General features: G+C 31.1%; 2 protein-coding genes across 2 annotated transcripts; one reads left to right on the top strand and one right to left on the bottom strand.

The window, feature by feature from the left end:
- Positions 1-31,277: 31,277 nt before the first annotated feature.
- On the bottom strand, positions 31,278-31,809 carry LOC124912640 (ethylene-responsive transcription factor ERF118-like). The gene has a single exon (XM_047453284.1). It carries the CDS (start codon positions 31,710-31,712, stop codon positions 31,278-31,280), a length of 435 nt encoding a protein of 144 aa, XP_047309240.1. The 5' UTR covers positions 31,713-31,809.
- Positions 31,810-44,412: 12,603 nt separating this feature from the next.
- On the top strand, positions 44,413-49,822 carry LOC124913085 (ubiquitin receptor RAD23c-like). Its single transcript, XM_047453705.1, has 12 exons — positions 44,413-44,611; positions 45,120-45,281; positions 45,575-45,628; positions 45,782-45,831; positions 46,232-46,294; positions 46,377-46,551; positions 46,960-47,109; positions 47,978-48,046; positions 48,153-48,200; positions 48,626-48,735; positions 48,817-48,895; positions 49,415-49,822. Exons 1-12 carry the CDS (start codon positions 44,546-44,548, stop codon positions 49,529-49,531), a joined length of 1,143 nt encoding a protein of 380 aa, XP_047309661.1. The 5' UTR covers positions 44,413-44,545; the 3' UTR covers positions 49,532-49,822.
- The last annotated feature ends 22,267 nt before the right edge of the window (positions 49,823-72,089 follow it).

The raw sequence follows: 72,089 nt of genomic DNA, 5'->3' as shown, positions 1-72,089 counted from the left end.
AAATTTTAATGAATTAAAAATAGGGACAATAATATGATGGTTGAAAAGTTGAGATAATTATGTTTGAATTTGGAAATTTTCTTTTCACAACCATTATTTGAGAAATCCTTGGGAACTGTTTATTTGTCAGGAGTTACTTTTTATATTAGAAATCATTTTAGATTAAATTATTTATAATATAAAAAAAATATTTGAATAGCTAAAAATTTAAGATATCAAATGTATTAAATTTATTTTCCAGCACAATGTTGGTTAATATATTTATTTCTAAAATAAATTTGAAAAAATATTTATGTTAATCACTAATACAATAAGATGTGGAGTATTTTTAAGTTTTAATTTACAAGTTTTTTTCTATGTTATTATTTTATGACTTTTTTCTCAAATTATAAAAACTCACATGTTTTCTTTAAATAGTTTCATAATTAATCATTCGATTAATTACTAATAATAATTATATATAACTAGTATGTATCTCATGCATTTGTACGAGTAAAAATATAAAAAACTGTGAAAAAAAATATTATAGTAAAAATACCTATAGCATTTTTAATTTTACTTTTAACCGTTTTCAATTTATGAGCGGGTCAAACCACAATCCGACCCAAATATCAATTTACTCTCACATATATATTCAAATTAACCACAGCTCTCGACCCGGCAATCCGGACACTTTAAAAATTAAACATCATTATAATTATATATATATATATTAGTTAGTTAAAAAGTTGAACTTATATTGTTAAAATGTCCCGTGTTCAATAAATTTGGTGTTGATTTTATAATATAAAGTGTTATTAGCCTAGTTGGTTAAAAGTTTGTACTTGTTTTGTTAGGTTGCAAGTTCGAACCATAACCACAGCTCTCGACCCGGTAATCCGGACACTTTAAAAATTAAGCATCATTATATATATATATATATATATATATATATATATATATATATATATATATATATATATATATATATATATATATATATATATTAGTTAGTTAGTTAAAAAGTTGAACTTATATTATTAAAATGTTCCGCGTTTATCAAATTTGGTGTTGAATTTATAATATAAAGTGTTATTAGCTTAATTGGTTAAAATGTTGTATTTGTTTTGTTAGGTTGCAAGTTCGAACCATACTTATATCATTTTTAACCGTTTTAAGTTTATGGGCGTATCAATCTACAATTCAACTCAAGTATTCATTTACTCTCACATATATATCCAAATTAACCACAGCTCTCGACCCGGCAATCCGGACACTTCAAAAATTAAGTATCATTATATATATATATATATATATATATATTAGTTAGTTAAAAAATTGAACTTATATTTTTAAAATGTCCCGCGTTCATCAAATTTGGTATTTATTTTATAATATAAAGTATTATTAGCCTAGTTGGTTAAAGTGTTATACTTGTTTTTGTTATGTTGCAAGTTCGAACCATACCTATAGCATTTTTAACCGTTTTAAGTTTATGGGAGGGTCAACCCACAATCCGACCCAACTATTAATTTACTCTCACATATATATCCAAATTAACCACATCTCTCGACCCGGCAATTCGGAAACTTTAAAAATTAAGCATCGTTATATATATAGATTTGAGTCAATAATGAGTTTAAAGAAAATAAATCAATAAATTTATATTTATTTAAGTTATTCTAAAAATCTTATATCATCTAAATTCATATCCTAATAAAATATTTAACAAATTTGATTTTTAAAAAAATTATAAAAAGGTAATTTCGTATCTAAACACATATTCAAACTCAAATAAAAAATTGTAGTGTTTGAAAATTGTGACATTTTCGCAACTATACCTTATTTGTAAGCGATTTCTACAGTTCAATTTAAGTTTGAACTAGGACGGAAAATGTCAAAATTTTCTTTTTGTGTTTTTGCTTGTATTTTTTTTTTTATTATTGGTTGTGTAACTTTCACAGCGATATGATACAATCTGAATTTCCTAGGCGTCTTAATTTTATTTTCATTTAAATCATTATTTTTTAAGTAACGTCTCACTTTGCTTATAAAATCAACATAATTTACTTCTTTTTTATGTTTTGAAATATTATTTTATTAATTCAAATCAAAATATTTTTTTAGTAAAAAATAATTTTTCTTGTATAAACTAATTTAATTCAATTTACAATAGTTTAAAATGGGCATATATGTGTATTAAAAAACTTTTAGAACGATTGTTATTAGATTGTATAAATTTAGTTATTTTTATCTAATGATATCTAATATGAGACTTGAATTATCACTTAAGTCATTTATAACTTTTTTCAAATAGAAAAAAAAAACATTAGTCTTCTCATTTAATAAAAAAATTGGTGACAACAATAGAATGATATTAGAGATGTTTTAACATAAATTTTTTTAAATTGAGCTTTTTTTAAGTTTAACCCGTTTTAAATTGTGAATACTATAGAAAGATTAGGAAAATTCGATAAAAGATAGATGTTGTATTTATTTTTAAAAAACTTCGGAATAACATAATTTTGTGTTTGGTTTATCATTTTGAACGTATTTATTTATTAAATTATGTATTTTTTTTAAAAAAAATTAAAACGTTTTAATATGTTGATTGCGTTTTGAATATTGTAACTCCCAAGAATTCCATTTCGTAGCTTAGCATGAGTCATTGACACACGGCAATACGAGAATCGCGGGACGGTTCGAGATTCGATGCGTTTCAATATTGGTTTACGTGTCAAACGTCTTTTTAAAAGAAAATATTATTTTAAAATAAATTAAAAATACCTGGGAGCTTTAGAAATTAATAATCTTGGGCTAAAAAATGATTTAACCAAAATCCGGTTTAAATTAATCAAACATAACTAATTTAAAAGATTATTTATTTGAAAACAGAATCGTCAAATGATTTTAGAAAAATCAGTAAAATATACGTGGATAAATATACTTTATACTAGAGTATCTATAAGGGTTTGGTTTTTAGTTACGCTCTGAAAAGGGATTTCGCTATATGTCATCCACGCCCGTCAAATGACGGTTTTATTTTTTTAAGCAAAAGTCTGGCTATTTCAAAATTTATTTATAACATTTATTTTTTTTAATTAGTAGTATGGGATCTTAAACAATGATATGTTTAGATTACGTAAATAATTGTATAAAATTATTTAAAAGGGCGTACTTACGATTGTGTTGATATAAAACTCAGTAAAAACACTGAAAAATATCAGAAAAGTGTTATAATTTAAAAATAAATTCCAAACTGGTCCTTAGCCAAAATATTTGTTTAGGAAATATCCTAAAAGAATTTAAATATCACTTTCTAACCTTTTGGGATTATTTGAAAATGTTTGGAGTTCCAAAATTACAAAAATAATTTTGAATTTTGAAAATTGGAACCAAACATGCCTTAAGACCGGAGTCCTAGGGTCTAGGTCTGGTTTTGTCGATCTGGGCTCGGACTAAACCGAGGTGGTCTATATTAGGGCTTGGGAGTGTGGTTCCGCTAATCTAGAAGGCTCGGTCTTGGGTTCGAGAGACTTGGTCTCAAAGTCGGAGTGCTCGATCCAGGGACTAAAGGGCTCGGTCCTAAGCTCAGGCAATTCGGTCCTAGGCCTCGGAGGCTTAGTCCCAAGTCTAGCTTTCTCGGTCGTGGACCTGGGAGGCTCAGTCCCAGGTCAGACCTCTCGATTCAAGGTTAGAAACCTCGATCGGATTCCTCGGTCCTTTCTCAAAAACACTAGTCTTAAATCTCGGTCCTAACTCAAGAATAATGGTCATAAGTCTCGGTTCCAACTCAAGAATATCAATCCTAACTCTTGGTCTGGATTTAAGAACATCGGTCATTGGTCTAGGTTCTTTCTCAGATTCTCGGTCCTCATCTAGGTCCCAAGAAGATCGAGTATTCTTGAATTGGGCAAGAGTTTTAGGTCTTGTATCTTTTGATATAGATCATGGAATCGTGATTAGTACGTTGCAATCAACCCATATGATTGTATGGATTAAAAGTCGTAACCCTAATCACGATCAATCGATTTCTACAAAGATCAATTTCTAAAAACACATTTTTATGTCAAAAATTAGGATCTTTTGGATTATGTCATCTTAAGGTCTAATTCTTGTTCCATTAGCTTTGAAATGATGAATATGGTCGAACACAACCAAAACAAAAATATCATTCAAACTCTGTAAAAACTTTTGAAAACGAAATTCAAATTTATTTTTTTCAAAGTTTCAATTTTATCAAACATAATTGGGATGTTGTTATAATGATTTAGAAATCATCCTTACATGTTTACAAACATGTTTAACAGCTATTTGAATCAAAAATTCAGGATTAAAGCTCAAGAACATGAATTTCAAAAAATTCAGATTTTCAATACAGTTTTTCGTTTTTTTATTTTAGATTGATTTGATCAAAACTATTTTAATAGAAAGTTCATATAACATCTAAGAAATGATTCTAAACAAAGAAATCATATAATTGAACCCTAGAGTATATCAAACCGATCAAACTTAGAAAAATCTAATTTTCAATCACATATCTAAATACAAAGCTTCTTGATGCTTACAAATAGTTGAAGAACACTCCAATGATGTGTTAGAAGCTTTCTAGAAGCCTAGATCAAAGCTTTTGATCGCCGGAGATGATTTTCACAAAAATCAGTTTGGCCAGAATCTTTTGATTCTTTGATATTGTCTATAATATGTGATAATTGTTTGATGGATTGGAAGAGAAAAACCTAGAGACTGTTTATATTAATCTAGGTCAGTCGAGGAGGATGAATTCAACTCCAATTTGATCACCGGAGTTTTTATCCCTAAATCGATCTTATCTTTGGTAGCCTAGTTCTAGGCTAAGGTGGAGATTCTAGGTATAGGGCTAATGATGGCGAGGATAAGGCGATCACATGGGAAAACATGGGAGGATAAGGATGGTTGAAGGATGAGCTTGAGCTTTTAGAAGGATCGTCGACGATCGATTGCGTTTCCGGCAATCCCCTATAACAGTATAGAAGAATGGTCAAAACGACGTCGTTTTGCTTAAAAACAAAATGCGTCGTTGGAGGTCCGTTGGAGATTCGACCGTGTTTGGGTGTTTCGGCTAATGGGCTTGACGTCCCGTTAGTTGCTTTTGTGTGGACCAGGTGCGCACGTGCCTCCACTACAGCGGGGTGCGCGGCGTCTTCCTAGGCATTGGATGATGCCCAGGCGCTCATCTAATAGCTTAGGATCCTACTACAATTTAATTTTTCATTTTCAACTACACCCGATTATCAATTTTATTTTAAATAAAAGGTTATTTGTAATCGAAATTTAACCCCTCTTTTATTTTTCTTCACCAAAAATTCTATAAAAATTATTTCTAGAAACATAATAAAAAATTATGTTCATTCTTTTTTTTTTTTTTTGGTATTTATTTATTATTTTAAATCATAAATTAAACATACTTTATGTTTAAATTATAATTAAATAATTTCAACCCTTTTGGGTTTAGTTTGAGTAAAATAAATATAATATTTTAATCTTAAATTATTTTAAATTTATTATTTATTTTTTCTAACTCAAGTTTAGTTATCACAATAATTAACTCTAATTTGATAATTAATCTCTTTATTATTTTAAATTTAAAATTTTAAAATATTATTTTAATATTATTATAAATAATATTATTATTTGTAAATTAGAGTTGGTCAAATAAATATATATATATATATATATATATATATATATATATAAATAAAGATTTTAGTAAATTAGAATAGAGAAAAAATTGTTTTATTTTTTACAAATATAATACATTTTTTTTAAAATTAAAAGTAAAAATGTACATTTAATCAGTTGGTATAAAGTATCGTTTTTTTCAAATTTTAATAATTCAAAATTTAAATTTTATTTAATAAAATATTTCTCAGGTCCATGTTTGGTTAGAATTTTTTTCAAGAATTCACCATAATTAAAATAATTTAATACACTATCTCAACAATTAATTAATTAATTAAAATAGGAAAATAATTTTTATTTTAAAAACAAAAAAAATATTTTATCATCAAATATTAATATTTTTTTCATAATTTTTATTTAAAAAATTCCACCTTTTCAAAATCAAACATTTTTTAATAAAAGAGATTTATTTAAATAAACCACTACCCAAACATTTTTGTAATAAAAGAGATTTATTTAAATAAACCACTACCCAACAAGCTCTAAAATAATAATTTCATCATTTGTTTGAAAATAAGTATTCATAAAAATTTAGAGAAATTTCCTTCCCCATTAATTAAATAAAATAATTATTTAAAAAAATAACTATTCGACTGTCAAGTCTGCTACATGTTCTCATCACGTGGGCCCACACATGCATGTCTCTCTCTATCTTTCTGTACCCTATCTTTCTCTCTCCTCCCCTTCTCTCTCATTTAAACCTATTCTAGCCGTCAACCTCTCATTTTAGCCTTCATTTCCATCCCTTTTAGAGAGAGAAAATCATTCATCAAAGAAAAAGAAAAACAGAGTCGTTTCGTTTTCATGCCAAAATATCCAGAAAGTGTTCAATCAAACACCAGATTTACATGTGGGTAGTGATCGTTCACTATAATCATGTGTTTTTTCCGGTGGAAAAAAATAAACTACTGTTGTCTTGTTCTTGTTCTGTCACTTCTGTTTACAATCTCTGTTCTACACATTTGGGCTGATGAATCCACTTTAGGAAGAAATCAGAAAACCAAACAAACCCTTACCCAAGAAGATCTTCTCAAAAAGTACTTTAATGGCGGATCAAGAAGATTAGGGCGTCATCATGGTCTCAATATTACTACTTCTAATGGAGGATTCAAGAACAGCAAAAGAAGAGTACCCAGTTGCCCAGATCCTCTTCATAATTGATCAGTAACTGTTCCTGTGGGCTGTGCCTATTCAATTTTTTTTTTTTTAATATCCATGTTTATCCTCTTCCCCGGAATACCCACATTTTTCTCATCAAATTTTTATAATCAGCTTGAGGATGTTACATGAGAAAAATGGTGGTATTCTGATTATATATATATATATATGAGACTATCTCTCTTTCTATCTCTCTAGATTCATGAGCTTATTGTTTAGTTTACAAAGATTTGTCTAATATTGGTCATTGATGCTTAATTTTGTCATATATTTGTATTTGGCATTGATAAAAAAATATATATATAATAATTTGTTGTATCTTTGTTTGTTGTTACAAATCTTTAATATGAGAGAAGAAGAATTGGCATTGGTTTGTTACATTTATTTCATACTTCAATATATTCAAACAGATAAAATAATTAATTCTCTTATTTTGAAATTTTAGCCTCTTAATTTACTTGTTATTTTTTAGCTTAGATTTGTCAATTATTTATATAAATTTTGTTTTAATATTCTTTTATATGTTACCTGAAGAGATACTTCAGGATATTAAGGGTTTACTACACCAGTCATCGATCTTTCAAATATCAGTTGGTCTTATGCAATGTAAACGAACCCGCAAATTTGATAACACACCATTATCTAGATTATTTTTTTCATTGTTATTTTACTTTGTTCTACCAGCACCTTTAAATCGGTTTTTTGTAATGATTTTTTACCTTCGTAATAATATTTTGAAATATTTTTATAAAAAAATAAAATTAAATAAATCTTTTGCAGATATTGAGTTTTCCTTGTCATGGGTTTACATATATAGTTAATTAACTTTATAATTTATCATTCATTAATTACTTATAAAATTTTAAACAAAGTGAAATCAGATCTAAAGAGAAACCTAAGAAAATATACAATCACATAAAGAAATGCTAATATGGCTCAACTTGTGACAAAATTTTGTTGTTGGGTTATTTGGGATTTTTATTGAGTTTTTTGAAAACCAAAATAATAATAATTAAATCAAATGAGCTCTTTATTCTGTTACCATATATATTGTAGATTGGAGTTTGTTCATTGTTATAACCTTTTTTTAGTAATGAATTTTGCTAACTTTTATATACACTCTACAGTCTCTACTTTGAAAACACCTTTGCAATTGTACCTCAAAACAGATTCCCTATTCAGAATCAATGTTTTTTTAGTGTACGAACAATAAATACCACATTTTCCAAGCCCTTTTCACTCTTTTCATTGTGCTAATTAAATTAATAACCCCACTTTTATTTCAAAAAAAAATGGTGATGGGTAGGCCAGGCACATTGATTAAATGAAGATTCATTTTGATTTGGCTTTTATTATTGACAATTAATTAGATAATATAGTAAAAAATAGTGGTAAGAAGTTTTGGATTGTTAGAATATTGAAAAGAAATATGGTTAATTGGGAATTTCCCTTGAGTGTAATGAAAAGGAGGGGAATGGGGACAAATGGATGGTATAGTTCAAATGGAGAGTAGGCCGACTCGTTGGTTTGCAATCGAAATATAGCCTAGAGACAAGTAACAAGTATATATTGTGTGAAAATGAGTGCTTTAGCGATGGACTCAGCCGATTTGTTTGTTAGTGAAGGATGATGGAAGATTTGATTGGGAAAACCTTAGCGGAGTAAATTATGTGACCAACAAATAAGGCGGAGTTAAAATTTGATAAAGGAAATAGAATTCAGATCCACGCCACACCGACTTTAGTTCTTTAAAGAATCTCGACCATTTGGATTAGCTTATCACATTTGACCTATCCGGACTTCTTAGATCCATTTACCTATATGATTGATGTTTTTTTCACTTCTTTGATTACTATTGTTCTTGACTCATTGATAGATTATGGGTCTAGAAAGTTCATTAAGAAGGTGGAAGGTGGGGGCAGAACATTAGTCTGACAGGTTCGGAAATTTATGCAGGTTAGTGTGTTGGGAAATGGGAAATCTATTAGGTTTTGGAACCATGTGTTGTAGGATAAGTTGAGGCTAAATCGATCATTTGTGATATGAATGAGAAATTTTGAGCTTAATTAGTAGAATCCTTAACTTAAGTAATTGGTCACAATTGTTAGTAACTTAATGTTTAATATTTTATTTAATAATTTGATTAATGAGATAATGTTAGTTTGATTCAGCTAATTCGCTCTAATTTATTATATATTTGATAGTATTCAAGTTGTTTAAAACTTTATCGTTTTGGTGTGTTTGTTACTCTTGATCGCATTCACGATGGTTTATTCGTTAAAGTTACCTTAATAATTTATTAGGCAATCACAACTTATTTAAGCATATAAATGAAATGAGAATAGCCCTAATTAAAGAATAAGTAATGACTAGTTTGATACAGCTTATAAACATAAATAAGTTGTATACGTCAACAACTAAACTACCACAAATAAATAAAATCAAACATACTTGAAAATCAAATAAGAACGATAAGTTAGAACAATTAATAACTCCTTTGATGTGTTTTTTTTGTTTTAACCCAAAATCTAACAATCCTATCATATATCTTTCAAATTATTAAATTTATTAATCAAAATATTTTTTTCAAATGATACATTCAATTAAAATAAAAGCCGTTTAAATACAACGACAAAACATAAAATTAAAAAACAAAATACAATTAATTGGCCCGAAAATCCTCAAGAAGAGCGATGAGGTCCCCAAATTAATCAACAGGTTTTTCGGATCTAATCTTCGATATTGTCATGATGATGTCATTATGAATTTCACTTTGGTTGTTAAATGTTCTTTGTTTTCTTTCAATCAAATAATTCACCGTAAAATTATATGGACAAGTATACATCGTGTAAGCCTCGCTAGCTATTTTAACCGTCTCGGTCCATTTCTCTTAATAAGCACTAACGGTCTCTAACATAAATCATTAGATTTTAGTCAAATTCCACAAAATACTTTAAATATTTGTCACAACGTGACAATATAAAAGATGAGAAATTGTCTTTACCACTTTATAACACATAAAATAACGACTCACAATAATAATGTTCTTCCGCATATATCTATTATCGGTGAAAATTTCTCCATGAATAGCACTCTAACCAAAAAATTAGATATTGATAGACATTTTAGACTTTCAAATACTAAAATATCATTACTTTATTTTCATAAATTCAAATTTTAAATAAAAATACATTATAATTTATAAGTAACTTATTTTTTCATCGAACAAAGTTTCTAATAAAACACACTAAAACCCTCAAATAATCAACATTAAACAAGTTTTAAGAGTATCACATGACTTAACATTAACTATTCAAATAAACTAAATATTATCACACATAAGAGCATTTTACCAATAAATTAGAGAGAATAAGTTAATCAAATTAGCCCTAAATGTATGATATTATTGAAATAAACCAATCCTAACAAGCCTACATCTAGAATTATAGCTTGTTTGATATTTGTCTTTTAAGAATTTTATTCAAAGCCTAATATTTTCACTCATTTTATTTTATCTATCACATCACTCATTTTATTTACTAAAATATCAAAATATTTTTTATTTAATATTTTCACTCTCATCTATTAATTTTTTTTATAAAAAAAAAGTCAAACCCAAAATCCAGAACACAAAAAAAGAATATCATATCACTCCTTATACTTCATCACATTATTCAATTTATTAGTCAAAATACTAAAATACTCTATATTTTAAATTATTATTTTTTATTTTATTATCATATATTAATACCTTAAAGTATTTTTATTTACATCCAAATTATTACCAAATATTTAAATAACCAACCAAAAAATTCCAAAAAAGCCCAAGATCAAACTCTTAATATAACAAATATAATATTTGGCCAATACACTTGACATGTCAATTCACAAACGATCTTTCACTATTTGATTTTCTTTGTATAAATAAGCTAGGGTAAAAAGAAGTTAAATCTCATGAGACACATCTTCATCAATGGTAGTCCATATTATGTGCAAGAGAGTCAGAGAGATGATCTTCTTATAAATAGATTGATATGATATGATTGATATATAACTTTATACGGGACAATAATGAATTCAACGAGACAGTCAATGATTTTGTCTGGTTGTAAGTATAAATAATATGGTAATTAGCTAGTAAAATCAATTTTACTTTTTTTTATTATTATTATTATTGTAACATCTTGTCTTGTTAATCTAAAAAGTGCATCCAGACAAACCCCCCAATTTGTTTAATTTTGGCTGACACAACACACCCACGTGTTTTCTTTACTATCTTGTTTAGAAAAGAAAGGTTACATTTCTTATTTGGGTAATAAACATTTCTAAATTTCTTTTTTATTTTGACAATTATTGAATCATAATCATTAAAACTATATGAAAGTTTCATTCATTTTCTTCACTCCACTTTATTTGCTTTAAGTAATCATTTACATATACAGTATCTAATTTATTTTCGATTGCAAAAATTATATAAAAATATGTTAGTTTTTCAATTTGGGTTATTTAAATAACTCAAACCAAGGCTGTGAAAATCGAGAATTTACGTAAAATCAATAGTCAATTGTAAACTCGTAAAATCTAGAGTTTACTTGAAATCGTAATAGTTTAATTTGAAAAAACATTAGTTATATATTATTATTACTTACATATATAATTAATTATTTTATACCTAACTAATTTTAAAAATTTTAATATTTAAATATAAAATTAATAATAAAAAATAATGAGTAAATAACACTATAAAAAAATTATATTTACAAAATTAATTATATTAATTAATTTAAATAAATAACAACTTTTTTTAATTTATAAATATAAATTTATTTATTTTAACGTAAAATCGTAAAATCGAAATTATTTATAAACTCGTAAAATCGTAAAATCTTATTATCATAAATTAAAATCGTAAGAGTTTACTTATTTAAGAGTTTATTTAAAATCAAATTCGTTAAGCTTATCTAAAGTCGTAAAATCGTAAAATTTTAAGAGTTAACACGAGATTTTGACAGCCTTGACTCAAACCAATTAAATATCATTTCATTATTTTTCTCATAATCACATCAAAAAATTTATTATCCAAACTAGCTATTATTTTAAATTATTATTTTTTATTATTATATATTAATATGTACCATTTAAATTATTACCAAAAATATTTCCATCTCTTTAAAATCATTATCAATGATTATTTATTTTCTCTCTTTAGATTATTAAAATAACTTCAATCAGAAACAATGTATAGTGTGATACATTTAATTGCTCAAGTGTATATTTTTTATTTATTTTAAATTATTGAACTCGTATTTGTTAAAAATATATGTGTGCTTGATTTTATTTAAACGTGATAACTTATTTGTTAAAATTATTGTAACAAATTGATTATGCAGACACAATTTATTCACATGTCCATGTCGGATGATTATATAAATTATCTAGGGCTTGTGTCCATATTGGTTGTTTTAGGGTTTTGGGGGGATTTTGTTCAAAATGTCTTCTTCGATAAAATTTATAGTAATTATATTTTAATATTTTAACTGATAAAATAAGTTATCTAATTGTTAAAATGTTAGTGATGCCATAATTTATAAATTATAAAGATATAATTTATAAAAATGAGATATAATTTAAAAAAGAAATCAACATCAATCAAACGAGCTCTAGATGTAAGAACAGAATCAAAATAGCTACCTAAAATCTGAAAGTTTGAATCATGTGATCCATTAATCTTATCTAATCCAAAAGTCAACATATATATTTTTATATCAATATTGATCCGGCACTCAATCACACAATTCTCATCAATATTCTCAAAAGTGTTGGATGTTGAGTTATTTGAATTAATATTTACTATGATTATATTTTTTTTTTGGGTTGAATTTAAGCAATTTTTTCAATTAAATGGATATTTAAAAGAAGTATGCCGTATTTCTTTTTTAATTATTTGGTCTTAAATATCGATCTTAAATATCTTCATTGTTGCTCAATTTTTCATCGTTTAAGTCAATATCATCAATATCAAGGTCGGCCCTAAGAATTTGAGGCCCAATGCAAATACAAAATTTTGGGTCCTTAAAATAGTAAAAAGAAATTAATAATATAAATTAAATATAAATGATAATACGAAAATAAGAGATTAAAAAAAAGTTATTTATATATATTGTATAATATATATTTAATATTAAAAGTGAAAAAAAGAAATAAAAATAAGATTAATCATATAATATTATTAAATATTAAAAAATGGGACCCTATAAAAGTGGGGCCCTATGCAACTGCATAAGTTGTCTTACCTAGGGCCGACCCTGATCGATATTTGGATCCGTTTCTAGGCGTTAATATTGCTTTCGTCGCCTTTTATTACTCTATAAATACAATTGATTGATGTTACTTTTATTTTAGGACCAATAGTAACATAAGAAAAAAATGTTTGCTATTGCTCAATTTTCTTGTGGGTATTTTGACTTTTTGCTTGATAATTTAATTATTTTTATTTCTATTAAGATATGTGAGTGATCAATCATTATTGGAAAATATTCTAAATAACCAAAAATCAAACAAGCTTGTAATTTAGATTTTCTTGATTAGAGTGTTAATTGACCAATGGTAAAAAGTCATAATTTTTTAAAATAAAATTAGTTAAAAAATTGAAAAATAGATGTTATTATCTTTTTTGTTTAAAAGGGGTCTTAATTAGTATTAAAGATCCAAACGTTATTATCTTTTGTTTAATAAGTTTCTTAATTAGCATTAATTATAACAGTTTAATTAGTTGTTTTCTTTTGTTTCGTAATTGTTTGGTGTTGTTGTTTTTCTTGTATTAAGGGATACTTTATCTCTTGATATTCCAACAAGTGGTATCAGAGCGAGGTTATTCGAGAGGAGAGGAAGTTGAAGAGCTTGGATGATCCTTGGAGGGTTCTTGATAAGTTCTATGGAGGTTTCCAAAAGATGTCCAAGTTGTAATTCTTGTTGGTACGAATTAATGCTAAGTTTGAGGTGAAAGAAGTACGAGTTACCTGATATTCAAAGAACGAACTAAGAGGGAAAATTGTAGACAAGAAGACAATAGGAAAGAAATATTTGTAAGAGGTAAACAAATCATGAGAAAGAAGGCAAAGTAGTCGGAGTTTTAAGTCTATGTTGAATATAAAGAAAAGGTGAAATGCTTCAGGTGTTAAGAGGAATAACACTTCAAAAAAGACTGCATAGAACTAAAGAATCATACTAGAAAAGGTTATCTTGAAAGGCAAGAGATGAACCATTGCTGGTGAGCAATGTACTTTAGTTGTTATGGAATGAGTAAATAAAAACAATGTGTATTCTCTATAAGATAAATCACATGTATATTTAGTTATTATCTTTGAGGTCACTCAATATACATCAAGGTTCTATAATTTGAGGCTTGACCTCAAAGGATTGCAAGAGTTGGGTAAGAAATGAGTTCTTGATATAAGAACTTAACTCATGGTAATGCGGAGAAACTGAATCCAAAGGAAAATAAATTTTTCTTTATTGGATTTTCATAGAATGTCAAAAGGGATAGATTTTGGCTAGAAGAAGGTGGAGATAATGTTATGCTAAGACGAAATGTGAAGTTTGACAAAGTTGGAGCACACACAATGAAGACACGAGTAGTGATTCAAGAGGAATCATAACTCAATGGAGATATGTCATCAAAAAGGCACACTCTCAATGAATAATTGTCATGGGACCATTGAGATTTCTTTTAATGTTGGGGAGAAGGATGACATTGGTGAAGAGGTATCATTGTCCATGGATGAAGAACATAATGGTACACAATAAATCTTATAAAAAATGCATTTACCGATGACAACATTGTCGACGTGTTGACAAGGCAATCCTTCAGGTCAAACTGCAAGATTGTATTGAGTTGGCAGGTGATTAAGGATTTATATATTGCTAGTTAACACTCAATATGAATGAAAGACCAAGAAGAGTAAGATTATTGGAGGAAAATTATAAGTTTAGGTGGAGACATCCTGAAACAACTCTTAAACGACCAAGAAGAAATCAATACATTATATTTCAATGTGAAAATATGAATAAGACCTTAAGTAAGATTCCTAGTTATAAAAATGAGGATATATAGGAGGCTCAATCAATTTAAAAGTGATGATTTGGGAACTTCTTTTATTCTATCTTAATTGTCCATACATTGTGGATCATAGTTAAAATTAATGAGATATTAATTTGTCATTTATTGAGAAGAGGATTGAGACCTTGAATGATATTTCTAGTCAAGAAAAAGGGGCTAGATGAGAGGCTCGGTTATTCGAAGATAGATGAGATCATTGAATTGTCATTTAATACCATAAGATGAATGAGACCTTGAATGTGATTCCTGGTCATGAAAAAGAGGCTATTAGGGAGGCTCGGTCAATTCAAATGAAAGGATATTCGCTATTTCTTTCGAAGAAACTATGAAGAATGGTGAAAACAATTGAAGATAGTTAGTGAATCTTGAAAAGATATTTTTGAATTTCTAGTTTTTTTTTACATTATTAAAAATCTAGTATATTGCAAGTTAATTTTTTCAAGGAGAAGTATGTGGCTCAAGTTGGTTGAGTGTACAAAGTTCAAGTCAAGATGTATGTCAATTATTTTTCTAGATCTTGAGCTTGAGTAAATAAATGTCTTTAGATACTTAATCATTTATTATGAAGTAGACAATGAAAGTTTGTCTTGAGTCTTCTCGACTTTCGATCGGTATTTAACTTTGAGTAAGTAGACGATGAATATTCATCTAGGTGTCCTCGGTTTTCGACAGATATCTAATTTTGAAAAAATAGACAATGAAAGTTTGTATTGGGTATTCTCGGATTCCATCAATATCTTATTTTGAGGAAGTAGATGATGCATTTTTGTCTTGGGTTTCCTCAGTTTTGATAGATATATTATTTTGAAGAAGTGGACGATGAAAGTTCATCTTGGGTCTTATCGGCTTTCAATTAGTATCTTATTTTGAGGAAGTAGGTGATGGAAGTTCATTTTGGGTGTCCTCAGTTTTCGATAGATATCTAATTTTGGAAAGGTAGAAGACAAAAAGAGGGAGGTGAATCAAGACGAAGGAAGGTGTTAGGAAGAAAATCTATGTTTCTTCAACTACTTTCTCTTCACTCCCTAAATATCTAATGTTATGTATTTGCACCATTGGTGAAGATACATTTTACATGTATGCACCATCTTTGATGATGCTGATGTTTTTAAAAGTTTATGTAATATGTTATATTGTAAATCATAATTTGCAAAAACATTGTATAACCCATTATATATGATACAATGGATGATTTAAGCGGACTAAGGTTTTTACTCTTGTTGAAGGAGTTTTCCACGCTAAAGTTCGATGTGGGATTGTACATCGAGAGGAGCATAATCGAGCAAAAAGTTGTTATCAAGAATGTGACAATAGTGTTAATATGCTAGCAGTGCCTAAATTTGGGAGTTATGAGACTTTGCTTGTTGACAAGGCAGATAATGGAAGACAAGAGGGAGATAACTTGTAAATCAAGGTGGAGGGTTAAGAATGGATTTACAATATTACAAATTTGATATATTCATGGTACACGTCTTTGTACAAGGGAAATATATATTTAACAAAAGAAAACTATATCTTTTGGTGTATAATCTTGATATTAGGAAAAAAGATTATCACAAAAGGAAATTAGATTTTTTGTTATGGAAATACAATTAGGAAATATGGTATGAATATTTTAGAAACTCTGTGAGAGTTTTGGAAAGATATTGATATTGACCTAATTGTGTCTTATTTAAAGGTGCAGTTAGATACTTTAGAAAGTCAAGTCTTTGTCTTGAGAGCATCGTTTCCTTATGAGTTGTGTGTGAGCTTTCATATGAGAGAATCATTATAATACTCCTATAAAAATCTTAATAATAAAGTTGAGAGCCTCTTGTGCTTCGAAAGTGAACGTAGGCCTGTTTTGGTCGAACCACTATAAATATTGTGTATTCGTTCTTTAGTTGTTTTCTTTCGTTTCTGCAATTCTTACATTAAGAGATACTTCATCTTCTGTATCCCAACACAGAAACTATATACCTTTATTTTTAAAAAATCTCTTTAAAATATAGGGATTATCTAACGAAAGCAAATAAAGAGATCACAAAAGGAATGAAACCATTAGTTGGGAAGAAATATGCATCATTAATGGCTTCCGCAATCTCCTTTGCTTTCATCATAATTCTTGTGGTTTTAGTCTTCCTTCTCTGCAATCGCATCAAATCACACTTCTCACTCCATAAACTTTTCATTTCCATTCAAGCTTACTTACGAATATGGCAAGACATGGCACAATGTCACACGATGCGGTACGATGTGACACGAATCGATGAAAAACAAATACAAATCTCCAAACAAAATGAGCTAGAGCAACAACTAATCAAAAGGAGGCAAAAGCAAAAAATACCATCGACGATGTAGACTTCAACACTAAATCTAGGTCAGAAGTTGTAGATTGAAAGTTTTAGGTTTGAATAAAGAAATTCCATAAATGGAGGCTCTAATACCATATTAAGATAAAAAGAGAGGTTATTGTTTCTTATTAGTAAGTATAAATAAAGTGAATGTAATGACAAAATCTATATAGTTAGTGAATATAATAGACTAAAATACCCTTAAGTTCTAATAGACTAAGATACCTTTATAAGCTAATTAATATAATAAAAGTAATATATCTAATAATCGTGACGAATTTCTTGGAGCCATAGATCAACAAGGTGTGAACTTTACATGATTCGCTTGAAGGTATTAACCCTATATAAGTCTGGACGGTTTTTTTAATGAGTATTATAAAAACAAGAATTTGATTATGAAAACATTTCTCCCTATTATCCATGCTTAAATTCATATGATACTCTTATGATGCTCTTAGTTATTGTTTTTCATTACAAATATGAGTTTTGACAAATATATATCAAAATAACATGTTATAGTAACTAAAATTATTGCTAGTAATTTCAGCAATCTTAGTATAGTTGTATGGGCAATTATGTGTGTTGTGTTTACGATAGGCTTAGTAATGTTGTATGGGAAGTTATGTGTAGTGGGTTCGTGGATAGCTATAGAAGTTATGTAACCATTAGGGTTTGGGTAAGATAAAATCCCCAAACCTCTTTATCAATGGACATGGAAAAACTTAAGGTTGATATGTACATTTACCCCCCTTCTTCCTTGAATTATTGGTTGTTAATCAATTGACAAATCTCTTCTTCTTCTTGAAAACTCTACTTTCGTTGTCCTAAATCCATAAAATCATATAAATCAGTACTCTATCAAACTCTAACATATAACATCTTGGTATAAGAGCCAAACAATTTTACCATGGTGGAAACTCGACAACGGTTAGAGATAGATTCCATGTGTGCTTCCATCGAAACCTTAATTGCCTCCTTTCTCAATGTGAACACTAGAATCGTAGGTTCGACACTATTGAAACTTGTATGATGGCCACTGAAGAACAAGTTTGTATTCTTGGCCAAGAAAATCTCCCTAGGGAGCACGAGGGTAATGGTCGTCAAAACACTCTATGCGATAGAAACATCTAGAATATTCCTCCAACCCTGCTCACCAAGGTCGACATCCCTCGATTTGATGGAACCGAAGTGGAGGGCTGACTCATATCCGCATAACAACTTTTCTGGGTTATAGGACGGAGGATGAAGCCAAGACAGACATTGCTCCCATCCACTTTACGGAAAACGCCAAAATGTGGTATAGTTTATACTTGCAACAATGCAATCATCGGGAAATCTTGATGTGGGAAGTGTTCAAGAGGGACCTCTTAGCGCATTTCGGTCCCTCTATGTATGATACTCCCATGAAACAGTTTATGCACATGCGATATGATGAGGAATCAGTCATGTATTATAATTAGCAATATATAAATATTTCCTAGAAATTGCTTAACCTTCCCGGGGAGTACGTGATAAAATGTTACATAGCAAGTCTGAACGAGGAGATTTCATATGCTATCAAACTCAGAAATCCCGAAGTTTTGAATGAGTCCATGTCGATGGCCAAAGCCCAGGAATCAATATACATGTCCTTGTGGAGCAGAGGGCACTTGTATAGTAAAGTCGCCCCTTTATTGCCCAAGCCAGTCGGACCAAGTACCAACCGGACTTCCTTTTAGGCATTCATCATGCATCTTTTTCTAGCATGAATTAGGGCTCGATAAAACAATTAGATCATGTTGTATTTGATGAGAAAAAGAGGAAAGGTCTTTGTTACAAATGTGATTATAAATGGTAACCAAACCACAAGTGCAAAGAAAAATTATTCATGATCTCAGCTAATGACCAAGAAGCCTTATCAGATGTGCGGGAATTGATTCAAAAAGCGGTTGTTGACGATCCTTCATTGTTGCAGCCCAGCCTAGTGGAGGAGCCTGTTATTTCCCCGCATCCCTTAACTGGTTCCAAGAATTTCTAAGCTCTCCAGATTCGGGGCAAAATTGGGAGTATGCCGATAGTGATCCTTATCGAAAAAGGCAGCACACATAACTTCATTAACATAGGATTATAAGGAATATAGGCCACGGGGCCATGACAACCCAAGTGTTATCGGTAAAATTATCATACGGTTCAACCATGTTTTGTTCTAACATTTGTAAAAACCTAAAATTGTCCATGGAAGGTAAGGATTATCAAGCGGATATGAAAGTTCTTACCATGACAGGTTATGATATGGCGTTGGGCATAGAGTGGTTAATCACTTTAGGAACTTTAGCCTGGAATTTCAAAAACATTAGATTTTGAAAAGGAGGGTACGACCATTACCTTACAAGAGATACCCTAGACACAAATTAACCTTATACAGGGTCACTAGTTGGAGAAATTGTTAAGGAAGGGCATCATGGCTTCCATGGTACAAGCAAAAACATAGCATGAATTCCAATTCTTTGCACTTATCAAAAGGTCCCTAGAAGAGGTTTTTGAAGATTTTAAAGGGCTACTCGATGATTTGCACCCTATTCTAGCAACTAGAGGGTTTACCATCAACAAGAGAGCATGATCATCATATCTCACTAAAGGAAGGCACTGAAGTTGTGTGCTTACACCCTTACCATTACCTGGTCTTGCAGAAGTCAGAAATTGAGCACTTAATAAACGATATGCGATGTGTTAGGATCGGTGCTAACAATAGAGACTAGGGTCTGACTATTGATAACAATTTATGATAAACGATTAGATAATAACCATGTGAGGGATTAATATATGTTTCTATTCTTCACAAATCCTTTGAACTCTTGAAACGGTTTCAAGTGCGGAAGTGTTCGTTGGATTTGAAGCTTTGAACCGATAGAAGATGAATGACAAAAAATAAAGAACATAGAGAGTTGTTTATGGATGTTTAGAGAAAACCCTTCTACGTCACTCTTTTCACAACCGGAAGGATATCCACTAAATACTTTGAATCAAATACAGCTTACTGAACTAGTTAACTCTCTATTAAACAGAACAACCTCTGTTGAACAGAACAACCTCTTTTCAACTTATAATATTCTCACAGCTAGACAATAATTGATTCTTTCTCTCTTGAACTTGAAGAATGTAAGAAATTAGTAAGTGCAAGAGTGAATAAGTAAGCAAAATGTTCAAGTTAGTAACCAGTGATACGTCTGTTGTCCTTGAGCATCTATTTGTAGTAGAAGGAAACCAACGGTCGAATTTTCTTCATGGACACGTGGCAAGTGTCCATTGGAAAGCCTCCCATAATATCATAAATCAGCAGACTCTAAGCAAATGGATCGTGGCCGTACCGAACTGGTAGTGCACCGAATATCCTTCAGAAATTGTCTTGTACTAGATAAATCGTTGGAAGGACATTTTCATAAGTGGCATTCGTTCATTTGATATAATTAGCTAGCTTGTCAGACTGCACAGAAGTGAGTGGAGCAGGAGTAGCAGACAGCTAGTTGATCGTGGTTAAACATATATTAACTTCAAACGGCTGCTGAAACAAGGCATTAGACGTGCTCCATTAGACCAAGTCTAAAGGAGTTAGACGTCCTTGTCTAACTGCGTATCACATTAGACCAAGTCTAATAGAGTTAGACATCCTCGTCTAACTACGCGTCACATTGAAACGATCTATAAAACTAAAAAATAAGAACACAAGATGACACATATTTAAAGTGATTCACTCAAAAGAGATATGTCCACTTCAACCACCACCTGTTTTCACTATAAAAAAAAAAGGAATACAAAATTTTTTCTCACACTAATATAGTTCAGAGATGGGGATCACCTCTCGACTAGTTTTTTATTTCTTGACGATCTTCTCAACTGTATTACCGGTGTTTGTTGATTTGCCTCTAGGGACACGTTCTCAACAATTTCTTCTTCAACAACTAATTGGTCTTCTTCGACAGTCAATATAAGTTCAACTAAAAAATCTCTCAAATCGACCATACCAGTCTCTTTCAATTTGGTTTTGTTCTTTCAATTTGGTTTTGTGATGTCTTCCCAACACAATCTTTATAAAGAATATATTAATTGAAGATGACATGTCTGCTACGAATGATCTTCTGATTTTGATTATACCAAAAACGATAATCAAATTATATATCACCATAACCAATGAAAAAACACTAATTAGATTTTGGGTCAAGCTTATTTCTATCACATTAATTAATATACACATATGATAAACAACCAAATACTTTAAAATAATAAAGGTTTACATTTTTATTGCTCTAAAATTCTTATGGAATTTAGAATTCAATAGGTACATAGGGTCCTTTGTTTATCAAATAGGCAGCAATGTTGGTAGTTTCTGCATATAAGGTTTTAGGCAGCCCAGCATGCAATCTCATGTTTCTAGCACGATAGTTCAACGTTCGATTCATTTGTTCATCTACTTCGTTCTCTTGAGACGTTCAGGAAACAATCTTCGCCATATAAGATCACATTCACATCATAATACTCTCTGAAATATAAATTTATGTATTTGTCTCTGTTGTCGGATCTCAATCACTTAACTTTTTAATTTGTTTCATTTTCAACCAAAGTCTTATACTTCTTGAAAATAACAAATACTTCAAACTTTTGGTTCATAAAGTAAACTCATATTTTTCTTGTCAAATCATCTATAAACGTCACATAATACTATGATCTGTCAATAGAAGAAACATGTGCAAGTCCCCAAAAATTAGTGTGTACCAACTCAAGTCTTTCTTTCTTGATTTTTTTCCCAATTTTTATAAAACTTACACGTTTTATTTTCTAATAATACATTTTTTTCATAATTGATGCTCAATAGACTTTAGTTCTAGAATCTAACAATTTTTCAAAATGATTTTCATCTATTTTTTGCTTATATGTCCTAAATTATAATGTCATAATTCACTATTCTTCGAGTTATCAACAACATCAGCAGCAACTGTGTCTTTACATGTTGAAGTCATGTGTAACGTTCCAGATTTTGACATCGAATAACAATTATTGCTCCTTTAGTCACTTTTCGCGCACCGTTTCCTCAACCAAAACTATGACCTTCGTCATCAAGCTGCGTAACAGAAATCAAATTGAAATTGTAGAGGTAATATTCAATCTGCATTCTCCAGAACGTATAATCTGTTCTACTGAATCTTCCAATGTCATGTCTTATAATGTTCTCGTCTTCCCATCATTTCAAATGTTCTGATCTAGCCTATCAACTCTAATACCAGTTGTTAGGATTTAGATCTCCCAAATATGACATGCTTGAAACAATTTATAAAAATGTAAGAAAATAAGAACACAAGAAGACACAGATTTATAGTGATTCATTCAAAAAATGTACGTTCACTTAAGTCGTCACTTGAGATGTCTAAAATACTTACAAGTAAAAGTTTCCATTAATTGTTCTACAATTCCAACATATCTAAGACCCAAATAAAATACACACATTGTTAAATCATTTAGTTATCGTCCTCACTTCAACTTAAAATTACTTAAGATTTTTAAATAGTAATCGAACTTAAAATCATTAGTCCCTTTAAGTAAGATATTTACCACTTGAATCTACTACCATAATAGATTAGATTTAAAAAATATATGAATGAGCACAAAGAACTAGATAAAGTCACATGAAATGTGAGAGTTCTAATTTAACTAGAAGGAGAAGCATATTATCAAATTTTCATTCCATTTTAAATGTTTCCTTACATTTTTTTCCTATAAGCTTGTTAAGCCTAATATATTGCCATTAAAATTGACAAACAAACATAAACATTTAACCATCTTCCCATGTTGATGATTTAGAAAATCGACTTAACTTAAGGAATGAATGTTTAGGAGAAAGAATATTGAATAACCTATTAAAGAGCTTAATTATATATGATTAAGTAGTGAAAATGTAACATTTAAAATATAGAATAAATTAATAGCATGTAAAAATCATTGGTAGTATGATCATGTGTTTGCTGTAGTTTCTCGATTTCTGAATGGGAAGACTTCAAAGTTCAAATCCGTATTGTGCGGCCGAAGAGGTTAAAAAGCCTCTGTTTGTGGATCTTTCCTAGCCTAGCCTTTTTTTTGTCCTTTTGCTGTTTGTATTTCGAATCAATTTTGACTCTTATCTATCTCTCACACACACACAGTTCGTATAACTTAATTTCTGATGAAGATTGGGAATGACTCAAAAATGCTAAAATATCTAAATGACTTTTCATTAATTCATTCATAATATAAAATACATAAGTTATTATATAATTTGTATATGTGAATTTCAAAATGAAGTAAAATGAAACATCCAACCAATTAAGAATATACAACGCTTAGATCTCAAAGAATCCACGAATTCGGTATGTTTACTTTTCTGAGTATGTTTTTTTAGTTGGTTGTCCATTTTCGATTCATATGATTCAATCTACTTTTTTAATGAACTTAAAAACGTTGGGTTCCGTTTTTTCTTTGGAGTGCGACTAATCCCTGCAGATTAAGCATATAGCCCGCAAACACATTTATTCATTAAATTAGACGCAAAACTTACCGTTTAACGGGCTCGAACTCAAAACCTTAGGAAGATTGAGAATATTCACCTCTTGTTACCGCTAAGTTAGAAGACGGAATGTCAGGAACCAAGGAACATGTTAGATAAGGATGTTCAAAATTGTATCATATTGACACCAATTGTGAAAACATTTTTTTTAATTAGAATGAGTTGAAATCCATAATTGATTAATAGTATAAAAGTGTTTTTTTTATAGGATCATAAAAGTATGCAGTTTTTATATTATATAAGATTCATAATAAAATAATTTATAGAAACATCGTTAAATCGATAAGTTCATTTGTTGCACGAAACTAATATCCTTTTGTAGACTATATATTCGCGGTACATTGTTGCCTTCGTAATCTTTGGTTAATCGTATCATTACATGCTCGTACAAATGCATCCACAATTCTTTATTGATCTCCTTTGATTGTGGATACGAGCCATCGATGAAGAATCCATCTTAATCTTGGCTTACATGGCAAATTGGACACTTAGGATCCATCCAATCCATCCAAAGTACATTCCTCTTAGAATCTCCATTGTAATGTTGAGTCGAAAATGATATGATGAATGAATGACCGTGAATCATTGTTGTATTCTTCTAATTCGTTGATAGATGATTACTATCGAAGTCAGTGTCTAAACTAGAATCTCGACAGGATTTGTTGAAATCAGAATCAAAACTATAGTAGTCGAAGGGATTTGCATCGGATTTATGTTATGGCTAGGGCTAGAGTTAGAGTTAGGACTTGCTTGTGGATTTGAGGAACTAAAAGTCATTTCTTAAGTTATTTTTCGGATGGATCTTTTTCTTCACGGACCTTACTATAATATCATGAGCAATAATTTGATCCAATTCAATTAAGTAACCAGTCAAATTAAAAATAGATAGTTATAAGTTAGAGAGAAGCTTGAGAATACAAGTGAAATAAAAAAATTATTAGGGGTTTATCCTATTTCTTCAAACTAGTCTACAAATTTAGCTATTGGGTATTTTAAGTGATTTTAAGCGAAGCCCAGCCGGCTTCGGTTGATTTTAACGAGGTATTGGATATTTTTTTTATTTTTTTCTTTCAAAATGTTATAGTTAAAAAGTGTTTAAATTTGTCGCAAATAAATGTTAAATTTACTTGGAAAATCTACTCTACAAATTATAATTAAAAAATTTAAAATATTGTTGCAAAATACCTAAACACATTGGAACATCCGGCCCTAACTAAGATGTCTTATTTATTTTTAAAAATTAAAATACTTAAACTTTTATTCAACTTTAAGCATTTTCATTTTTTATTTTTTTTTATGTATATTAAAATTGATAAAAATCGTTTGAACAAATCAAAAATAATATGTTTAAAGAATAAATAAAAATTAAAGATTAAAAATTAAAAATTAAAACTAAAAATTAAAAACGTTACTCAATATGTTATTAAGCTCATAAGTTTTCGAAAAAACGATTTAACTCATCGACGGATTCTACCAACTTTCCGAAATAAATCTCAAAAAACATCATAATAATAGCATTATGAATGATACACATCACACAACTATGGTTAGAGACATACGTCTTAGTTATTGTTGAACATAAAAATTCACTAATAGCTCAAGTGACAAAAATGATTTCTAATTTTGGATGTTCATCGGTTTAGTTTTTGGGTTATTTAAATTTTTCGGTTCGAGTTCTACGAATTTTATTTTGTTTAGCCAATTCGAAAGCGAATCGAATTTGAATATGATTTTCAATTCAAAAAAAATCAATTTTTTATTTTATTTTATTGCCAATTAAATTGTGAAAGAGTGATTATTGAATCTAGTAGCGATCCACGTAAATTTAATTTAATATATAGTTATTTAATTTTATGTAATAAATTATATGATATATAATCAAATATGTAATTAAAACAAATAATAAAAAATAATTCGTTTTTCAGTTAAAAACCATATTTAAATTTGAATTGGTTTAAAATTCGATTTAAAAATCGAAAATAAACTTCGATCGAATATTCGATTTATGTGAAATATTGAACACCTTCCCCTCAATACACTCAAAATCCGCATTCTAACCTAAAAAAAATCTTATTGAGCATAAAAACAAATTTAATTCCTGAAGATATGTTAAAGGCCCAAATAAACAAAATTACGTTTCTGGACTAGAGATATGTTATTCATCCCAAATAAACTCGAGTTATTCAGCCCAAAATATGTCCTGGACTGAAAAAATTTCGGCCCACGTAAGAATCCGTTGTTGTTTTTGGATGATTCAACATCAACGAAAGAGACGTTTCACTTTGCCGCCGGCGATCGCTAAATCTTTCCGGTCTCGCAATCTTCAAGGTATTCTCTCTCCTTCTCCTCTATCAATCTTGATTGCATTCATGATAGCATGTTCATATATTTGTCTTGATTCTATAATGATTGAGAGTTGCCGTCCGTTGACGAATTTAGGCAAGAAACAATAATCAAGTTCTTTAGCAAATTTTCATGAGTGAATTACAGCGCAGTATCATTCTTGATGTTGAATTTCAAGATGAAGAGTTCCGATAGTGTGTACAAATTGATAATACTTTTGAATGAGGAGCTTATAAACGTTATTTAATCTTGACATTGAATATTATATGATTTCTTTATAATACTTCTCAGGATAGAATTCAATCCCTGGAGTTTGATAAGGTTTAAATTTCTACAGTAGATTCCTATTTTACATGATTTCAGGAGTTTGGTACTTGAATGTTATGAAACAAAAAGAATGGAGAAATGGTTTGTCTTTAGTACTAATAAGTCCAGTTATGGGTGCTGCTGGTCATCTTGATGTATTAGGAACTTAAAATTGTTTTGATCTTTGATATAATCTATTTGATTGACTTTCCCAATTTTGTGAATAGATTAGTGCTTATCAAACTGAATAACATCAATCCCCTTTGTTTCCTTATTTTCGGTCGAGATAGTGGGGGAAAGGGAACAGGGTTGGTGGGGTTTCCGTGAATTGTCTTTCGCAACTTCTATGTATAGAAGTGGCAATAGGTTTGGACTAAGGGCTTACTATTCTGATTGAAAGCACCAGATTGAACTGAGAGGTTATGGTGATGGGTTGTGTGCTAGCCTCCCTTCAAAGATTAGTTGAGATGTGCGAAAAAAATCTATGGATACTCTAGTTATAAGGAAAAAACTGTAGAAGTGGCATTTCAAACTTGATACATGCACTCAACGTTTTCTTTCAAATCTATGGAAAATGTGTGATATATAAAAATGGTTAAGTAGCTTTTTCTTAGAGTCTCTTTACTATGCTGCAAAAAGAGAAACACATTCTGAATAAACCGGTCATAACCAGTATGAAATAGGTTACGAGAGAAGGAGCTAGATTCAAGTCAAGATATACAAGGGGTCCATAGCATTTTTCCAAGGATAACATTAAACTAGTCACCATGTAGACCTGTCAAGTAAATTCCAATTTGCATGTAGTAGAATAGGTCTGCAATTGTTCCTTTTGAGTTGGATTCATAATTTGAATTATTAGAATTGTGTTGAAAGATGAAAGACAATAGAAACTTTTTCCTCATATAATGCCCTGCCTGTGTTTGTTATAGTCTACTCCTTAACTATTCAAGCTAAGGTGATTCTTAGTTCTGGTAATTAAGTGAAAATGGGTAAGCTTATATGTTGTTCGATGCTTACAGGCTTTTAAAATAGAAGAAGAAAATCAAATCAAAGATTTGTTCAAACATAGGAATTGCAATTCAATGCCAATTCTTATAAACATAAAAATGAAATTCTAATTCCAATTTCATCATCCATACATAGCCTTAGAAAAATCCTCTTGATTTTAAAATAACAAAGGACAGAAGTCACAGATAAACCCCTGCCATTTTTATAGTTTTTGCCAAACTGGGAGATGCATATCTAGAAACAGGATTGTCTTGTTGGCATTTAGGTTTATGTCAGGGTTTTGAGTTCCACATTGATGCTGCAGACATGGATTTAGTTGAAGCTGGAAAAGAACCCATTTCAGTATAGGGCTTGTTTGGTAACCTTAAATGCATCTATGAAGTTATTATGGTGAATGAGTTCTCCTAAGCCTTTTATGGCTAACTGTACAGATTATTCTTCTCGGGATGAGAGGAGAATCATTTAGTTCTTGTTTTATTCCTGTTGGGAATAGAAATATATAAAAGAAAATGGTTCCATTATTTGTAGGTACTCTTTCAGTATCATCTTGAACATGACAGGTAGAAACCGTATGACACGTCAGCCTCATGTTTACAGAGGGGGCGTCCATAGAGATTCTCGACATGGTTTGCATCATGGACCAGGACCTATTCTTGTTCATCATCCCTCTTCATTAGAAGAAGAACTTGAAATCCGACAAAGAGAACTTCAAAGGATTGTAGCTGAGAATAGACATTTAATTGACGCAAATGTTATTATTCAGCGGGAACTAGCAGCTGATAAGGATGAGATCCATGCATTAAGTCACGTGATTCCAAAAATCAGAGCAGATGGTGAGGCTCAGGCTAGGGAGTTGATAGAGAGAAGAATAAAGCTTGAAGCTCAACTTCGTGCTGTTGAACCTCTTCGTAGTGATGTTATGCAGCTTAGGGCAGAAGCCCAGAATTTAAATGGAATTCGACGAGAACTGACTAATCAAATTGATACACTGACTAAGGACTTGAATCATTTAAAATCCGAGAGTAAACAAGTGTCTGCTCTTAATTCTCATTACGATGAGCTGCAGAAAGAGCTGATGGAAGCCAGGTCTGAACAATTCTTTGTCCTTGGCAAAAATAAATAAATTCAGCTTGTTTGATGTAGGTTTTTTCTTAAAATATCTCTAGGACTTATTAGATCTTGGGTTATTTTGAATAACTAAGTTGTTATTTCAAAATAACCTTGTTTGATGTAAGTTGTTGAAAATGAGTTTATTTATATTTACAAAAAAAAACATTAGGTTATAAATATTTGATAAATTAAAAAGAGGGTATTTTGTTTTTTTTTTTGATAATTTAAATAATATGATTAGTATATTATTAATTGGATAGAAATCGGATTGACTAAATATCTTTTGTATTTAATATTTTAAAATGTTATACAAAAATGTACGTGGATTTGATATATGATAGGATAAAGGGTTATTTGATTTTGGGTTATTTGATCTTATTTAAATAACCAAGTGGTTATTTCTAAATACCCTTGTTTGATGTGGTTTATAGAAAATCGGGTTATTTGAACAAAAAGACATTAGGGTATGAATATATAATATATATTGAAGAAATAATGTTTAAAAATAATTATAAAAGGGTGATGATTTGAATATTGTAATTGATGAGTAGATAGTGGATTTAATTTCAAATAAGCCATGTCTAAAAGTTGGTTATTGAACTGAAACAGGAGAGCACATGAATATGAAAAGAAGGCAAATGAGGAGCAAATGAACCAAAAGCAAGCAATGGAGAAAAACATCATCTCCATGTCTCGTGAAATAGAAAGGCTTCGAGCGGAGCAACTAAATGCTGAAAATAAGCTTCGACTTGGTTCGATATATTTCCCATTTATTAGAAAGAAATTACTTATCATTTTGGTTTCGGAAATCGAATTTGTTTGTAAAATGCTCCTCCTTACAGGTGCTGGTGCTTATGGAAATTTCAATGGAAGCTCTTATGGTGACATGTATGGTTCGAGCAGCAGCAGGGCTGGTTTATATGAGAAGTATGGTATTGACCGTCGCTAATGTCCTTGGTATGTGTCTTGTTTTCACTTTAAAGCTTCTTTCTTTTCTTTTGGGGTTAAAGCTTTAGTCGAATTTGGAACTAAGATGTTCGACGTTCTTGTCATATATTTTGTAAAACAGTTAACTATTGTATGCCCAGGAAAAGTTGGGAACTGTTTATATAGAGACTTGTTTAAACTTGGTAGATTTCTTTTCATTTTTCTCGAATAAATCGAGAGCATTTTGTAGAACACCTTGCAGTCATGTATGTATAGAGTTCGAAAGATAACTTTTAGTTCTAATGATACAGATAATGTTAACCTTTTTGAAGTTTTAAATGTTGAATTTTCTTATTGGTATTTGATATGCTTTAAGAATAGACAAGTTGGTTAGAGTATATAATATATTCTTGACAATCTTAATTAGTGGCTTGTTTATATTTTGATAAACCCTGTTTAGTTCATGTTAGATTAAGATCACGATGTGCTAATAAATAAAGTTTGTTTGGTTGATGTTAGATTAAGATCAAGATGAACTAATAAATAAAGTTTTCTCATTTGGTTCAAGTAGGGCTGCAAACGAGTCTAAGTCAGCTTGAGCTCGACTCGATTAAGTATTTATTAACTCGGCTCGAAGCCTCAAACTTGAGTTCGAACGAGTTTATAAATTGGAGTTCGAGTTTAATTTGACTATTTTATACCAGCTCGACTTGAAACACTTAAACTAAAATTTAATTTTCAAATATTTGTGAAGAAAAAAATATTTGTTTTAGGTTTTAATATTAAAATAAATAAAAATATATATTATATATAATGCTAAAAAAAGTTCGACAAGTTATCGAGCAAGTATTATATGAGTTCGACTTAGATATTAAACGAGTCGACTCAAACTTGATTAAAGTCAAACTTAAGTTCAACTTTGACCGAGTTGCTCGCAATCACTTTTCATTTGTAATAATTAAACAGTTAAAGGAAAAATAAAAACGGAGCTTGAATCAAAATAAGAAAATTTCCTTAAATTTGTGTTATTTGGCATTATTCTTGAAAAGAAACATTTACTCATCAATTACATTTTTGAATGAGTTAATTCATTAATTTGTGATGGTTGGGTTAGTTAATTTATAAGATAAGATTGGTTAGTTGGTTAAAATGTTTGCAATAATAATAAAACATAAATGTTTTTTCAAGCATTTTGCTTAATTTTAGGAAGTTTGTCCGGTCAATTTTTGTTTTAATTATAGTTAATTTGATTGAGTTCAAAAACACTAAACCCACTAATTGAATTGTTAGATTCGGTTGAGTAGACAATTGGTTTTCAAATAATCTTAAGACCAAACAAGATCTATGAGAAATGAAAGGAATTATTTGAAAATAAACATCTCTAGTTATTTAACTAAACCAAGATCAAACAAACAAACAAACAAACCTACATCACTCAAGTTTAAAAAACTCAAGGAGGACAAAGTGTTTCTTATTCTCCATCTTCTTCATCATCATCATCTTCATCAATGAAAATGAAACAAAAAGATGAAATGAAACTAACTTGTTGCAGAAAGATCCAACATATATTGGTTCTTTTTTCATTTCCCTACATCTATAAACTAAAACACTCATATATATACACACACACACACACAAAATCTTCAAAAGATTAACCAAATTGCATAAACCAAATCCCAAGTAAACATACTTCATGCTATTTCTAATCAATCACACACCCAATTTCATTTTCAAGAACAGAAAATGAAGAAACCACAACATTATGAGCAGTAGATTCAGCTGCCTTACGTCTAGCTGCAAACTCAAGAGTCTTAGCAATATATGCACTGTGAGCTTCCTCACCAGTAGCAAAAGTACCCAACCAAACCCTTACCTTTTTGAACGGATCACGAATCTCAGCAGCCCATTTACCCCATGGACGACGACGGACGCCTCTAAATCTCTTGAACTGGGTCTGGGTCTGGGTCTGATTCTGATTCTGATTCTCAGTCTTTTGTTGTTGAGTTGTTGGGGGATGGAGATTGAGGAGATGAACTATGCGTTTGGGTAATTTAGGGTTTTTGTTGTTGCAATCTTCGTCTGAAGATGAATCTGTGGCGTAGGGATCAGTGCAAATGACTCGAATTCTCTTGCTCATGTTTGTTCAACTTGGAAAAGTTGGATCTTTGATTATCTTTGATGATGTTGATGGAGAAGATAAGAGAGAGAAAGGGATGATACTCTTCAACCCTTGAGTATCCACACACTCTTCAGTCCCCTAGGGTTTTGTAAACTAGAAAGATTGAAAAAGCAAATAAGGTATAGTGAATTGATTCCATAGTTTATTCTTTTCAATTTATTTTTACAAAAGAAATTATATATTATGATAGGTATGTTTGATTTAAGGGTGCATAATTCAAAATAAGGAAATTGGAATAGAAATGGGATGAATAAATATAGAAAATGAGAATGAATATCGTTATAGGAGTGTAGTGTTGTCTTAATCTCATATTTTATTTAATTAAAAATATGAAATATTATTATTGGTTACATAATAATTTTTTTAAATATATCATAATTTAATAAAATAATATAATATCACTACATACTAATTACATCTAAAAAAAAACTTTAAACAAAAAAAATGGATGGTTCAAACTATTTACTCTACATGATTATATATATATTAGAATTAAAAATAAAAATTTATCTATGAGATAAAAAATTTAAAATATTATATACTAATGATTAAACACAACTATATTAAATATATCATACAATATATTTTTTATATAACAATTTTTATTAAAACATTTTTATTTAAAAAATATTATATATATATAAATATAATTATTATTATTTTTTTATTTTAAAGTTTTGTATATTTTTTATTTTAATTAATTTATTATAATTTTATTATTAATATATAATATTTAAAATTAATTATAAAAAATGACTATATTATTATTAATTATTGTAATTATTATTAAAATATATATTTTATTAAAGTTAGTATTATTAAATATATTTTATTTAAAATAATTGAAATAATTTTTTTTAATAAATAAATTAAAATTATTATTATTTTAATTATAAAAAAATGAGTAATTTAATCATAAAACCATATATATATATATATATATAATATATAATTATAATTATAATTATGAGATAAAAATTGTATCTCGTATTATCAAATAATATGGAGGAATCAAAACTCATTAATCAAATACCTATATTCTCTTACCAACCAAACATCCTCTTAATTTATTCATAACAATTTATTAACTTATTTCTTTCTTAATGATAGAATAATCTAAATTAAGGACTCATAAATTTTGATAGTCAGTTTAATAATTAATTCTCTTGAAAATTCTGCAAAAGGTTTTAAATCAATGTAACGGTAACTATGTATGTATTAAGTTAAATAAAAATAAACTTTGGAATTCTCTCTCTAAATTTCAAATTTTAAATGTGAAATTCCCTCTCAAATTTTAAAATTTAAATAACATAGTTCCCTTCAAGGGTTTTAGAACGAATTGTCAGACTATATTTCTCTTCTTTTTTTTAGTTTCATTCTACCTTTTAAAAGAATAAAAATTCAATTATAATTTAATTTTAATTTTAGTTAAATACACCAAACATAGCCTAAAAAGGTTTGTGCTCTACAATTGGATTTTATTTCTAATAATTTCAAGTAACCCATTATCTTATTATTTATTTTTGCATCAATATGTTTAGTTGTTATAATAGATTTGGTATATCACTCATAATATATATAAAAAATTATACTAAAATATATAATAAATTAAAAAAATATGGTCATGTTTGGAATAAAAGTTTCTCAAACATGACTACGTTGGGGACAAAAATCTCTCAAACATGAAGAGGCAAAGAGAAAAAAAATATAAAAAAAAAATATATCTCCTACACAAAAATATACTTACCATGTTCGGGGCAAAAATCTCTTGATTGGATTATTTTTTTTTTCTCTCTCCTGCACAAAAATCTCCCAAACATGGCCATGTTTAAGATAAATTTTTTTCGAACATTTTATATTGGGGACAAAAATCTTTCGAACATGAAGAGGTAGAGAAAATAAAAATTAATTTTATTCTAAATCGCGTACATTTCAAAACGCGAATTACCAATCACGCGTTTCATCTAAATCGCGGTGATGAACTCACGCGATTTAGATTAAATCGCGTGATTGGTAATTCGCGTCTATGAACGTAAAAACTGGCGCCGAAGGGGTATTTCTGACATTTCGCAGGGCAAAAGGGCCCTTTTTGCCAACATTAGTAGGCGGGGGCCTTTTTTGGAATTTCCCCTGTTATGGGGGCCATTTCATCAAATTTCCCCAATATAAACCCTTCAATCTATTTTTATAAAACATATACATGTGTTATTGATCTAATTTATCAGTTCATATATACTAATGTACAATATCCGGCTCTACATAAACAGAAATGAACAATCAAACAAGAGTGTTAAAAAATCAAATAAAATAATAATGATAGGTTCCAAATTTCATTTAATTTTCTTTTTTTTTTTTAAGAGAAATTTATTCTCTCAATGTTAGAACAATTTCACTTAAGTGATACATTTTTAGTGGGAATTCAGATTTTTTTACTTAAGATATGAGGTCTCAATTGGTCTTCTTATTGAATATTCCATTATACACTTATATATGCATAATCATCTTTTAGTTCTTAACATTTGAATATTCTTTTCTTACTTTGTCTCGGTTTGTAATTTTTTTTATCTTCAATTGAATATAATTTATTAATTAATATATCTAATATAATTCTGAATATTATCATTGTCCACTAGAAAAATCAGTTAGAGCTAGTTCATATTGGTTATTTGAGGGTTTTTTTTAAAAAAAAAAATTGTTATATGAAAAAATAGGTTATTTAAGTTTTTAATTTGTTAAATTATTATAATATATTTTTTATTTAAATTTTATAAAAATAAAATAAGAATATTTTAATATTTTAGCCTATAAAATTAGTGATTTGATATTAAAATGACAGTGATTCAATAAAGAAATAATTTATAAAAAAATTGAATATAAGGTATTAATAGAAAATTTTGGCTAGTATTAAGATGATATATATTCATTTTTTAATCCATCAATTTTACAATGAGTATTATTTTATTTTATTTTTAGCTGTTGCTTTAAAATTAAAAAGTTATAGTTTAGATAGAAATTTATCATTAAATTTAAATTAAAAAATGTATTGTTTAAATAAATAATATATACACAATTTATCAAGGTCTCCATTTGGTTAGATATACAATACTGTACATATATGATACTAATGTCTAAAAATAATTTTGTATAAACATTGTAGTTAAGAGTATAACTTATATCTCAAATCTATATATATATAATGATGCTTAATTTTTAAAGTGTCCGGATTGCCGGGTCGAGAGCTGTGGTTAATTTGGATATTTATGTGAGAATAAATGGATACTTGGGTCGGATTGTGGGTTTACCCGCCCATAAACTTAAAACGGTTAAAAATAAATTTAAAAATGTTATTTGTAGGTTTCGAACTTGCAACCTAACAAAACCAAGTACAACTTTTAACCAAATATGATTGAGATGTGGTTTGTCGAGGGATAATAGACCGGTATCATTTGAAAGTGGTTAAAGAAATATGAATTAAATATTTAATTGACCAAAGTGTGAGGTCACGATGCTAATTATTAAAAAATATGTATCAAATATTTGATTGACAAAGTGAAAGTGTAAAGTCACGAAATAAGAGATTCATTCGAAAAAAATATGTGATGAAAATGTGAGAAAATAAGTTATTTTATCGAAGTGAATAAAATGTGAAATGAGAACGTTATATTTTTATTTTAATAATTTTAAACATTAAATAAATATTATTATAATTTTTTTTTTTATTTTTATCCTTATCCGTGTGTATCGCACACAATTTTTTCTAGTATTTTATATAAATTGGTTATGTTGTATTAAATGGTTTTAGAGTCGGAAAAAAATATTAATTGCAAAAATATTGTAATAACAATGGGTAAACCAATTACAGAAATTCTAAAAATACAATTTAAATGTATGACAAACAATGTTTCACAACAAATGGCTAAAATTATTCTTAAAATTTCAAAAATAAATTTTATGTATATTACAAAATATATTAGAGTAAGTTAAATATATAAATTGTTACAAATACATATTAATTTTAAACAATTTTGCGGAAAGAGTTGGTAACTTCATTGTGAATATTTAAAATATATAAATTTTTTATATTGTAAATTATGTTGCATCTCAAATTATTATAATTATTAGTAAGATATATCAGACAATTATGATTTGACTGACTAAATATATTGATAAAATTTAAAATTCTTAATTTATAAATTAATATAAATAATGTTGAAATTAAATTGATAAATTAAGTATGGATGAAATTGTAAATACTAAAAATTTAGTTATTTAATTTATAAAATTAAAATAATTATTTTAATTTATTTTCAAATAAATAAAATTTAAATAATTAACTTTAAGGACAAAATCTAATTAAATAATTAATTAGATTAATTATTGTGATAATTAATACTTAATTAATTAAAAGTTATAGCCAAATAAAAAAAAATTATTTAGGAATATTATACCTATTTTATTTTAAAATAATTTTAGAAAAAGTAAGGGACTAAAATAAATAATTTAAGATAAAATGGGGTACTTATTTATTCTCAAAAATTATTTATTTAACTCTAAAATATAAAAAATGAAATAAAATGACAAAATATTTTTCATATTTATTTTAATATTTTCTGTATTCAAAAAAATTAAAATTAAAGCCAAAAGGGTGAAAGAAAAATTAATTTCAAACAAACTTTAAGGTTTTTAAAATAAAAATAAATCAGTTATCAGGTGTATCCAAAATCCAAAAAGATCGCTATAGCCGAAACCAAAGCCATCAGATAGGATCTGGATTTTCATCCAACGTCAAAACTTTCCTAAGGTCTAAGGAGTGTTCTCCCATTATTGATAATGTTCCAATCATCCTTTAATTCATACTCCCAATTTAACTTTAAATTTTTTATATTTAAGTTTTTATAAGCTTGGAAGCAATGCTGGCCCCGATTTTTGGGCTGCCCCAGCCTAAAAAACCGTCAATTTTGACCACTAAAAAAATGATTAAAAAAAAGGTTTTGGTGAGATTAGAACTCATGACCAGTTAAAATTATTTTGTTTATTTCCTAAACCACTAAGCTAAATCTATTTTTATTTAAAGAATACTAGAGATGTCTTGTATATTTTAATAAATGGGCTGCCCTAGCCCAGGGGATTGCTGGGCTTACCCCAAGGCCGACCCTACTTGTAAGTTGCCTTGTTCTTGAGTGTTTTGATTGGAAATAGATCCTAGGATCATGTATGAGCTTTTTGTGAAAACCAAGATTGATCAATTGATTTAAAACGACAAAACTTAAATTTAAATTTGGGAAAATTGAAAATCGTTTTTTTTCTGTTCTTGCATTAATCCTCAAGAATCACAACCCAAAAAGTTTTCCAGCATATTTTTAATGATGCTGGACAACAATTTAGATATTTGATCCATCCCATCCCGATCATGTTTGATCAAAATCAAAATGTTATAATAATTGAAAATTTTGAGTTCTTGAATTTATCCAAATTATATATATATATATATATATATTAAATATTATTTATTGTATTAATAATTTTAAATAAGAAACATTTTACTAACCAAAATTCTAATTCAACTTTTGTTGGAAAGAATAAATAAACTATTAATAAATATGTTGCCACTAATATTACAAAAATAAATTGTAAAATAGAATATAATAGAAATGAAAAACTTAATGCAAATAATGTAATATGTTTTAAAATATTAATAATATATATTAAAAAAAATGACTAATTTTTAATTACATATATAATTGAAAAAAATTAAAAATATAGATTACAAATTAGCATTCAATTTCTGTAATATTACAAAATTAATTATTAAATACTTATTTTAATGTTGTTTCAAATCAAAATAGTTTTGTTAAAAAAAAATTGTAGTGTAATGAGTTTTTTTTTTAATTTTTAATTTTGTTTTGTAAAAAATCAATAATATTTGTTAAAAATACTTAATTAATATTTGTTTTGTTTATTAAAAAGTAATTAATTACTTTTGTACCTAAATGTTTTTTTTAATTCAGTCTTATCTTTTATATTAAATGGAAATAAAATCACTTCTTTTTTTATTTTGTTAATTTTGAAAAGTGATTAGGATTGTGCAGATAATAAAACGAAAATAATAGTTTTAATTAATGATAGTTATCTTTATATGTTAAAGGATCAATTTATTATTTTTCTCTAAATTAAAATAAAAGTATAATCTAGTCGGGTATAATGTTGTAATTGTACGGTAAGATATAAATATTTTTAATTTATTTTTTCCCTTTTTAACCATGTTCTCCTTCTTCCATTTTTTATCTTTCATATAATTTTTTTTTTCTCATTTCTCAAACATTCGGTCATTCTTTTTATTTGTAACCTAAGTTTTTAGGACAACTTATCTTCTTATTTTTTCATCTTACAATGGTGGGAGTGAAAGGAGTTACTTTCTTGGTGGAAGTCATCTCAACTCAATTCTAAAAGAAAAACATATTCTTTGAATTTTTTTCCCCATATTTTGCCAATATTATTTAAAGTCAAAATAAAAAGATTGATTTATTTAAAAAATGTTTAAACAAGTTAAGAGAACAATGACTTGTTTTCTGTTGATAATAAACCTAGTCTTTTAGCTCTTCTTGTTATGATTTTGTTATTATATATTTAACAATTTTAATTATTGATAAATAATATAAAAAATCATATATATATATATATATATATATATATATAAATAAATATAAATGTGAACAACTTATATAATTATATAGCATTATTATTTAATTACAAATATTTAGACGATAATTACTTTTTTATTAATTTAAATATAAATAATAAAAAAATATAATTTAAGATAAGATAAATATTAAAATAATTTATATAAATACAAAAATGAAATAGTCTTTCTACTCTTTTATGGTAAAAAAAACACAAAATTATAAAATCTATATAATTTATACTTTTTTTTTTATTTTTTCAACCAAACATTAATAATCTATATAATTTATACATCTTAATACGCATATACAAATTAAATTCCTTACAATTTATACCTATATAACTCGTACTACATAACAAACTCCCCAAATAACAAACGCCCCCAAGATTTATAAGTCTACAAAATCTAACTAGGTTCATAAAACACCTGAAACGTTCAAAATTAACAATACCTATTTAATTTCTTAAATTTTTTTAATATAATTCTTTGTTTATTTATCTAATTATTAAAAAAATGGTAAGCTTACATTTATTCACTCGTTTTATTCAGAAATTTCTCGTTATTTTTTTAAACTCACTCCAAATTTTTTTAAGTTCACCCCAACTCTAAATCATAAGTTCGTCCATGTATTATGTTTAATGTTCAAAATGACGGTATATACGCCCTGCGTATATATGAGGCGATTAGATAATTATTTATTATTTTTAATTAATTAACTTTCTAATATCAAAAAAAAAAAAAATATATATATATATATATATATATATATATATAAAATACCTTCTAGTCATTCACTATTTATTTAAAATGACTCTTTATCTTTCAATTCATTTCTCTTTTTAATTTTTCGTTTCTTATCTAGTTGCTTCTTCCTCTAGTTGTTTCTCATTCACCTCGTTTCTTTATATATTTCTTTATATATGAATGATTCAGAAAATTAATTATGTTTATAGTCTAATTTTTACCTATGCAGTCACTTATTACCTTACCACCGCCTTCACTTATTACCTTACCACCGCCTTCGCCAATTAGAGCGTTGATTACGTTCATAAAAAAAATTCAAAAATCTTCCAATTTGCAATCTTATTCACCAAATTACGTATTACATTTTAGTATATTTTGAAATCCAAACTGTAACTATTACAATAACCAATTGATTCATCCTTCCAGTTAGCAGTGAAATAACTAATTGATTCAAAACATGAACTGAAAAAATGCTTTTAACATATCAATAAATAAATGTGACCTAGAATAAAAATATATTCGTGTATCAATTTCAAATTAAAATGAAACTCTATTCTTAATTTCAATCTAGTCATTATTTACCAATCAATCAAATAAATTTATAAATCTCAATATATTCAAACAAAAACACAAGATTTATCAACACCTAAAATTTCCACTTTCACGTTTAGAAAATAAATCATAAACATGTATATAAAACAACACATTAAACAATCACATAAAACTCTTTACACAAATTTGAATGATTTATAACAATTCAAATTTAAGAATTAAAGACAACTAAAACAAAATATCATAAATCTATCATATTGTCCTTAAACCATAATTTTTTTTTTTAAAAAAATACTTCGTTGTTGTATCGCAAAAGAAGCATTCAAAGAATGATATATGTTCCTAAAGATTAAATAAAAAATATAATTCAATTTATATTTCTTCTACAAATTATGAAACAAGCCTATATATATGTATAATTTTTATTTGTCAAAATAGAGGAATTAATAAGTAACTGGATTTCATCCAATGATAATTCGCTCCCTTTCTGTAAAATAATTTTTCTTTTCATATTTGTTTTTTTAATTTAGTATTGAATTAAATGTAGAAATATGTGATTTATAACCATTTAATTAAATAGTATAATTATAACATGTATATTCTTTAAATTTAAAATCATATTACACAAACTATATAAAAATAATATATCCACGTTATACATAGTTACTTTAATTTTAGATATTATTTAATTAATTAATTATAAGATAGAATTAATAAGAAAAAATTAATCATATAAATTACATATTTATTATCTACCATGTGTATAATATATAAAATTTAATTCATATAAAAATAATATATATAACAATTTCATCTTGGGATAAGCGGTTCGATTTAGACGATTTATAGACCGAAATGCACATCCAAATCGTTGACGTCGGAATTTCATCTGGGGATGAGCGGTTCGATTTAGACAATTTATAGACCGAAATGCACATCCAAATCGTTGACGTCGGTTTGTCAGTTTGAACGATTAGAAAATCGATTGAATCGGTATAATCGGTTTGATTTATTGATAAATTTGTTAAATTAGATTAAATATATATCAATAACAACTCATGCCTATTTTTATTTATATGAACAAATACAAATAATATGAATAAGACCCTATAACATAATTCATGAATCACTAGTGTTAGATTAAGTTAAATAAAGAAAAATGAGAATTAATTAAAAGAGAAATAATTAATTAAGGAAAAATGTCTCAATAAACTTAGGTGAATAAGTTTAAATTAATACAACATAGTTTTAATGATGTGTTTATGAACAAAACTAACTTGTGTAAATTGTCTATGTGCAGGTACAACTCAAGAGACGTATGCCTTCATTAGATTTGTAGTATGAAGAAGCGCGAGCAGACGTCTCACTTAATCAGACATGTAGTCTAAAGAAGCGCGAGCATACGTCTCACTTCATCAGACGTGCAGTATGAAGAAATGCGCGAGCGGACGTCTAACTTTTAAAGACGTACAGTCTGAAGAAGTGCGCGAGCAGATGTCTAACTTCTACAAACGTGCAGTCTGAAAAAGTGCGCGAGCAGACGTCTAATTTCTACAATGCGCAGTCTGAAGCAGTGCGCGAGTAGACGTCTAACTTCTACAAACGTGTTAGTCTGAAGAGGTGCGCGAGCAGACGTCTAACTTCTATAGACGTGCAGTCTGAAAAAGTGTGCGAACAGACCTCTAACTTAATCAGACGTGTAGTCTGAAGAAGTGCGCGAGCAGACGTCTCACTTCAACAGACGCTCCGGTCTGAAGAAGTGTGAGCAGATGTCTTGCTTCAGTCGTCGTCTAAAGAAGCGTCCGCGTATCTACTCAACTTATTAGCATAGCGAACAATTATCAAACGTCTACCTAGTCAGCTTCATACGCTTAACTGCCATGTACTCGAATATTTCTCCAGCCAGTCTTGTACCTTCTAGTACACTATGATCCAACAAATATTCTACAGTACAATCCGGTACGCCACGGATCCAACGGATATATTCTCATGTATGATCTCGTACACCTGGCGTACGTCCAACGGATAACTGACACGTATTCAAGAGGAAGATTCGGTCGTTGTTACGACTTCATTATAAAAGGCGATCAGAGTACAACGACGAATCACTTAAATCACTCGCTTCCCAAACTTCTGCAATTATGAATTACCAAGTGTTGTGATTACTCTTGTTTTAAGTCTATTCTGTAATTCACCTACTGTTTACCTGAGAGTATTATCAGTATTATAAGTTGAATAGAGGTTGTTTGTTCAACAGAGTGTTAGCTAGAAGTTCAAAATAGGCAGTTGTTAAGTCATATTTGTCTGACTGGGTTTGTGTAGTGTCTATACGAATTAAAGTCTTCTAGTGAAAATCCTTTTGGAAACAGAAAAAGGGGTGATGTATGAGTTTTATTTCCGTGTGTTATTTCCTTTCCATATATTCCGTGTTGTATCTGCCACTTCAAATCGAGCAAACATTTCCGCACTTGAATCCGTTCAAGAGTTTGCGAAGATTTGTGAAGAATAGAAACAGTTTTTCATCTCTAACAAGATTAAAATCAAATTGAATGTGTCTTAAATTCAAAATATCCAACCCCCTGCCATTGTTGTACCCTATCCTAACAACTAGCATAAATTTTAAAACACAAATAAATTATATTAATAATTTTTACTAAACGTTACATTATAAATGAATCAATAATTTTAAAATTAAATTTGTACTAATTATAGTTAATATCTTTGATAGTCTATTAATAAGTTTTTACGAGTTTATGATATTCTCTCATTATTATCATTTTAAATCTGTGTTAGGACCTAATAGTTATAATAGGTTACTTATCATTATCAGTTTAATGTTTAATTTTTGTTCTCGTCTTATTTAAATATTATTTTCTAAACATTTGATAGATTTGAATGATTTGAGCGATTTTAATGACACTAAACTGACACACTGAATTGTTGAGATATATTTGGTAAAAAAAGAAACCATAATGAATTCGGTTTGACCTGTTTGGTCGGAAACACTTACCCTTTTAGTTTCATCCTCATACTTAATAATTTTCGGTTGTAAAGCAAAGAGAAGTATTTTACAAATGTGTCGCCAAGACTCAAGCCACAACCATACCCGACAATAAAACTTCTAATGAAATTCAACTTTGCGCGTAAATTTGGCGCTAAAAAAAACACCGACATAATATATGCCCGCCAAAATTTAATAGATAAATACCAAATTTGATAGATTTGAATTTGATAAATTCGACACAACCATACCCGACAATACATTTGATAGATTTGAATGATTTGAGCGGTTTCAATGACGCTAAACCGACGCACCGAATTGTTGAGATATGTTTGGTAAAAAAAAACATAATGAATTCGGTTTGACCTGTTTGGTCGGAAACACTTACCCTTTTAATTTCATCCTCATACTTAACAATTTTCGGTCGTAAAGCAAAGAGAAGTATTTTACAAATGCGTCGCCAAGACTCAAGCCACAACCATACCCGACAATAAAAACTGCTAATGAAATTCAACTTCGCGCATAAATTTGGCGCTAAAAAAAACACCGACATAATATATACCCGCCAATATTTAATAGATAAATACCAAATTTGATAGATTTGAATTTGATAAATTCGACACAACCATACCCGAATATACATTTTATAGATTTGAATGATTTGAGCGGTTTCAATGACGCTAAACCGACACACCGAATTGTTGAGATATGTTTGGTAAAAAAAGAAACCATAATGAATTCGGTTTGACCTGTTTGGTCGGAAACACTTACCCTTCTAATTTCATCCTCATACTTAACAATTTTCGGTCATAAAACAAAGAGAAGTATTTTACAAATGCGTCGCCAAGACTCAAGCCACAACCATACCCGACAATAAAAACTGCTAATGAAATTCAACTTCGCGCGTAAATTTGGCGCTAAAAAAAACACCGACAGAATATATACCCGCCAATATTTAATAGATAAATAACAAATTTGATAGATTTGAATTTGATAAATTCGACACAACCATACCCGACAATACATTTGATAGATTTGAATGATTTGAGCGGTTTCAATGACGCTAAACCGACACACCGAATTGTTGAGATATGTTTGGTAAAAAAAGAAACCATAATAAATTCGGTTTGACCTATTTGGTCGAAAACACTTACCCTCTTAATTTCATCCTCATACTTAACAATTTTCGATCATAAAGTAAAGAGAAGTATTTTACAAATGTTTCGCCAAGACTCAAGCCACAACTATGCCCGACAATAAAAACTGCTAAAGAAACTCAACTTCGCGCGTATATTTTGCGCTAAAAAAAAGACTCAAGCCACAACTATGCCCGACATAATATATACGCCAGTATTTAATAGGTAAATACCAAACTGATTTTTTTTTATTTAATACATAATTTTTTTCTAATTCAAAATTATGGCATAAAAAGTTTAAATTGTCACAAACTTTTGATTAAATCACATTTAAAAATAAAATTTAGTAAGATATATATTAAAAATATTATTCCATTTTCCTTTTATAGTTACAAAATTCCCATTCCTCCATTAAAATTGGCCAACCCTAAAAATTTGATAGAAATGTGCTGTTACTCTACATACGGCGTCGTTTCACACGCGTGTTAGAAGTTCGGCAGTGATTAACACAGCTAAAGCCTAATGCTTGAGCCTTTGGGTTTTCTCTTCATTCATTCTTCTCAGTATTTCCGCTCTCTCTAGGGTGTAGACTAAGACCCATCGACGGCGGATTAAAAGTCGATTTTCTGCCCAAAAGTCGAGTCTTGATCGAGGATCTAACAGAGACGTTGAACAAATGAAGATTTTTGTCAAGACTTTGAAGGGTACCCACTTCGAAATCGAAGTGAAGCCTGAAGATACGGTTCGTTCGTTTATCTTCTTCACTTTCTTTTCTTTTATGTTTTCTGATTGATGTAGATATGTTTAGTTTTCATTCATTGCGAATGCATGAAATTGAAACTTACGTTTTAGTTAGAATTTCGACTCTTTAACTGTTCATATTCTATCGGAAGCATAAGAAGCAGCTTATTCATGTTTTCCATTGATTTTGATATGAAATCTTACGTTTTCTGATATCTGACAGTTTGTTAAATTGTTTTATCTGAATACAATAAGAAAAACAACAATTTGGAAGCAGCATTTGAAATTTGATGTTGATTATACATTTGAGAATATTATGTCAAATCAAAATAGCCCACAAAACCATTTGACTGTTTCTGAATAGTACTTCTACTTTGTTTCTTCCTGGAAATGACGAAAAATCTCATCTCATTGCTAATTTAGTTATACAACAAGGCTTTCTTCTCATTTCCCATCTATTTTTCATTAAAATCTTTGTTTACATCTTAGTCTGACAAGTGCTTCTGTAGATTGTTGATGTCAAGCAATATATAGAATCTGCACAAGGAGCAGGGGTGTATCCTGCAGCCCAGCAGATGCTTATTCATCAAGGGAAGGTTCTTAAGGATGGGACAACTTTGGAAGAAAATAAGGTTGCTGAAAACAGTTTTGTTGTTATCATGTTGTCAAAGGTAAATGTCTTGTCATTTTATCGGAGGAAGAAACATTGTTTATCCCTTAACCAATGACATTTTTTTTCAACTAAATTGTCTTTAGTAACTCTTAGTTCTAGTTTACTTAAGACCTTGTTTGATGAAGGGTTATCTCATCATCAATCAAAATACCAAATTACACTTATTTTATTTTTCGTAGCTGTTTAAATGTTAAGTTCAAAGGATATTTTAGACATTTAACCCAAATATCCCCAATAATCTACATTTTCATCAAACAAGCTCTAACTATTTTCTTTCACAACTATTGTCAGACAAAGAACTCCTCTAGTGGAAGTTCAGCACCATCTACCAATTCCACAGTTACGGTGAGAGTCGAATACTTCCACCCTATAATGTGGTTGTTATAGTTACTTAACTTCCTCTGCATCTACATCTCTTTACTCGTATGGTCAAGTAGATGGAACTTTTGTATACAGTACTTTATTTATTTGAAGCATCTTGTGTTATTTGACATGCAGGCACCACCTGCTCCTGCAGCTTCACAACCTCCTGCAGTATCTGTCACTCCGTGAGTTCAATCTTCCGTGCATATACTGTTTTGGTATCAATTTTTTTCATTTTCATCGTGATCTAAAAATCTATATTTGTTATGTTTGTCAAAATCACAAATAATCTTGATCATGATGAGAAGAAATTTTTTTATATACCAAATGAAGCAACAAAACTGGAATATGGAGGCACTTATGGAAGAACGGAACAATTTGTTTTTTTCACAATAAGGCGTCTAAATTGATGGAACTGCCATGAAAAGACTCACACTAATGAGAAAAATCTTATACCAAACGAAAAAGAAAATCATTTTCAATGTTAACTTTTGCGATTTTCCAATGTGATATAAGAGATTGTTTACAAAATACTAGTTTCCAAATGGGGTCTATATTTTCTTGGTCCTTTTTTTTGCTTCACAGGCCTGTTTCCAATGATTCTGCTCCACTGTCTATAATACCTACCAATTCTGTTCCTGCTGTGGGGTGGGTTTTCTTCTTGTATAAATGATTTATACCATTCCATATGGTTCCTTCAATGATTCTAGTACTCATTTTCTTCACTCAGGTCAGAGTCTGACGTTTATGGTCAGGCAACATCAAATCATGCTGCGAATGCCCTTGAGGGAACAGTCCAGCAAATTCTTGACATGGGTGGTGGGACTTGGGACAGAGATACTGTTCTTCGAGCTCTTCGTGCTGCTTTTAATAACCCTGAAAGGGCTGTTGAATATTTGTATGCTGTATGTCCCCTCATTTTAGAAGATCTCCTTTTTTCTTATATTAGGGCTTGTTTGCTGGAGGGTTATTTGGATTTAATCTACATAACCCCTTATCCCATCATCATTCAAATCATGAACTAAAATACGCTTATTTTATAATTTATAATTTTTCAAATATTAAATGCAAAGGATATTTTAGTCATTTAATCTAAATAATCCAATTTTCCATCCAACAAGGTTTTCCCTTTTCAGAAGAATCAGATTGTTTTTTGTTTTTTAAACTTTCATCAATCAAGCAATTAATGTCTTCATTTCTGAGTAGACTATGGATGTACCGTTATCACTTACATAATAATTCATTTTCCTTAAAGTCATTCTAAAAGATGTATTCTTCTATCCTTACGTTGTTGATTGCTTGACAATTTTCAGGGTATTCCGGAGCAAGCTGAGATCCCACCTCTGGCTCAAGACCCAGCCACTGGAGCTGCTGCAAATCCTTCTGTTCAGCCTCCACTAGAAGCAGCAGCACCAGTTTTCTCGAGTGGGCCGAATGCAAATCCATTAGACCTATTTCCTCAGGTAATTACTTCCGTTTCAAGGTGTGTTAGTTATTTGCAACATATAAACAATTATTACCCGTCATATTAAAGTGGGATGTTCTCGTGGTGGGTTGTTATGCTAGTCTCTTCTGGGAATTAGTTTGTATGCGCGGAAATTTGGCATGTACACCCTAGTTACAAAATAAAAAACAAACAACTATCACAGGGAAAATGTTTTAAAAAATGGCTTAATTTGGTAGGTTATTTGCAACTTAACTTGGTAATAATCTTTAATGATTTTTATGGGCCCATTTGGAAACATTTCTTGGGTCTGGGTTTAGATGTGAAATCATGGACACATTTATTTGGAAACACTTATTTTGTGAAGAATCTCATGCATATGTGAATTTAAATGCAATAACTTTTGAAATATTAATTTCATTAGGCATATATTTATAAGTTTATTAACGTTTCTTATCTAAACCCAAATGCAAAAAGTATTTTCAAATCTGCCCTTATCAAGTCAACTTATATTTTCATTTGGCTTAACAGTCTCAAGGAATAATACATCTCTTATTTACATAACTATTACTCATTCGTCACTTAAAGTTATTCAAAATTCAACACATATTTTTAGTTTTATCAAATCCACTTCAACAATGAAGAATGAACCTCAAATGACTATCCGAAATGCAACCTCATTAGCTCAACTAGAAAACCAATAATTATGTCATTTTATTCCTTTCTATATTTTTCACGTAACTGTACATATATATGCCCATTTATGCATTATTAAATCTTTCAATTTGAAAAATGAAAAGATTCTTCTTCTTGTAAATATCTAATTACATAATTTATATTCCATGCCACCCGTCTTCTAGTGTTCACTTTGTTAATTCTCTCAACAGGGTCTGCCGAACATTGGATCCAATACAGCTGGTGCTGGCTCTCTGGATTTCCTAAGTAACAGTCAACAAGTATGTATCTGTTCGGTCTTCTTCCAATCTCCCAAAAAAGAATGATAAAGAATACAAGAGTTCTCGCGACTTCTCACTTTTATATGCATCTGTTTTTCTGTCTCAGTTCCAAGCTTTACGAGCAATGGTGCAGGCGAATCCACAAATATTGCAGGTTTGCTTCTTATTAAGACATGTTAAAAGTTTCTTATTTTGTGACTATAAGAAGATATTCATTTGTCTATTTTATTACTAACTTTTTTTTCATGTTGATCATTATGTTAAAAATATATATTTGTTATGTTTGAGAAAAGTTTAATGATTCAAAAATTAATTAGATCATAATTGAGATAAAATTCTCTTTCCTAAATAAAGCAAAAATTTTACACAATAATTTAGATCATGATTTAAGAAAATATTTTGTATATCAAATCAAGTAACAAAAATGACATTGCTATAATCTGGGATCGCATCCAAAAAATAATCTGAGCATGATAAAAAAAATCTTATACCAAACTGAAAACAATTACCATCAATTTTAACTATGGTGATTTTCAAATGAGATTGTGACAAAATACTGTTTATTTTTTTGGTTGACAGCCAATGCTTCAAGAGCTAGGGAAGCAAAATCCACATTTGATGAGGCTTATTGAGGAGCATCAGGGTGATTTTCTTCGTTTGATCAATGAACCCATTGAAGGAGGAGAAGGGTATAAGAAGTAGAATAATTTGTGCGGTTCAGCTACTTGTTAATATTATCATCCAATACTAACATTGAAATAATTTATCAGGAATATGCTGAACCAGCTTGCTGGAGCCGAGCCTGAGGGCGTAACTGTTACTCCCGAGGAACGTGAAGCCATTGAACGTGTAAGTATCATTTCTTTTTTAACCTTTTGTTAGTCAGACAGTTATCTATTTTCTTATTATTGTTATTCACTGGAGACCTCAAACAGTTGTAAAAATGCATGTTATGTATTTTATTTTTTGTATTTTTTTTGGAAAGGAAATTTTTCATGAAACCACTGTTAGCGCCATATGAGATCACATTTGGAAATATATGTGAATTAGAGTTGAGGTTTAGACAATTCAACTAATTGCATACAAACTGTTTCCTTATTAGACATTGGCTTCATTGTGAAACACTTTCCTGTTCGATGATATGTATTTGGATCAAGATAAGATCAAATTTGAAAACAGAATTTTATTGGGAAATTTATTGATCGTTTCTCATTAGAATTCGGGTCCAAAGACATAAATAAAAACATAAAGTGTTTCCCAATAATTTTCATTAAAAATAAGGTGGGGGTGAAACTCTTTCTATTGGATCCAGTTTTTCATTTATAATTTGAACGTTTTATGATACTTTTTTTTTCTCTTTTTCTTCAGCTTGAAGCTATGGGTTTTGATAGTGCGCTTGTGCTAGAGGTGTTCTTTGCATGCAATAAGAACGAGGAACTTGCTGCTAACTACCTTTTGGACCACATGCATGAGTTTGAAGATTAATAATTTATATTGAGAACATGGTTCGGAGTACCACACTCCTTCCATATTCTTTTTTATATATGCAATACTTCCCGAATGTTTAGACTATCTGGATCTGAGTTTGGGTCTGGATCTCTAATTTATCGACTCTTCTGGTATTTGCATGTATACTCCTTCCTTCAATCCATAGAGAGATTTTGGATTTCTAAAATGTTGAATATTGCAGGAAGAAAAGACATTCAGTATTGCCTTTTCAGAAATGTTGGTTTTAGTTGGCTTTTATTTAATTATAAATGGGTTCTTATTTAGTGATCTGTGGGTGGGGGATAATAGAAAGTTAGTTCTTATTTTATCTGCAAATCAAACCATATTTCCTATGTTTGAGATGTTTAATCTCTTATTTTTGGCATTTATTGTTTTGTTTTTGTTGTGAAGGTAGTTAAAATTAGATTGAGCCTATTTAAAATCAAGTATTTGTCACCATTTGTCTCAAGACTCTCAACCAGTCTGAATTTATTTTTGCTTTGCATAAGATTTTTCAAATATTGAAGCAAAAGTTCATTGATTCCATTTTCAAATTTATCTGTTTTGATATTTACCGATAAATTTGTATGGAATTTGAGCGTTTACAATCCTTAATGCTGTATCTCCTAAAATAAGGCAGTCCTTGTTATTTGGTTTGGTTCTTCAATTGGAATTTTGAGTTTGGTTTGCTCAAAATTTGGTTGAAAGAGTTTTTGAATGATGAGATGGTCCTAATTTTCGTTTTAAGGAAATGTATTAGTATAAATGATTTATCTTGATATGAAATTCATGGTTCAGACCAAATGTGGATATTTGCTCCATTACCAGTTTTGTAAAAAAAAACCTGAACAATTGATCATTGATTTTGATGATATTGTTTCAAAAAGGAAATTGATTTTGCTTAGCTTTTGTTGAGTTTAGCTGGTTTTTGATTCGGTTGTGAATTGTTGACATTAATCGAAAGTTCCACGCAAAAGTCTATATTTTGAGTCCAATTTTTATGAATTTTTGGAAGAAATGTTCTAAAAGAGAAGGGGTGGAATTTGATTTTTTAACTTTGAAGTTTTTCCTTTATTCGGTTGACGATAAAGACTCATTCTTTAGCTTTGTTATTTGCAATTGATAGTAGGAGGAGAGTAAGATATTTGTCAAATTTTTGTGCTTTTTTTTAAGTGAGTGATTTGTAGTTACCTTGTTGATTCTACTTTTGTAGTCTTTTGAAGAATATAATGATATTGTTGTCGCGATTAATATTAAGCCTATATAATTCACCGAATTTATTAAAGATATCGAAGAATGTCATATTAGAATTTTCGGCTTTTATAAATTTTCTTATGAAGAAATTCCATAACAATGAGGAACATGTGTATAGTGGATGATATTGACGTTTTAGAAACATTACTTCGATGATGCAATCAAATGCGCTGGACTATTTTGCTGTAAATATATCATTTTTCGCTTATTAGTGATTTGTTTTTTATTTGGAATAGGATTTTTTTAGTAAACATTTAATTATTCTATACTTTCATAGGTTTTAAAAATTCCTTATACTAAATAGTGCATCTTTTATTTGATTGCCCAATGGGATAAGGATGTAAGGGACATTATCTTCATTTGAAAATGAAGATGGAATAATTCAAAAGTTGGATTATTTGTCTATTTATGGTTCGATAAGAGATGATGGTAATGGTTCTTGAACTTACAAGAGATCTTCTTCCAAGTTAAAATTGAAGTACCATTAGTGTTTTTTATATGAGATTAATGATGTTTGTAGGGTGCATCATCATAGTTAATCAAGTTCAGCCTACACTTTTGCCACCATTCAATGGAAATCATTTTTTTATGTGATTTACAGAGATTTTGCATTCTTTTTACATAACTAAAATATCAAGTAATTTTGGAGGGAGACTAGTTTCATTCTTTATTTATTTTTTTGGGAATTTAAGGCTTGGTTTTAGTTTTGAATTCAACATGAATGGTAGGGATTCCTAAATTTGTTTCTTTCATTTTTTTAGAATAATTTTATAAATTGATTTGTCTAGAACCCTCAAATTTGGGAGGTTTAGTGAGATGTAAAATTAAGACGGTTAAATTATAAAATTAATTTTAAAATCTTTGATTTTTAGTAAACTTTTAAATATGTTAAAATAATAAGATAGTAAGATTTTACGAATTTATAAAAAATTTCGATTTTATGATTTTAGATTATTTTATATTAAAAAATAAATTTATATTTATAAATTAAAAAAATATATTCAAATAAATTAATTAATATAATTAATTTTGTAAATTTAAATTGTTTTTTATAGTCTTATTTACTTATTATTATTTTTTAAATTAATTTTATATTTAAATATATATAAATTTAAAATTGGATATATATATATATATAATATTTAATTATATATATATATAAATAATAATAATATAACTAATATTTTTCAAATTAAATCATTACGATTTTAGATAAATTCTAGATTTTACGAGTTAACAATTGGTTAACAATTTTATATAAATTCTCAATTTTGACAAATTTAAGTGAAGTCTAACTGAAAATTTGATTGAAGTTCTCTTGTAATTTTATAGATGAGAGATTATATAAGTGAGCGACTTTGAAAATTGGTGTGATGCCAAAAAAATAAAATTTGTTATTGTTTTTTATTTGATTTGTTATATATTTTTTTATTACACTGAAAAATATTAATAATTTTGTATCAAATTTAATCTAATTGATTTAGTTGGTTAAATTATTTAAATATTATATTAATTTTAATTAGGATTTAAAATTCAAACATTAGTAAAGTAGTCTTTTTAATTTTTGTTTTGTAAGGGTCCGGATGTGCTTGCCTAAAGCAGCCTAACCTCTATGGCTCATCCTATTTATGAAACTGCTGCATTTTGCTTATTGACGTCAATTTATTCGGCTTATTCTAAAGTACATTTGATATAATCTTAGCTTATTTAATCGTTAAGCTGGTGTAGATTTGATCCAGCTTATATGTCCAATTTATTTTTTTTATATGTATAATATTATTTAATAATTAATATTATATATATTTATTAATTTAATTTTAAATATTAATAAATGATTTAAATTAAAAAATAGTATATATTTGAAAATAAATTATATTAATATATTAATATTTATAAATTTTTGTTAATATATAATTTAAAATATTAATAAATGATTTAAATTAAAAATTAATATATTTTAAAATAAATGATATGACTAAAGAAATTAATTTATTATTATTATATATATATTTCACCTTTCAACCTTCCTTTCCAACCAAATCTTGTAATAGATATTTTCGACAATTAATTAAGACTAAGTTAATTTCTGAAACTATAATTATAAATAAAAAAATCACAGTATTTATATTTTATTTTATTTTAAAATTATTTTATATATTAAGATACATATAATATAAATAAAAATATATTTAAATGTATATTTTTTTATTATAATAATTTTATATAAATATATAAAAATATTATAAATATATAGAATGGATAAGAAAATAAATAAAATGATTAGAAAGAGATTAAATAGATGAGACAGATAAATAAAATAATGAAATAAATGAGAGAAAATGAATAAAAAATAATATTTAAAAATGATTAGAGAAAAAAATACTAATATTATAATTTTAAACGCTGAAGAGGGAGGTAGAGAGAAAATTGAGTTTAAACGCAAATTATATGTTTGATTATAATTTTTTTTGCGTGAGTTTATTAGGCAAAGTTACTATAGCAGCTTATTACGCAGACGTGCATATGCGATTTATTAACGCCGAATCAAACAAGGCCTCTATAAAATATGAACCAAATTAATTATTTTATAGACTTTTTGGGTCGGTTAAAATTATTTATTTGAATAATTTTGAGAATAAAAAAAATAATGATAAATAATAATTTTGAGAAGATAAAAATATTTTTGGATAAAAGTATTTAAAGAGTTTTGATATATATAAATAAATTAAAAATTAATAATTTTAAAGAGAATATTTTTGTATTTTTATTAATGAATTGACCGATTTAATAAATAAAAAAGAATATAATAATATTTAATTTTTTTTAAGTTATTTAAATAACTCAAATCAAACCAGTTTAGTTCTATGTGAAGTTCTAGCCATGGTATCCTACGTAGAGTTGGAATGAATTATGAAATACTCAAATTAAAAAAAAAACTAAATCTCATCTTATTTTATAGATCTCATCTTATTTTATAAACATGATAAATTAATTAAAAAATAAAAATGATACATTAAAATAAAAAAAAATATGATATTTTATTCATTTAAAAAAAAACTAAATTAGTGATAGTTCTAATTTTACGTGACACAATTTAAATTTCAATCCATAGTACACCCTAAATTAACATAATAAATTAACATATTTTGAAAATAAATTTTAATTTATTTAAAAATAAAATTAATTGATAATTCAAAAGTTGTATTTCTAAGTTTAAACCATTTAAAATTATTTTATGAACTTGTTTGATGAATGAGTTATTTGTTTTAAATAATTTTTTTTTTTTTGAATTGATAAAAAATAGGTTATTTTAATTAATATTTTTTAAATTAAATTAAAATTTTAAATATAATAAAATAAATATTAAAAAATTATACATATATTAATATTAAATTTTATTAATAAAAAACTCTCTTTATATATATATTATAATTAACAGTACTTTTTTTAAATGAAATAATTTAATTTATATTAAGTTAAATTTTGAAATATAATAAAATAAATATTAAAAAACTATAAATATATATATATATATATGTTAGGATCTAGGTCGCCGCTGGTGGACCGGGGGTTGGACCGGTTAGCGGTTCTCACTCGTAGGGTGGTGGTTAATCCGGTTAGAGATTAACACCGAGGTTTCAATACTACACAACCTGTCACAAACCCTTGAACTAGGTTCAAGCGCGGAAGAGGTTTGCTTTCAGGTTGAAGCGGTACACTTGTATGATAGGCACGGTCGGTTTCGGATGATGAGGATTTGGAGATGGTGGGTCGGTTTCGGTAATCTGGATATTCGGTATGGTTAAGTTAGTATAGATTCGGTTTGGAGCGGTATGGTTAAGTTAGTCGGTTATGTAATGAAGCCAACAGAAAGTAAATAACACAAAAGGTTTTATGGATGTTCGGAGATAAAACTCCTACGTCACCCCTTCCTCTCGAAACCGCGAGAAGGATATTCACTAAGGAATACAAATACAAGCCGATCGAGACTTATTCTCTGCTCGATAACACTCTTACAATTTACACCGAAATTGTAGATCACACTTTAACTTTCAACACTTAGGCTTTCTAGAATATCACACTGTTATTGTAGTAAATGCTTTTAGCTCTCGTTATCCAAATGTATGTCCCGCATTTACTCTTCTGCAACTGCCTCCTTTTATAGGTGAAATATGCCAACGGTCATATTTCACTGCCTTGAATCCGATTAGCTGATCAGAGGTGCAGTGATTCAGTGTCTCAGACCTGCCGGTCGTCTCCTCAGACCTGACGGTCAATCTCAGACCTGGTATCCTGTTTCAGACCTGCCGGTCTGTAAGGCAAACCTGCTGGGTTTGTCTTTTACTCAATATAGGCGCTGTCTGTTTGGACAGTTGTCTGTACTTTGAAGATTTCCTTTCTGGCTTATCCCGAAGTAGAAGGATCCGGTAGTACTGTTTTCTGCAGCCTACAGTCTTTCCTCAGACTTGCATAGATATGGAAGTATTCAATCTGTTCCTTTGGTATCATTCTCAACAGATACCCAAAGTGTCTTCTTGTACTAGTCGGCCACTTGACTTGGCCGAATATCTTTTGGTAGTGAAGTAACCGGACTTCTTCCGGTTATTCTTGTCTTGTGGATGATCGGTTGTTTGATGGTTCTAGTTTTAAGCTTTGGCCGATCCTTTGTGCGGTCACGTTCAGAATGCTTTTGATCGGTATGGTGACTTGACCGGTTCGGTTTCTTCAGTTGGTTTTCTTTTGTTCATCCGGTCCGGTTTCTTGTTCCTGCATGGGAAGTTTGTTTAAGTTAGGTTTATTTGAACCGGTCTTGAATTTATCTAACAATTTCTCCCTTTTTGATTATTTTATTTAAAATTATCAAAATCATGTAAGTTTGCAACCGTAGGCCGGTTGTTTTGTTTGGCCGGTTTTTGAAAAAGACTTAGAGAATTTTTCGAAAAATTTTGAGGGAGGAGTTTTGGAAGAGTCTTTATCTTTTATCTAACAATTTCTCCCTTTTTGATTATTTTATTTAAAATTATCAAAATCATGTAGAGATGCAAAATAAGGCCGGTATTCAAAAATAACTTTATATATATTTATATATTACCGGAAAAGACAAAGCATAAATACTAAGGCAAATAAGAAAAGGAAGGGTAGTCCTTATTCCGAGTCCGTGAATTCGTAGGCGCTCTTCTTTTTCTTCGGTTGCGGTTGCGGTTGCGGTTGCCTGGTCTGTTGGGAGGGTCGTGGTCTTTTAGATCGGGACCGCAGCTGTTCTTCGACTTCGTCCTCGACTTGGTCGTCTTGCTGCGAAGTACCCGTAGAGACCGGTTCGGAGATTTCATTGAGCATCTCGGCTATCCGAACCTTCTTAGGAGCCGGCCTCTTTCTTTTTGTCGGTGCTGAAGCGGAGGCGGCCGCCTTCTTCTTTTTCTCGTTTTCCGTTGCATAGCCCGCCAGCCTTCGTGATTCCCTTTCCAGTCGTTCGGCATCCGCTGCGGCCTGACTGGCCACTTTCGCAGCATACCCTGGATATAAGATCTCGGCCCTTCTTATTCTTTCGGCCTCTAATTCTGCTTCGGTTAGCTGAGACGATCGCGGCGCCTCTTTATCTTTGCTGGCTTCGGCGTTCAGCTCATCCTGGATCCTTTTTGCTACTTGGGCATCAGCTTCTAGAGCTGCGGCATCCGCGTTCTCCTTAGCTTTTAGGATTTCGGCCATCTGTGCAGTAAGTGCCTTTACTTCGGCCACGAGATCTTCGTTTTTCTTTTCCAGTACCGAGACCCGGTCGATTGTCCGGTCGACCTGTTCGAAGTCCTTCTTTAAGTCTGAGGTCATAGCCTCCAGAGCTGCGGTTCGCTGAACACATTTTTCGCGCTCACCGGCCTCTTCCCACAGTCCGGTGCTGAGCTCTGCTAGGCGTGCCTGATGTTGATCCATAAGCTGTTTTGTCACATCGGCGAACTGCAGAGCCGAATCAAATATTTTATTGCAGCAATCCTTGAGCGGTTGAAACTTGGACACTTCGTGTACTTGAACGCGGTCATCGATTCGCTCTGAAGTGGATGTTTCAAGCTGCTGAAGTCGGTCTTCAATCTGCCCTAATATGGACATTTCAAACTTCTTAAGTTGGTCATCAATCCTCCCCGAAACAGATGCTTCAAACTTTTGGAGCCGGTCTTCAATCTGTTCTGTAGGAGGGACCGAGGCGGTGGCTTCCGGTGGTGGAGAGGGAATTGATTGCCCGGTGGGATCAGGATCGGCTCTCTCACTGGAGTCTATCAGTGCATCATTCTCATTAGGGGGTTCTAATGTGACCGCATCCTCCAAGTTCGTTACCGCAGTTTCTGAGATTGGTACCTCGACATCTTCTAAAATTTGTACCTCAACAATATTTGAAGTCGGTACCTCAACGTCTTCTTGCATCGGTGCCTCAATATCCCTTGGTGTCTCAACTTCCTCTCTTGAAGGTGTTGGGCAGTCAACTGGAAATTCTTCTATTACCGGAGCGGTGTAGACCGGTACTTGCTTTTGGTTGCATATTGCTTCCAGCCGCTCTATTTCTTGACGTATTTCCAGTTTGCCCTTTTCAAGCTTTGATAATACTCGCGGCGCTATGGTAGACACCGATCCCCCTTCGGCATATTCCTCCTTAATCTTTCTGATGCGCCTTTTTAATTTCCGAAGGTGGCTTCTCGGTATCAGGAGGCAAGTTCGGCATTGTACCTCCTGAATTGTGTTGGATTTTGTGAGGCGTAAGATCATGTCCTCTACCTCCTCCAATCTGTCGATGCAATCCTGTTGCGGAAGGCCGGTAGGATGTCTTATATTTTGTGTTGAAGCGGTGCTCATGCCACTCCAAATATAGGTCTATAACGTCCTCGTCTCGCTTGTTTATGCCCTGAAAGATTTTCTGGGCTAATCTTTCGGCCTCGGCCTCGTCGGCCTCTTCTTTGTTGTGGCCTTCATCATTGTCTCCTTCATCAACCCCGTCTTCACCCTCGGTGGTTTCAGGATTAGCGCTTTGTTCGGCATCGTTCTGACTCCGAGCCGAATGATCTTCGTCATTGACCGTTCTATCATCGGTCCTCTCCGTTTCGGTTTCCTCAGGGGCCCACTCCTCATCTTCTGTTTGTTGTGGTGGGTCCACGAAGATTATCTTTTCTTTCCTCTTACCTCCGGTCTTTGTTTTTGCCGGGGCATCTTTCTTTGCGGCCTTCTTCTTTCGGCCACCTGTGGAATTAGAGGCCGACTGCGTTCTTGGAAGAAATTGCCTCGACCGAATGATGCAACGTTTTATTAGCTCAACACCGGGACCGACGTTGAGGTTCAAGTGTAGGAAGATCTTACCGAGTTGCACGGCATATCCCCACGACCGGGCTGAATCCGGTCTTACCATGTCCATGAGGTTGCCGAACACTGATCTTGCCCAGTTGACCTCCTTTCCTTCCAACAGACGAAATATCATTTTGATTTTGTCTCTGGTGAGGTTGCTGAAGTTTCCTCCCCTTGCCAGTATCGCCCTGGCGAAAACGTCACATGCCGGGATATATTCCGGCTTCAGCGTATTCTTACTTCCGGATGTCGTGATTGGCTTATTGGTTGCCGATAAGAGGTGGCAAGCCGTCTCAAAGGTATCATCGTCCATTTCTGCCGTTGCATCCTGGCCGGTAGTTGGGAGACGCAAGCTCTCGGCCACCACTGCTTCGGTGATCTCGATTTGGGAACCGCAAACCGTTGCGATGATCCTGTCGTAGGAGATGATTGCGGTTTTGAAGAATTCTTCGACCGCCTCTCTGTAAATTACGTGAGGACCGTCTAGAAAATATCCCAGACCGGTTTTGATCAGCAGGTCAATGACTTCCTTTGCTTCGGTTGTCCCATTCTGCCGAATCTCCTCGAAGTCTACTTGAGAATAGAGTTTGAACAACGCCGAATCACGACCCATGTTGAAGAGTTTGAGAATGAGAGAAAACGGCTTCAAAGAGTTTAGAAAGTTTAGAGAGATAAAGTGAATTCGCGTGAGAATGAAAGGGATGACCGAAGGCCCCCTTTTATAGTCACGGTTTGGAAGCCCAACCGTCCCATCATGAATGGGCGGGAATTTTCCCTCCAAGGTAAAAGTACACCAAACTATGGGCGGGAAACCGAAAACTGTGGGCGGCAATTTTGAACGGGAATTTTCCCTCCAAAACACATAGCCTATGTCATGGATGACGCTTTCTTTCCTTTGAGACCGAATGAATAATTGGTTTCTAAGTCTAATCAGACATTTCGATTAACAGTTTTGATCAGATTTTATGAAACCGGATAAGAACGAGTTAATATTCGGTTACTTAGATGAATGCGCAAAGAGTAGAGAGACACGGTCATTGAAACTGAAACGATATTTTATTCAAGAGACCGATACGAAAGAGTACATAGAGAGAACCGATAGAATGATACGAAAGATAAATATTTAAGCAGTAAGCACCATTTTGGAATACTTTTCCACCACTGAATCTGCATCAAGAATGTTTGAGGGGGATGCCGGCGTGCCCGGTCCAAAATCTGGCCGGTACTTGAGAATCAACTTGCTGATGTGAGGTGCAAAGCCGAGACCTTTCTTGGTCAGCACCATATTCCTCAAGTTTTGAAAAAGGACCGCTGACCAATTGATGGGCGTTTGGTGGTAGATGTGAGTCATGATGTTGTAGGTATTCTTTGAATACCGCTGATTTGGAGATTGGCACAGAATGGACCGAGTGACAATCTCAAGAAGTAGCTGAGTACTACGACCGAGGCGGGTTTTTAACCCATGGGTTTCCACCGGATCAAGGGTGGCAGAGCAGCGTAACCCATAGTAGTATTCATCAAGTCCCTCCATGGTTGGGAAATCAGAGAACCCTTCTTTGGGCAGATTGAAGAGGGTGGCAAATTCGGCTTCATCAAGCCGGAAGGTATGATTCCTTACAGTGGTGACAATGTGATCGCCCCAGTTGCAGGCATTTATGAAGAATTCCTTGACATCCTCAATTAGTATGGGACCGGATTCTTCGAGGAAGGTTTGAAGACCGGTAACAATAAGACTTTCAAACATGTGTTTCTTTGGATGATCATAGTCCCATTCTGCCAGACATGAGTTGAAATCGACGCTTAAAAAATTTCCCAAAGTTCGACTCGGCATGATTATGATATTGAGAGAGAGATTCAAGAGATGTTCAAGATGAATACAAGTGTTTTGCACTTTTGGATGTGATAAAATGAAAGGAGATTGGCTCCTTATATAGGATCGGTTTTGGAGGGAAAATCTGTGCATTGATGGTCAGTTTTGTTTTATTAAGGAAGAGAATCTTTCCCTTTTCAAGGCGCATGGGGAAGGAGCAAATTGCAGGGCCCAAGGTAAATATTAGTTGGGAAGTGACCAGATTAGTTGGAAATTAAATATGTAGGTGGTTGGGAGTTATCTCATTAGTTTGGACTGTCTCATTAAATGCATTTAACACATAAACGATATTGATTAGATAGAAGCCGAAACTGGTAGAGACAATACCGAAAATGACATACAGAAATGATGAAGTCAAGAAAAAGCACAAATAAAACCGAAGGAGATATGGGTGAAGCCGATATGATCAAATTGGAGTTGGTTAAGAATGCATCCGGTGCATGAAGCAAAACGACCGGATGCAGGAAGGAGTAACTTAATGGCCGCGGGGATTGGAGTTCCTTCTCCTCCACTCTCTCTCAACTCGATCGTAGAATGAGTCGATGACTTCTCTTGTGAACACTTGACTATGGGTCAAACCTTCGCCGGGACAGGTTGGGACTCCAAGCTCCTCAAAAAGTCGGCTTATCTGGGGAACGAAAGCCACTGACCGGGTGCCGATTATCCAAATAAGGACGTCGAACAGCACCCTAGACCAATTGACCGGCGTTCTGGTGATGATGGCCGCCATCATGTTGAACGTTGCCGTGCAGTAGATGTTGGTGACATCTTTTCCAAGTATGCCCCTTCCTATTATATCATTGAGGAGCTGGTACTCAGCCCTCAAAGGAGATTTGGAACCATGATCAGCAACAGGCTCGTCCGACCGAGCTAGGGCGAGAGAGACCTCAGCCTTAGTATCGGCCGGAGGGTTTAGGTCTGTTAGCCCTTGTTTAGGCAGATCGAAGCACCGAGCGAAGTCCTGCTCGGTGAAGTCAAAGAGAATACCCCCAACCTTAGATTGGATGTGGGTCTCAAAGTGGGGTGTCCCCCGGTATACCCTGGCGTTGTTGTAAAATTCCAAGACAGATTGAGGATAGATGATTTGCTTGTCATCCAGGAAATACTGGAGGCCAGTATCTTCCAGTTGTTTGATCATCCGATACAGCTCATAATGATCGGTATCGGAGCAAGATTCAAAGTCTACTTGGAGAATGTTTGTGAAGATAGACATGATTAGGTTGCCTTAGAGAGAGGATGTTCTTGTGAGATTTTTGCCTTAGTGATGGAAAGAGTGTATTGCTTTGTGAGTGTTTGAGTGAAAGGGTGCTTCCTTTAAATACTGGTTTTGGGGCTAACCTATTATCCGGGCATTAAGTGAGATGAAGTATATTAACCGCAGGATAAGAATCTTTGCATAAAATAGGCAGTTTTGCAGGTCTAGGTGTCGGTCATAGGCCTGGACTGTGAAAGATATCAAAAGATCCTCACGTCTTTTTAGGCGCGACCAGGTTTATTCTGAAAAGGCAATGATGCAGAGCAGAGACCTTTAACCTCTGATAACTGTTCCTCTTCTGTTTGAAATTCAAATAATCTGGGGTAGCCTTCTTCGTAACCGGTCAGGTATCAATTGTTCATCCCGATGCGGTTATTTGGTGCATGCACCAAGTAGCCGGTCGGTTTACTTTCTCTGATAGACTGGGCGGTTCTTCCACAAACACCCCGAAGATTCAAAGTTCAACTTTTTAGGAAGAATTATCGGTTTGTCTGTCTGAACCGATTTCCCTTTAATTATCCTTTGGAAGGATTTGGCTAATGTCGGTTAAGCCGAGAGTAAGTCTAAATTGAGAAAACTTAGCTTCCTGCAGCGGCTTCGTGAAGATATCGGCCACTTGTTGATCGGTCGGTACGTATTCCAGCCGGATATGCTTCAACGTGACATGCTCTCGGATGAAGTGATGTCTGATGTCGATGTGCTTGGTTCTGGAGTGGAGAACCGGGTTGTAGGTGATCGCAATGGCACTTGTGTTGTCACAGAAGATCGGTGACTCTTCAGCTATGATACCGAAGTCCTTCAGCTGCTGTTGGATCCAGAGGAGTTGAGAACAGCAACTTCCGGCCGCCAAGTATTCAGCCTCCGCAGTTGATGTAGCCACCGATGTCTGTTTCTTGCTGTGCCATGACACCAATCGGTCACCTAGGAACTGACATGTTCCACTGGTGCTTTTCCTGTCGATCTTGCATCCTGCATAGTCTGCGTCTGAATAGCTTGTCAGATTAAATGATGAGTCTTTTGGATACCACAGACCGACATCGGGAGTGCCTTTTAGATACTTCAGTATCCTCTTTGCGGCTGTGTAGTGGGATTGCTTTGGATTTGCTTGGAATCTCCCACACACACCAACTGCAAACAGGATGTCCGGTCTACTTGCTGTCAGATACAATAGGGAGCCGATCATGCCCCGGTATGCAATCTGATCTACTGATTGGCCTTCATCATCTCTGTCCAGTTTAATGGATGAACTCATTGGAGTAGCCGCCGAGGAGCAGGTGTCCATACCGAATTTCTTCAGAAGCTCCTTGGTATATTTAGGTTGACTGATGAATGTTCCTTCCTTGAGTTGTTTAACCTGAAGACCTAGGAAGAAACTTAATTCTCCCATCATACTCATTTCAAATTTGTCAGTCATCATTTTTGAGAACTTGTCACAGAGCTTTGGATCGGTGGAACCGAAAATAATATCATCTACATAAATTTGAACAAGTAGGATATGTTCCTTCTTTTCAAACTTAAACAAGGTTTTATCCACCGAACCGATGGTGAAATCATGCTCTAATAAAAATGCGGTTAGCGTATCATACCAGGCCCTAGGTGCTTGCTTTAGACCATATAAAGCTTTGTTCAGCCGGTATACATGGTTTGGAAATGCAGCATTTTTGAAACCGGGTGGCTGTTCAACGTACACTTCTTCACGTATATCACCGTTCAGAAATGCACTTTTAACATCCATTTGAAAAACTTTGAAATTTTTGAAAGCAGCAAATGCAAGAAAAATCCTAATGGCTTCAATCCTGGCTACAGGAGCAAATGACTCTTCAAAGTCAATGCCTTCTTCCTGTTTGTAGCCTTGAGCCACTAATCTGGCTTTGTTCCTCGTGACCAAACCGTCTTCATTGAGTTTGTTTCTGAATACCCATCTTGTTCCTATGACCGATCGATCTTTCGGTCTAGGAACTAAGTACCAGACTTTACTACTCTCGAACTGGTTTAGCTCTTCTTGCATTCCCAAGATCCAATCCGGATCTGACAATGCTTCATCTATTCTTTTCGGTTCAATCTGGGATATAAAAGCAGAGTTAAAATATCCTTCCAGAAGTTGACTCCTAGTTCGAACAGGTTCTGAAGGGTCACCTATAATTTGCTCAGGAGGATGTTTACTATTTCTTCTGAGATTCAGTTCAGGGGTGTCTACCAAATTACCGGTAACTTGACCAAGGCTAGACATGTCGGTAGGTTGACCGAGATTGTCAGACCGACCGACTTCCTCGGATTGGACCGAAGTGTCAGCTTCCTGTTGTGGAACAGCTTGATCCGGCTGGGTATCAATGTTACCCATTAGGTCATGGACAAACCGCCTGAAGACCGGAGTCTCATCTTCACTATCAGAATGGATATCATTATTTTCCAGTCTGTTGTGTAGATCAAAGCATGAAGCAGTATTGCTTTCAACCGATTCATCGAAAACAACAAGAATTGTTTCCTCCATGGTTGCAGTTCTATTATTATAAACTCTATATGCTTTATTTACTGCCGAGTATCCAAACATGATACCGGTATCGGTCTTTGCATCAAAAGTGGTGAGTTGGGTTTTACCATTTATATGAATATAACATTTACAACCGAAAATCCTGAGGTACTTGAGTTTAGGAACTCTGTTAAAATAGACCTCATACGGTGTTTTGTTGTGAAATCTGTTTATCAAAGACCGGTTTTGTGTATGGCATGCAGTATTGATAGCCTCAGCCCAAAATCTCTGAGCAATGCCGGAGTCGGCTATCATAGACCGTGCGGCTTCCTTGAGAGTCCGGTTTCTTCTCTCGGCCAGGCCATTTTGTTGAGGAGTCCTAGCACTAGACAACTCGTGTCTAATGCCGGATTCATCAAGATATGCAGTTAATGTACTATTAGTAAATTCGGTACCTCGATCACTTCGAATGCTATTGATACGAATTGATTTTTCATTTTGCAACCGCTTAAGAAGTGTGATCAGGTTTGATACAGTTTCACGTTTAGATGGTAGAAATATTACCCATGTATATCTGGAATAATCATCAATAACTACCATGGTATAGAGCATACCTCCTAGGCTAATGACCTGAATTGGTCCAAATAAATCCATGTGAAGGAGATCTAGGCACCGGCTAGATTGAATATTTCCTTTACTCTTAAAAGATGACCTAGTTTGTTTACCCATCTGGCATGCTGAACAAACCTTATCCTGGTTAAATACTATATCAGGAATACCTTCAACTAGCTTTTTACCGCGAATGTAGTTTAAGGTTTTCATGTTTAGATGGTTTAGTCTCTTATGCCATAGCCAGGTTTGATCAGTCTTAGCTATCATGCATATAGGATGTTCTACTCTTGTTTTCCAGTCTACCTTATAAATGTTACCTATCCTATTTCCGGTTAGTAATACAATACCTTGAGAGTCCTTAACTAAGCATGCATGTTTAAGGAATTCTACCGTGTATCCGGCATCACACATCTGACTAATACTAAGTAGATTAAAACGTAGGTTTTCAACTAGAAGTACATTATCAATAGTTAAATTTCCATGGACAATCTTACCCTTGCCCACAGTTTTACCCTTTGAGTTGTCACCGAAGGTAATTAGAGCGCCGGTTACTGATCTAATGTCTATTAGCAAATTGCTATTTCCGGTCATGTGCCTGGAGCAACCGCTGTCCAAGAACCATTCGGAATTTCCTAGCCGTTTCTTTGGATCCTGCAAAATGTACATATTTACAACTGTTTGGTACCCACACTTACTTGGGTCCACATGCGATTAGTCCCTTAGGTATCCAAACCTTGATGAACCGGACAGTCTTCTTTGCTAGGGTTTTAACTGTCCTTTTGGCACTCGGTCTCGTGTATTTCGGTTTTCCTTCAAATGTCCTAAATGATGGTGGTCTTTGGTTCGGTGATCTATAGTTTGACCTACGTGGTTCAGGAAAGTCTTTCTTATATTTGAGAATTTCGGCTTTTCTTTTCTCAAGGTCAAGCCATGAATCGGTTGGGCCAACATAATCGTATTTTAGCTTCTCTTCCCTATAATATGCGGTTTCCTCTTCTTCGGCTGTCCAGGTGCTCTTAAGGAATTTTATAAAGGGGAGGTTTCCTTTTGTAAGCCTTGCTTTCTCTATGGGTTTTCGGTCTTTGGAGCTATTCCCTGTGTATCCTAGACCACGCTTACAACGAGGATGCCTATAGTGTTTGTTCATATCCTTACTATATCGCTAGATCTCTTATATGCGGCCATCGTATATTGAAATCGGGCATTCTCTTCCTCGGTTAGTTCTATAGTCGGTTCACTAGGTTGTTCGATCTTAGGATCTAACTTGGTTTCTAGGGTGTGGGCATCATCAGGTTGTATGACTTCCGGTTCGGTTATGATAGGTGCTTCTGGTTCTATTGGAATAGGTGCTATGGGATCGGTCTTGACGTTGAGGTGTTTAGGTAACATGGTCAATAGATTCTTATATTCTTCTACCATGTCATTTAATGCTTCATATAGCTCGTCTTTAGTAAATTCATCATAGGGAGAGTCAAATACATGTTCCTCATTGGCCATGAGGCACGTGAGTTCATCGTCACTGTCACTGCGAGCCCATAGACTTCCTCCATCGTCGGCTATCAGTGCTTTCGGTACCTCACTTCCTTCACCGGCTTGTTGATAGTTGTTTCTGTCATTTTGATAGTCCGGTTTCTGGGTATCCCTCCTTGGTTTCCTGCATTCCCACTTAAAATGTCCCATACAGTTACAGTTATAGCATCTTATATTGGATTTGTCACCATAGTAGTTGTTTGTCGGTTGGCTCCTTTTCATGAACCTCCCAAACTTCTGTGCGAGCATGGCCATGGCTTCCTCAGTAAACTGTTCGGCTGTTCTGATAGGTGCGGGTGCAGGAACCGGTATCGGTGCAGGTGTGGGTGCAGGAGCAGGTACAACCGGTTCTGTAGATGTGATTAGTGCCCTGGTTGACGTTGAGGCCGAGACTTCCTCTTCGGTTCTAGATTTCATTTCGAATTCGTATGCCTTTAGATCTTCAAATACATCGTATAGTTTCATCTTACGTAGGCTCTTTGACTCCCTCATTACCATTGTCTTTATATCCCAGGCACTTGGAAGAGATCTCAAAGCCTTCATAACTACTTCTTTGCTCTCATACTTCTTGCCCAGAGTTGCTAGTTCATCTAACACACCAGTGAACCGGTCACTGTATTCCTTCATAGTTTCTCCTGGTTTCATTTTGATGCTTTCGAACTTCTGTCTGGCCATCATTATTTTGTTCTCCCTTGTTCTTTCATTTCCTTCAAAGATCTGGATGACCGTGTTCCATGTCTCCTTCGCAGTTTTGCAATCTCTGATCTTGCAATAAGTGTTTCTGTCTACGCTGTTGGAGATCCGGTTTCTTGCATGGTTGTCCAGATTGTTCCTTCTCCTATCTTCAGCCGTCCATTCTTTTCTATCTTTATCAATGACTATCGGTCCTTCGGTTAGAATGGATTCCATTTCATCATCCAAGGTGACTAGGTGCAGGTGCATGCGTGCCTTCCAGTTGGCAAAGTCATCACCTTCTAGCATTGGAGGCCTATCCTGATACATGTTTGCTTGAGTATTGAAACTAACTGCTCTGATACCAATTGTTAGGATCTAGGTCGCCGCTGGTGGACCGGGGGTTGGACCGGTTAGCGGTTCTCACTCGTAGGGTGGTGGTTAATCCGGTTAGAGATTAACACCGGGGTTTCAATACTACACAACCTGTCACAAACCCTTGAACTAGGTTCAAGCGCGGAAGAGGTTTGCTTTCAGGTTGAAGCGGTACACTTGTATGATAGGCACGGATCGGTTTCGGATGATGAGGATTTGGAGATGGTGGGTCGGTTTCGGTAATCTGGATATTCGGTATGGTTAAGTTAGTCAGTTTGGAGCGGTGTGGTTAAGTTAGTCGGTTATATAGTGAAGCCAGCAGAAAGTAAATAACACAACAGATTTTATGGATGTTCGGAGATAAAACTCCTACGTCACCCCTTCCTCTCGAAACCGCGAGAAGGATATTCACTAAGGAATACAAATACAAGCCGATCGAGACTTATTCTCTGCTCGATAACACTCTTACAATTTACACCGAAATTGTAGAACACACTTTAACTTTCAACACTTAGGCTTTCTAGAATATCACACTGTTATCACTTGTAGTAAATGCTCTTAGCTCTTGTTATCCCAATGTATGTCCCGCATTTACTCTTCTGCAACTGCCTCCTTTAATAGGTGAAATATGCCAACGGTCATATTTCAAAGCCTTGAATCTGATTGGCTGATCAGAAGTGCAGTGATTCAGTGTCTCAGACCTGCGGTCGTCTCAGACCTGCCGGTCTGTTCTTCCGGTTTGTAAGACAGACCTGCTGAGTTTGTCTTTTACTCAATGTAGGCACTGTCTGTTTGGACAGTTGTCTGTACTTTGAAGATTTCCTTTCTGGCTTATCCCGAAGTAGAAGGATCCGGTAGTACTGTTTTTCTGCAGCCTACAGTCTTTCCTCAGACTTGCACGGATATGGAAGTATTCAGTCTGTTCCTTTGGTATCATTCTCAACAGATACCCAAAGTGTCTTCTTGTACTGGTCGGCCTCTTGACTTGGCCGAGTGTCTTTTGGTAGTGAGGTAACCGGACTTCTTCCGGTTATTCTTGTCTTGTGGATAATCGGCTGTTTGATGGATCCGGTTTAGAGCTTTGGCCGATTCTTCCTTTGTGCGGTCACGTTCCGAATACTCTTGATCGGTTTGGTAGCTTGACCGGTTAGGTTTCTTCAGTCGGTTCTCTTGTTCATCCGGTCCGGTTCCTTGTTCCTGCATGGAAAGTTTATTTAAGTTAGGTTTATTCGAACCGGTCTAAATTTATCTAACAATATATATATATATATATATATATATATATATATATATATATATAAAAGAGAGTTTTTGTATAATTTGCTCCCTATCTTTCTTTTGAATTTCATTTTGCATAATTTGCTCCCTCTCTCAAAAGATGGATGATGTGTTTTTAATGTTACATTTACTATTTATTATTTTTAAATATTATAAGAAACTAAATGCATTTAAATATGTTAATTAATAATTTAATAAAATATTAATTTGTTTTGATTTAATTTAATTTGAATCAAACAAGGTAGTTGAAGGGATTTTATTTATAACATTTTTAAAAATAACTTTATTTAGATTCTGTACATCTCTCTCGAAATTTGAACTGTCGCGTCACATTTCCACGTTGGATGGGACCCAACATTTTGAACGACGAGAAGAAATTAAAAAAATCTCTAAACCGAATAAATTATTTCTTCAATTTTAAATTTATTTATTTATTTAATTTTCCAATGTACCAATTTCCTATGCTCATTCAATTGCTTTGTTTGAAAATATGAACTCATTTTTTATTTTAAAATAAGTTAATTGGATTTGTAATTCAACTTAAGAAATCATTTGATTTTTTTATTTTTTTTAATATGGAGAACTAATATGACAATCTATAAACATGATCGTTCACTTTTATTTGAAATTGAAACCCGTGATATTTTAATATCTTAAATCGAGTTTTTCTACTAAGTTATGCTCGTGAATAAAATAAACATTAAAAATGATTAAGAGAAGACAACTTATTTATTTAAAACTAATTGGATTAGAGTTTATTTCAATAAATTTATAATTGGGTAATATAATTTAGTTAGTTGGAATAAAATTAAACAGATTTAGATATTTAAGACTTTGTTTAATTTAATAAAGTTATATTATCGAAATGTTGTAATAGATTTGCAACAGTGATGTTCTTTAGACATCGATGATCAGATTTGATTATGGTTAAAATTGGTCTAATTGATTCAATAATTTTTTTAATTATTCAGCGGAGTGTAACATTTAGAGAAAAAATTATTTTATTTAGAAAAAGATTCACAAGTAGTCCATATTAATTGTGTGTATAAATATTTGATTCGTTTTTTTGACGACATTTGATGTAGTGTCAAAACTCTAGTTGTGACGTATCATAAATTTGTTTTCATTGATATATGTGTAAATATCACATTTAAGAACATGTTTAATCACTAATCTAGTGGTTTCGCTAACCGAATTACATATAGAGTAATGATAGGGGGAGCGAAAGATTTGTAGCGAAAGTGCAGCGAACTGATGTGGAAGGCTGACTAAGCATGATGACTCAACATTTCAAATTTTTTATTTCTCCCGTTCATTAATAATTTCTTTCTCTTCTCTTTATTTATCATTTATTTTTTATCTTTTTTCCGATTTTATTAATAATTTATTTTTATAGTTAATTTGTAAATATATGTTTATATATTTTATTATTTAACTTATTTATAAAATTTAAAATAATAATAGAGACAATAATAAATTAAATAAAAAATAACAAAATATATATATTCAAATATAATTATATTTGATGAATATATATTTAAGAGAATATAAAATTAAATATAAAATTTCTTAATTTTTTAAAAAATAACAAAAATATATATATTCAAATATATATTATATTTGATAAATATATATTTAAGAGAATAAAAAATTGAATATAAAAATTCTTAATTTTTTAATTAATTATTTCTCTTCTCGGTTAATATATATATATATATATATTAATAATTTATTTATTAGTTTTTAAAATAAGTTATAATAGAAAAAAAAAATTGTCAAGATAAACTAACTCAAATCAAATTATACTAATATTCAAAATAAATATAACTCAAACTAACTATGATAATCGTAAATAAAAATATTTTTGATAAGAGTTAACTCAATAGGATAATATAAGAAGAGAATATATAACATTTTGAATTAATTAATTAAGTTTATAATACAATTCACAATAAAATGAAATATAAAAAAATAATTAAAGAGAGAAAAAGGAAAAACAACTAATAAAGAGTTTAAGTAAAAAAATATATATAATTTTAAAAATTATATATTTAATTTATTTATTTTCCCTATTATAACTCATTTTAAAATCAAATAAATATATAAATTATATATAGGGAGAGGAGAAATAATTAATTTTAAAAAATTAAGAATTTTTATATTTAATTTTTTATTATTTTAATTTATCAAATATAATATATATTTTTTATTAATAAATTATAAATAAGTTAAATAATAAAATATATAAACATATATTTACAAATTAACTATAAAAATAAATTATTAATAAAGATTGAAGAAAATATAAAAAATAAATGATTAATAAAGAGAAGAGAGAGAAATTATTAATGAATGGAGAGAGAAATAAAAAATTTGAAATGTTGAGTCATCATGTGCATTCCACATCAGTTCGCTGCACTTTCGCTACAAATCTTTCGCTCCCCCTATCATTACTCTTACATATATAAGGAGATTTAACATTATGAGAGTTTTTTCCATAATAGAGTTTACTTTTGGTAGGAAATAGGTGTCTCAATATAAACAAGACGTTATGCATTAAAAAAACATTGATACTTTTTATATAGAAAATTGATTCAATTTGTTTGCTAAGATGATTTGATATAATTTTTATTGGGAGAAGTTTTGAGAGTCAAATATTAAATTAAATATCTCGTTCTTTGGATGAAGCGTTATTTACAGTGAAATTCTTACAAATGATAGATGAATGAAAAAAGTTGTATTATGGTAATTAAGTTCTATCTATCACGAGAAAATTGAATCGACAACTCACTTACTTTTACATTATCGAATGATGACTAATATCTAGAGTCTTTTGTGTAGTATTAATTGGATTCACTAGTGATGTCTGAGTCTTTGAATAGTTACTGATAAATTTTTATTAATACAGCTGATATGACAAACCTAGATATTTGAGTTAACATTCAAATTATTTTATATTAGACTATATAGTTAGAGAAAATTTGTCGAATTTTTAATGACTATAGACTCATAGTCTTCCTAGACTCATAATCTTCTGATGCATATAATTAATAAGGTTATTATTACGATGTTTTATAAGTTTCGTTTTAGAAAGTCAGTGAAATCGGTTGGGAGTTAATTGTTCTTCTCGAATACCTACGAACTCGATAACTTATTGGGTAACGTGATTTTATTATATATATTTTTTTCATGTCATTCTTTCTTATTGTGTTTAAACAATTCTTATCATTTTTAATATTAATGGTTTTAAAGATGTGATTTTTTTTAGTAAATCGATTTAATATAATTATATATATATTAAACAAAAAAAATATGTTAATATTTTTATTAATAACTTAAATGATGTGTTTGATGAGAGATTAAATGAAAGGGATGTTTGATTATTGTAGACATCCACATTTTACAACATTTTACAGCATAAATTTATAATTTTAAATAAAAATTATATGTATTTACTAACTAATGTTGTGTGTTGGTTTTGCAGAAAAAAATATAATGAGCAGGCCAAATGGGACCTAGGCATAGTAAGGTACTTAGACCCCTTAATCAAATTGACACTAAGCCAAATGCCATTCAAAGGCACATCTTGAGCCCAAAGCTCCTAAGTGAGTTTGATTTTGGAATTTGGTCAAGGCTCCAAGCGTAAGCCATAAACCTAGTCAACAAACGCCTAGGACGCTCACCCACAATCGAAGAGGACGCTTAGGAGTGACCCTCTTTTTCTCCTTGTTTTTCGAAAGACCAATGACTATAGTAGGTTTAGATGCCATTTTCGAAAAAGTTAGAATCTCCATTTCTCAACCGTTTTTAGTGAATCAAAAAGAGAAATAATTAAAAAAGGATTGATAATTTTTCTCAAACCTTTGCACGAAACTAGCGAACGATTTAGGATGATTTGTTTAATAAATTATATTTTGGA

The sequence above is a fragment of the Impatiens glandulifera genome, chromosome 8, assembly GCF_907164915.1.
Source record: "Impatiens glandulifera chromosome 8, dImpGla2.1, whole genome shotgun sequence".
In the NCBI taxonomy this organism is placed as follows: Eukaryota; Viridiplantae; Streptophyta; class Magnoliopsida; order Ericales; family Balsaminaceae; genus Impatiens; species Impatiens glandulifera.
Note: the sequence above shows the minus strand (reverse complement) of the source record. Positions and strands in the feature narration are given on the sequence as shown.

Coding starts and splice junctions, on each gene's coding strand:
- LOC124912640 (XM_047453284.1), bottom strand. CDS start 31,712: ATGAGCAAGAGAATTCGAGTCATTTGCACTGATCCCTACGCCACAGAT.
- LOC124913085 (XM_047453705.1), top strand. CDS start 44,546: ATGAAGATTTTTGTCAAGACTTTGAAGGGTACCCACTTCGAAATCGAA. Junction 44,612..45,119: donor AAGTGAAGCCTGAAGATACG/GTTCGTTCGTTT, acceptor GTGCTTCTGTAG/ATTGTTGATGTCAAGCAATA. Junction 46,295..46,376: donor AATTCTGTTCCTGCTGTGGG/GTGGGTTTTCTT, acceptor TTCTTCACTCAG/GTCAGAGTCTGACGTTTATG.